This window comes from Panicum virgatum, chromosome 3N (genome assembly GCF_016808335.1).
Source record: "Panicum virgatum strain AP13 chromosome 3N, P.virgatum_v5, whole genome shotgun sequence".
NCBI classification, from domain to species: Eukaryota; Viridiplantae; Streptophyta; class Magnoliopsida; order Poales; family Poaceae; genus Panicum; species Panicum virgatum.
This window is the reverse complement of record NC_053147.1, coordinates 29,957,527-30,028,885: the sequence shown is the minus strand read 5'-3', so window position 1 is coordinate 30,028,885 and position 71,359 is coordinate 29,957,527. Positions and strand designations below refer to the sequence as shown.

Sequence of the window (71,359 nt, the reverse complement as noted above, 5' to 3'; positions counted from 1 at the left end):
TACATTTTTTTGTGCCTTCTCGTTTTAAAGGTTGAGAAGTTTCTTGGAAATATAGGTCAACCAGGAGAGACAGACGAAATGCATAGGATGGAAAATGAGATTACGGTAAATTGGGATGGTCTGCCTACCAAAGAGCTAGAACACATGATTATGATTAATCCATTTAACTTTCCAGTACATTGAATTGCCAAAGTTCGACATTGCTTCTGATGCTTTGAATACTTTCAAGGTAAATTCAAAGTTTGAGATTTTACTCCTGTTTATTTGGATGCTTACTCTTTTTTGCATATTACTTCATCAGTCAGGAAGTTATGATTAAGTTGCACGTAGCAACTTTTGCAACTGTGATCTGAATAACTGATCATAACTTTGTTCATTGAAATTAGTAATTAGGAGGTTACCTCTTTGAGTTTTACGTTTCATGCTATTTATTATATTGTTATTGTTTGAAGAGGTGTACATAAAGGAGGGACCTGCATTTCATTGACATCATGAACAGGGACTAATGAGTTTCTATCTGCAACTAACAGCTAACCTACAGTATGATCTAGTTTGTAAAGGAGTCAAAGCGGGCAAGTTCATTGACACTTGGCTTGATCGGATCATGTCCAATAACAAATAGCCTGAAAGCTCTAATTTTGAGTGGTAATGTCTTTGCAAATTATTCAGAAAGCATGGTAGAATTTTTGTGTGCGTGCGTGCGGCGCGTGCCTACAGATATGCTACAAAAACCACTGTTGGATGTATCCCGTGCGGCCACGCCTCCCTCCCAGCCTACAAGATGGCTCGCTCCTCCCTGCCTGGCTCGCCCCGTCAACCGCCGCCAATCTCCGTTGCTGGTCCGGCAGGTGCCGGCCCATGCCGCGCTGCCTCCAAGTTCCAATCCTAGTGTTCGCCTACACTGCCTACCGCCTCGTGCCATGGCACTACGTGGCGTCACAGCGGCAGCAGTTCCTCTCTGCGGCAAGCTGAGAATAAATGGATTTGGTCTTGAACTGTAGGTAGCTTCTTGAGGAGGCTTCCATTTGGTCGGTTGGGAAACAAATCAATTTGGGAAGAAGACGGGCATGGCTGAAAATGCACTTCAATATTTGTTGAGGGGGCTCCATACATAATAGCCACCACTTGTTTTTCCACCGCCATCTCGCCCATCTGTTGCGCATCCATCGGCTCCGAACATGAGGGAGCAAGGGAGCATGTGAGGTGCTAGGAGCACCGGATACGTTCTCGTAGTGAATCCTATATATCTTGATTTCTAGCCGGTGGCGGAGCTCCCGGTATTGCACGGTATGGCCACCATCGGACCTTTCTTTGCCAGGAGTATCTCGGACTCATCCATATGCTGGCTTTCTTCAGCATTTTTTTCCCACTCTTCCACTATGAAACAAGCGTAGTATATACAGATGCCAAACTTTAGCTTTAATCTATCCTCCGCCACTATTTCTAGATGTGGGATCCACATGCAAACACACAACTGTGTCTAGACGTGGGATCCACATCCAAACACACAAAGTAGTCCACAATTGACATTGACACACAGGTTTTCTATTATATCCATGGTCCACGCATGCATGGATTCTCTCTACACAACCTCTCAACACAAATGCCCGTTCAATCCCTCTCCCCCTGCAGCTCCGCCGCTCGCTAGCCAGCCCTAGTATCACACAGTGCGCACACGGACAAACCGGGGAGACTTGATGATCGTGGTGGTTACCGCCGGGCACCGTCCGTGCCACCGCCGTGGCCTTCGCTTCGATGGCCGCGGTGGTGGTGGTGGTGGTGGTGGTGCGGGTCGTCGTGGTCGTGGTCGTGGTCGTCGAGGTGCCAGCCGTGGCGGTCGGGCTGCACCCAGCGCCCGTCGCGGGCGCGCACCATGCCCTTGTTCTCGTCCTGGCGCCAGCAGGGGGGCACGCCGTGGTGGTCCTTGAGGAAGTCGCACGCCTTGTTCACCAGCGCCGGGTCGCGCCCGATCGCCAGCACGAATCGCTCCCCGCGCCCGTGGTACCTGCACGCGCCCTCAGCCAAGGCAAACACATCATCATCAAGAGAGGTTGCACGGGAAGACACGGCAGCAGAGTCACTGTGGATGACGACGAGTCGGTCTAATAAATCGCCCCGGACCCGGTTGGCAGCTGGGCATAATAAGGACCGGCATTAACTGCGGCGTGTGACGTGTCCAGTACTCGTGCTCCAATCTCGTGCCATGCACGGACGTTGATGGGGTCCGTGGACCGTGGTCGTTGCAGTGAGAGCACGTTCAATGTGCCCGGTTCGATCCGGTCAGCCTGGCACGGTACCAGTACCAGCACCGGATCCACGAGATCCGCGCGGGCGCGGAGGGAAATGTGTTGTTTATGGGCAACGCCAACATGACGAGGTCGACAGTGCACTGCACGAAACATTTGAATACGAGCAACGAGCCAGCGATGCGTTAGTTTAGTGTCAGGAATCACACGCATGGTCCTATACTTGCCGTGTTTGGTTATGGCGAAATTTTTTTTAGCTCTTTGACCACTAATTTAGAGTTTTAAATGAAGTCTAATTGTAAAATCACCTCCACAACCCCCGTGTAAATCGCGAGACGAATCTAATGAGATCATTGACCGCGTAATTAGAGAATAGTTACTGTAGCATTACTGTAGCAAATCATCAATTAATTACCGTGATTAGATTCATCTCAAAAAATTACATCCGTCCCTGAAAAGATTTTGCAAATAGACTATATTTAGTACTCCATGTGAAAATTTGTCTCTTTGTGAAATTTTGACGCGACGTTTTACCAAACACGACCCATGTATTGATTGATACTCTGCTCATAGTCGTCACAGCCTGGCATCTTCCTTTCAAAAATTAAGCGCCCAGCTCTGTCGCGTTGCGGAACCATCTTGCATCGATAGACGGCCATGATTGGCCGGGACATACGAGTGGACGGTGGAGGGGTCGTCTGCTCGGATCCTTTGCTTGCAGTTTGATGATGACTAGGCTCCCATATCTGTCCGGTTCCGGCTCGCGATTTCTCGAATCTCGATGATCGGCCCCCCATGGCACTGGAGCATCGTTTTAATTTATCTCTCGATCAGGCTTTAACGAGTTTATTTAACTACGTATTTGCAACAAATGCACAGATCAAAGGCGCACGTTTCTATCGCGAAACAGTCTGCGATCTCTCTCGCAGAAGGCAGAAAGGAAGGGAAAAAGAAAAGGCTTCAGACAGGCTGCTAGCTTGGTGACCTGTCATCATCGTCACACGAACCCGGGGCCCGCACAGCATTGACTTGCTCCCAACATCTATCGTTTTCTCTCGAACCCCCTAGGCACGCAACGCAAGCCCTTTTTTTTCCCAACATCTACCGTAGCAGGTGAAGGCTTTGAGGCGACGATGTCAGGCAGAGTAGGGACGACGACGAAGCAGAAGCGGAAGCAGGTAGTCACACGTACGTACCCGTCGATGAGGTGGAGGTGCGCCTCGAGGTCGTGGTAGCACGCCGGGTCCAGCGTGTCCTTGAGGAACGGCGAGCGCTTGTGGTCGAGCGCCAGCTCCACGCCGACGTGGGAGTAGCACCAGGGCACCCGCAGCAGCCGCTCCGCCACGCGCCGCACCGCCTCCGGCGCGCCCTCGTTCACCAGGATCCCCGGCATCCGCGTCACGTTATCGTGCACGTTCACCACCCGCAGCGCCTTCACCCCGAGCTCCGACTCGAACCGCCGCCGGAACGCCGCGTTCCCCACCCGGGGCCCCGCGAACGAGTACACGCACACCGGCGCCGCCTGCCCGGCGGCCACGTTCGCGCCGGACTCGGCGATGTCGTAGGCGCTCAGCATGGCCAGGGCGCTGCCGAGGCTGTGCCCCGTCACCGTGATGCTCACCTCCTCGCCCCGCGCGGCGTAGCGCCCGACGAGCCGCCGGACCTCCGTCAGGACCTGCTCCCGCGCCGAGTACTTGCAGAAGCGGCAGGTGGGGTCCCTGTCCGTGTACAGGTCCGCGAAGCCGGCCAGCACCTTCACGTCCGGGTCCGGGCACGGGATGCCCTCCGCCGCCACGGGCCGGAGGAAGTCCATGAGGTCCGACACCCACTCCAGCCGCGTCACCGTGCCGCGCCACGCGATGGCGACGTCGCGCCGCCCCAGCCGCGCGCTCTCCTCGTCCGTCGACACGGCCACGTACCCGATCCAGTTGGCGCTCTGGCTCCAGATCTTGGCGCCCGCGCGCGACTGCGGGAAGAAGGCCGGGAACCGGAAGTTGGACGTCGCGTACAGGTACCGGGACACGGCGTACCCCCGCGCCGCGCCCGCCATGCCCAGCCGCTCGAACAGCTCCCGCCGCGGGTACTTGCAGCTGCCGCAGTAGCGGGAGTAGGGGTCGTAGTCGAACGCGTCGTAGCAGGCCTGCGCCAGCTCGCCGTACCGGATCAGCTCCGAGCGCAGCAGCGGGTCCATCGGGTCCAGGAGACCCGCCCAGTCGTCGCGCCCGTGGATCTCGCGCCACCGCGCCGGCAGCTCCTCCTGCTGCTTCCTCGCGCCGCGCCGCCGAGCGTCGTCGTCGTCCTCCTCCTCCTCCTCTTCCTGCTGGACGTCGTCGCGGTACTGATGGCCGTGCGCGACGTCGTGCGGCTCGAGGTGGCCGACGGGGGAGGCGACGACCTCCTCGTCCCTCGTGGCCGCCAGAGGGAGCCGCAGCGTGCCCGCGCTCGTGCTTGCGGTGGAGGTGATGAGTGGCCGGCGAGGGGCCGGAGCGCGCAGGAAGGAGAGCTGTGCGTGGGCGGTGGCGCGCCGGGGGAGCGCCGGGAGCCGAGCGGGGAGGTCGCGGCAGGAGAGGGGCGCCATCGGGAGTCGGTGTGAGGGCGTCTGGTGGGAGAGGGCCGAGCCTGAACGCGCGGGGAGGGGAGGACTAGGGACCCAGTTTTGTGCTGTGCTGGTGACGACCGGCGGCGAGGCAGGAACCGGAGGTCAAACGCACATTTGCTAGAGTCTTTGTCACGGAACTAGCACTTTCCGTGACCTCAGTTAAGTTCTGAACTTGTCATTGCTAAGACGACTAAGACCCAACCCAAGACCAAAAGTATTCTTTTGCTCACCTACTAGGCGCGTGCGAGAATAGTTTACTTGGCTTGTTATCACTTTTGAGTTCTGTCCACGGTAATTTTCTAGAACGTATCTGGTGCAAACTATAACTTCGTGAAAATCCGTGCAAACTACGACAAAAAAATCGTCTAAATTCACCCAAAAAATCACACATGTAGATGATATGATGATACACAATCTTGTAAAATATCTTGTCCAAACTCGACTTCGTTTGTGAGATATAAAATAACAAATTTCAAGCCAGAAAACTATCCAGATAATTTGTTAGAAATTTGTTAATTTTATATCTCACAGACGAAGTGGAGTTTGGAAAAGATATTTTACAAAATTGTGTATCATCATATCATCTACATGTGTGATTTTTTGGTGAATTTAGATGACTTTTTTGTCATAGTTTACACAAGTTTTCACAAAAGTTATGATTTGCACCAAGTATGTTTCCCTCTACATAAGCCCTAAGGTCTTATAACTGGATCTGAAAAAATGATCTACCATGCATTTTATTTATTATTTTCACATCGGATTTGCTAAATGTGATGGCTAACTTTCAATGATCCCATTTGACACTTCTACATCTCTACTCATTATCTTTTATTGTTTTATTTTAGTTTTTTTTCTATAATGACTTATACTAACCGTGAATAGTTACCATCTTAAGCTTTTTTTGGGTAAGGTTCAGAATAAGGTCAATTTTATCTGGCTGCACTGCAACAAAATATTCGGTGCCAACCATAAAAGAAAATATTCGGTGCCAGTGTGGCAGTGTCACCTTCCGTCCCTTCGTTGGTGCCGCTCACCACCGTACTATACTCCAGCAATAAAAACCTGCTAAATTCGTTTCGTTTGAATTTTTGAAATGGAGAAGATGGATCAAAATATAGTTGAAGAGTAATAGTAGTATGTTTGGATTCACCAAAGTAGCTAATAGTTTAATTTTAGGAAAAGTTTACATAACCCCCTTGTGACACCCTAGGTGTCTGCACATTAGTGTTGCATACCTTTTGTACATCTTGTGATTGTTTTGCCTGAAAAAGGACCTTTTGGTAATTATTAAAGGTTATATGTGTAATATTGATTTTATGCAAGGGTCTTTCTAGAGTTTAATTTGAATTGGGTGTGCAATTATAGCTTTTGTGGAGGGTGTTTTTGCAAAATATGGTGTAATCATTACATGGCAGAAAACTTTTCCAATCAGCCCAAGTTTGAAGTGAAATTTCATTGAAAAAGTCAAGTTTCCTTTAAATTCAAATTCCCTTCTATGTTTTCAAATTTAGCTCTCTATCCTTTGACCAAATAAAATTTTGCACAACATCAAAGTTGTAGATCTTGAAAAGTTGAACAACTTTTATGTTGGGCACTTTTTCATTTGAGCTTTGGTTTAAAAGTTATTGCTTGTTTACAGTTTGGTCCCTGGATGTTTTGGAAATTGCAAAACAGCCCTTTTCTTCCACCTCCAGCTCCTTCCCCTGTTTTCCCCGGTTCCGCTGTGCAGAGCCTGTCGCCGGCGCCGTGGAGAGCCCGCCCGGCCGCCCTTCGCTCCGCGCTGGAGCCCACGCGTCGCCCCAGAGCTTCCCCACCGCCCTTGGCTTCGCGCTGTGCCCTCCCCTACCGTGCCACGTGCCCCCGCCGAGCGCAGAGCCGCCCGCGCGGCCGCCACCGCGATGCCGCCGTGGAGAGCCCGCTGCAGAGCTCGCCGCCCTTCGCTATCGCGCGCACGGGCACTACAAAAACTCCAGCGTCCTATTCCTCTCCTCCTTTTGCCTTCTCCGTGCTCCCACACCTCAGAACGCCGCCGCCGCCCCGCTTGAACGCCGGCGAGCTCACCCTCGCCGCGGAGCCGCCTCACCGCCGCTCCTCTGCCCGCTCTGACCCCCTAGCAAGCACCGCCTCGCCCTCGCGCAACTCCCAGACCATCTCCCCTCGCCCGAACCCCACCGGAGCCACCCCGCCGCCGTGCTCCGAGCTCCATCGGCCGCCGCTCGCCATGGACCGACCTCTTCCCGCCCTCATTTCGCGACCCAAGAGCATCCCGAGAACCGCCTCGACTTCCTCTCCGTTTTCCCCAACCTACCCCTCGCCGCCGGTGAGCCCCTCGCCGGGATTTGGCCGGTCAACCGCCCCCCCTCTCTCTGACCCGGCCCAGGGACCTCGGGTTGAAAGGAAAGAAAACCCAGGGGGTTATTTGAATAGGCCTAGACTCAGATGAATAGTGCTATAGGGGCTTGTTTGTAATAGTTTGCTGTGATCTTTGAAATTCAATATCAATTCGCGGAAAAATCGTAAAATAGAAAATCTGGATGTTTTGGAATCCTCTTGAAGAGCTCTATGCAGTAGAACCATAATATGTTAGGCTTTAGTTGCTAGTTTTTGCTGTAGATTTTGATTTGTGTTACTAGTGCATAATTATTAGTTGATTTTATCTTTTTCTTAACTACTGTTTGAAAGCTTGTCTTGCAGTGAAACTCTTATGGTAGTTTGTTCTTATAACACTAGTTTTGCTATAAAAATTTCATGGTCAGTTCTCTGGTGTAGCTATTTATTTGTTTTAATCCTTGTTTAATAGACTTTATTTTTGGTAAATAGTTTCTCTTCGTAATAAATCATGAAAATATTTCTGCATGTTCTTCTTGAGTAGCTTAGCTTGTCCAGGAAGTTTGAGCCTCAGTTCATGGCTAGAACAGGAGCTAAAAATGAATCTTGCTAATCTTATTTCTGTTTTGTTTATTTTCTCAGAATTAATTCTGTGTAGATAAAATCATGAAAAATTCACAGTTGCTAGTTAATTTATGTGTAGATCTCCTATTAAATTTTGAGCTTCTGCTTTGCTATATTTTGACCTGTATAATTCAAGCTTGCTCTAGGTGTTGTCTGAATGAATGAATTGTTGTGATTAAATGGCTACATGTCTTGGCATGATTTTTACAGGGTAGCTTAATCTGTTCATGTTCTGTTTAGGGTAATTTTTGCTAAATTTATTTCTGTTTATACTCTGAGTTGTTAATTTTTTAGCAAACCTTGACTTAGTTGTTATAGGAAATCACCCCACTTGTTTATGAAGTTAGTAAACTTCATTTGTGGTGTTGATCATGATGCCTTGTGTAGTTAGATTTGTTATTTAACTACTCTATAAATGTTTGCCCATGTGTGTTTATAATGTTGTTCTTGCATTACATATAGATACGACTACTTTGTCGGACGGGACGTACGAGCTGATCCCGGAGTCTGACGGAGGTGATCTCGAAACTCAAGCGAACACCGCCGTACTAACTGAAGCCCCGGACCAAAGTTCGGAAGAGCCTAGAGCTGAAATAGTTAGCGACTACCGAGTACCGAGAAGGCAAGCCCCGGACATAACCTATATTTCAAATTATTATCATTTACTGTTGTTACTTGCTTATGCATTTACAGTTCTTAGGATTTGAATTGAAACCCTAGATGCATGATCCTAGGAACCTATGTACTGAACACTAGACTTGAGTTCGACTTTTTGCTAGGCTTATAGGACCGGTAAAAGTCGAGTGATTGCCTGTCACTCGCGAGCTTTATAGGAATTGCTTGTTTATTTTCCGTTATCAATATAAGGACGACGGACGGGGTCGTGTTCGATATCATGACCTTTAGTGAGACCCCGTCTGTGTTAATGAACTTGCTAAGGTCGCGGTGTGTGGTAGCGGTGGTTAAGTTTTTGAAAGTACTAGCCACATGCCGTAAATATGGTACGCGGCAAGCCTAGTAGCTGATTGGACCGGGGAGTGGATATACCTCCCACTCTCTCTTAGGGATAGATTTTATTTTACGCAACACTACGACTATGAGGGACGAGGTATAGAGTGCCCTATGGGACGAGAGAATGTGCCCTGTGGGACGAGGAGGAGCCCTATAGTCGGGGAGAGTGGCACTATCCACAAGCCGGAAAGAAATGTCAACAGTTGTTTGGGAATGACCCGACGGTGTTCCAGACGTGTGTGCTAGGTTTATCCTTGCAAGGTTGAATTTCGATTCAGAATCGTCCGCCTCACATGATGATATGAGACTGCTTGATCCCTTTGCCACACAGAGTAATAAGAGCGACAATATTATTTATCAATCTTGTTGTTTGCTTAGTTTTCTACCATGATTGGATAGTAGTTGCTTACATAGAATGGTTAACCAACTAGAATATTGAAAGCTAAAACTTGAAAGTAAGGACCTACTCTTTATTGCTTTTCAGCAAAAAGAAAAACCAGAGCCTCACAAACCTTGCATAGTCTAGCTATAGTGGGCTACTTAGACCCGTTGACGGTTAAGTCTTGCTGAGTATTAGAATACTCAGCCTTGCTGTTGAAACACTTTTTCAGGTTTGAGTTTCGAAGAGCAGATCGCTAGTTTGACCTATCCCTGCTCTTTGCCTCCTGGCTGGTCCGTCGAGTGGGATACATCTTCGGCCGGCAATGACCTTGACGAGTGATACCTTATTTGGGCTAGCTTGGTATACCTTTGCGACGTGTTGTAGCCGTCGTTTTCTTCTTCCGCTGTTTTAACTCTGAAGTTTTACACTTAAGGCTTGTATAACTATTTTACTTAAGTTGGTTTTTGTAATAATGCTTTAGAACTGGTTTGTAATAACTTTTATGCCTGTGATGTAAAACTTGTGGTTGTAATATCTCTGGACTCGCCTTCGTGCGGGGTATGCTTGTTCGATCCGAGAACCGGTGGTTGTATCGGGACGTTACCCGACAGACCAAGAATTGTTCCGTTTGAAGTGCGTTTGAGCCGTGTTGTCTTTATGGTGATGGCCTGCGCACTTGAGCTGGGATAATTCAGGTGGTTCTGCCACACCCCTCAACTATTGGACCTAGACTACTTAACCCCCCAAACTACAAAACCGGTTATTCTACCCTCTGAACTTTCCAAAACCGGCCAAATAACCCCCCAAGGCGGTTTTAGAGCGAGGTTTTGTCTTTTTTTTTATATTTATTTCAGCTGAATTTTTGAAAAATCATAACAAATCAAAGAAAAATCGAAAAATTGAAAATCCAATTTTGTTGGACTCTATATGAGTAGATATACATAGTGAACATATAATATGGTATAATTTAGTAAAAATTTTTTGTTGTAGATTTAGATCTATACTTTTTTTGTAATTAATGGAAATAATCCATATCTGCAATTTCCATTGTCCAATTGTAGTGAACTTTTTATGGTGGGATAATTATAGTATGTTTGAAATTTAGTAAAAATTTCGTACTCATTGGATCATGTATAATTTAGTTATAGATTTATTTAAATTTAACTAGTATGAACATAAATAAATTTATGACAAAGGTATACATGATCCAATGAGTATGAAGTTTTTACTAGAGTTCAAGCATACAATAGTTAGGTCACCATAAAAATTTCATCACAATTGGACCACGAAAAATGCAGCTATGATTTATTCTATTTAATTACAGAAAAAACATATATCTAAATCTACAACAAAAATTTTGTATGAAAGCAAACTATGTTATATGTTTAATTTGTGGATCTACTCATGTAGAGTCCAACAAAATTTGATTTTTAATTTTTTGATTTTTTTGTAATTTGTTATGATTTTTCAAAAATTCAGCTGAAATAAATAAAAAAGAAAAATACAAAAGCACCCTTCAAAACCGCCTTGGGAGTTATTTGACCGGTTTTGAAAAGTTTAGGGGTAGAATAACCAGTTTTGTAGTTTGGGGGTTAAGTAGTCCAGGTACAATTGTTGAGGGGGTTATGTAGACTTTTTCCTTTAATTTTAGTTAGTTGGATACAAATGGATCATCTAGTGTCCAATTAAAAATCATTTTTAATTATCCAATTAGCTCATTTAATTCTACTAATTTCAACTAGCCAGACCCATAATTTTTAATTATCCAATTAGCTCGTTTAATTTAACTAATTTCAGCTAGGCAGACCCTATAGCAGCAGTACTGCTCCGAATTATCAGAAACGCCGAGCTGCACGAAAACGGCCGCAAACAGCGAATCCCAACCGCGGCCGTGCTCCGCGCCCTATCCAACCAAATCCGCGAGAACCTCCACGGCTCCACCGCCTCCCACTTCCCACCCCCACCACCTCGCCTCGCTCCCCGCTCCACTGTCCACACGCGAGCGCGCTCCCTCGCTCTCCATGTCCGCCGCTTCCACCGCCGCCCGCCTCCTCCTCCCGCGCCCGGCCGCCCCCTTCCACTCCCTCCTCCCCTCCCGCCGCCGCGCGGTCCGCGCCAGCGCCGTCGCCGCTGGAGGCGGCGGCGGAGGAGGCATCTCCGGCGGCAGTGGCGGGGGCGCGGGCGGCGCGAAGGAGCCGCCGCGGACGCTGTTCCCCGGCGGCTTCAAGCGGCCGGAGATCCAGGTGCCCGCGCTCGTCCTCCGCGTCGGCACCGAGGAGGCGCTGCAGTCCGGGGATGAGGTGGCTGCCGCCGTGGCCCGGGGCGTGGGGATCGTCGTGCTCGAGGCCGGGGAGGAGGGCGGCGGGCGCGCGTACGAGGCCGCGGTCGCGCTCAGGGCCGCGGTCGGGGACCGCGCGTACCTGCTGGTCGCGGAGCGCGTCGACGTCGCCTCCGCGGTCGGGGCGAGCGGCGTCGTGCTCGCGGACGACGGTTGGTGACTGAAATTCTCAACTTCCGGTTTGTATTGGCTTGTTTGGGTAGGTTGCGGTTACTGAGAATGCGGAGTATACTGTCATCGAACTTACATTTTGCAACAACCGGGTTTATACTTCATTGCTGATCGGTCCTGGGCACCTATCAGGCTATCATTTCTCTAGTGTGCTGTACCAGCTACCAACTTTGGTAGAGTTCCTTTCGTCCTTTCTACAAGTATTAATTCAGATATGCTCTCTGTGGTAGACTAGTAATATATGCTTCACTTTCTAGTTTATTAGGAAATCATGCTAACTAGCTATTCTCACTCCCTTCCAAAATGCAAGACGTTTTAGTTTTATCCGAAGCCACACATTTCTAACTTTGATTTAATTTTTAGAAACATGTACCGACATCTACATCACCAAATTAATCTAATTAAATCCACTATGAATTATAGTTTGATAGTGTATTTATTTGGTATTATAGATATTAATATATATTTTTTCCATAAACTTGGTCAAAGTTAGAAACAATGTTCTTACGGCGTTAAGGCGAGTTGTGGCGAGTCACCACCGCCTAGCCGCCTAGGCGGGCCAAAATAGGGGAGTGCCTTGTCGCCTAGGCGACGCCATAAGAACATTGGTTAGAAAAGTTTGACTTAGGACAGGATTGAAACATCTTATATTTTGTAACATAAAGAGTAGTAAGTTAGTAACTGCACTGCATGATTATGTATTTTAACGTGGTCCTTTGTTTATTTTGATGCAGGTATTCCTGCTATTGTTGCAAGGAGTATGATGATGAAATCAAATGCTGACTCCATATATCTCCCTATCGTTGCTAGAACAATAAACTCAGCAAACTCTGCAATAAGCGCTTCAAGTTCTGAAGGGGCTGATTTTCTGATTGTAAATACTGGCAGTGAAGATTTTGCTGATGTTATGAATGGTGGTGTTGGTCAACAGGTGAAGATTCCGATTTTCTTCATGTTAAATGTGCACAGTGGATCAACTTATTCTGACATCACGTCCAGGTTGATCCGATCTGGTGTATCTGGAGTTGTTACATCCTTGGCTGGTATTCAACACCTCACTGATGATCTTATAGAAAGGGATTTCTCAAAAGTGGATGCCATTGAGGAAGTCCCACAAGCCAGTAACTCTTCTGCTAGCACATTGGAAAATGCAATTAATGCAACAGTCCTAACTCGTGAGAAAACCAAAGTTGCTGGATTTACAGAACTGGATGAAAAAGTGGTGCAGTTGATAGAGAGGGAAAAGCCTATTCTAAGCGAAGCTGTTGCTGTTATCCGCAAGGCAGCACCAATGGTGATCATCTAATGTTACACATTTGGTAGTTGAAGATTCCCTGTAATGAATTCAACTGTACTTCATATCAACACCTCTACCATATCTTTGACTTGAATGTAATTGCTGATATGTGGTCGCAGATGGAAGAAGTTGACCTTCTAGTTGATGCTGCTTCTCGCCTGAGTGAGCCATTTTTGTTGGTTATTGTGGTAATTTTTGGTTTAATTAAGTATTGTTTTTGACAGCATCTATTACATGCCTTATATTAGCTAACCTGCATATATACTGCCACTGACTCAATTGATGTATTAAACATGATTCTTGTGTTATTTACATAATCATGGAATGGTGCTATAGTACAGCCATATCAATATATTGTTGCATCTCCCTTGAATGCAATCAGCACTCTTAATATTAATTTTTCTCTCTTACAAGGTGTACCGATATGTTATGAATGTTGCATTGTGCATATCTTTTTGATTTTTGTGGACCTATCTATCTGTTAAGTCTATAATTTGAAATATGTGTTTTCAGTATTGTACATGTTATGAGCTACCAATTAATATGTAGCATTTAGTGCTTATTTCTGGTTCATTTTGTCATGAAATATGATTCGAATTATTATTTCCCTATTCACTTTTCTATGAGTGGAGAAACTTCATTTATCGTATTATTGCGTTCTAATATATCCCTTTTACTAGAAAATATGCTTTGGTGATGGATGAGGTCACAAGGGACATACAAGGTGATATCCCTTGGTGTATGCTCTTTGTTGATGATGTGATGCTAGTTGACGAGAGTAGAGCAGGGGTTAATAGGAAGTTAGAGCTGTGGAGATGCACGTTATAGTCAAAAGGTTTCAGATTTAGTAGGGCCAAGACCGAGTACATGATGTGCGATTTCAGTGCATCTAGGCATGAGGGTGGAGACGTTAGTCTCGGTGAGCAAGTGGTGGCCCAGAAGGACATTTTTCGGTATTTAGGTTCGATGCTACAAAAGGATGGCGGCATTGATGAAGATGTTAGGCATAAAATTTCAGCTGGCTGGTTGAAATGGTGTCAAGCTTCTGGTGTCCTCTGTGACAGGAGGGTGCCACAAAAGCTAAAAGATAAGTTCTATAGGACAACAATTCGCCCGGCGATGCTCTATGGTGCTGAATGTTGGCCTACAAAAAGACGGCACGTCCAGCAATTGAGTGTAGCAGAGATGCGGATGTTGCGGTGGTTTTGCGGGCACACAAGGAGGGATAGAGTTCGGAACGAAGTTATTCGAGAAAGGGTAGGGGCGGCACCAATTGAGGAGAAACTTATCCAACATCGGTTGAGATGGTTTGGACATGTCCAACGGAGGCCTCCTGAGGCGCCGGTGCGTAGTGGGGTGCTAAAGCGTGTCGATAAGGTAAAGAGGGGTAGAGGTAGACTTAAACTGACTTGGGACGAGTCGGTTAAGAGAGACCTTAAGGATTGGAATATCTCGGAGGAGGTAGCTTTGGATAGGAGCGCTTGGAGACTAGCTATCAACGTGCCTGAACTATGACCTTTGTGTCTTTTGGGTTTCATCTCTAGCCTACCCCAACTCGCTTGGGATAAAAGGCTATGTTGTTGTTGTTGTTGTACTAGAAAATATGCTTCTGCACGTCAGTTAGTTTAAATATTATCTGCATATGTGTCCCCATGTTGAATGGTTATGTATATGCATAAACAAACATAATGCTAGTTAATTTTCAAGTTAAACTATGGCTTTGGTCCCTATGGAACTGTAAGCTAACCAGTAGTAGGAGCACGGTTTCTGTTCTACAGTTGTACAAACATTTGGTCATATTCATTTTCCTCACATAATTATTTGGTACGAACCTGATAGCTAGAGTATTTTCTTAGTCACCAGGAAATAATTTGACTGCTTGTTCTCCATTATGTTACATATTTTCCGCATTCTGCAACTCATTTTGTTTGTTCAATAATCCTTTTAGAACTCATTCTGACTGGATCCTCCTGTGGTTTGTCTCAGGGTGAATTTAACTCAGGAAAATCTACTTTTATAAATGCTCTACTTGGAAGGCAGTATCTTCAGGAAGGAGTTGTACCTACGACAAATGAAATCATGCTACTATCATATTCTGAGATTGATTCTGAAAGCTTTGAAAGATGTGAAAGGCACCCAGATGGTCAATTCATGTGCTATTTGTCTGTTCCTATTTTAAAGGAAGTAAGTATTGAATTATTGGTGACTCTCATGTTGATATTCTTTCCTAATCTAAGAGATGTATGCATTCAGTTTCATTTATTCAATAAGTATTAAATGTTAGTGACTGTCATGTTGATATTCCTTCCTTACCTCAGGGATGTATGTATTCAGTTTCCTTGTTCAATACATTAAGTTAAATGAGCTATTCTATATGTTGAACTTAACAAATTGAATAATGAATGCCTTACCTCAGTTTCATTACTTCATATCATGTTGATTTTCCTTCCTTTCCCCAGGGATGAATGCCTTCTTTTTTCCTTCACTTAATTGCATTGAATTAAATATGCTACCTAGATGGGTATAATTTCTGTTTTCACCCATTTGAAGTCTGCTTTCTGAATAGAACTCAAATTTGTATTGATTCCCTGAAAGCATTTTATGCACTGTCCGTTTGCTTCCTGACTGCTTGGCTATTAGCCTATTAGTAATTAGTCAGCATTTATTTTATGTAAATGAAGGTGCCATGAAATTATTGTTATTCTTGTTCCATCTTATTTCTTTTACTTTCTGTAGTTGCCATCATTATTGCCTCAGTAACAGGGCAACTCAGCAGTTCATTTTCTTGGTTCACTTCATTTCACTTCTCATAAGATGCTTCAATACTAAGTAACAGATGAATCTAGTCGATACTCCTGGGACCAATGTTATTCTTCAGAGGCAACAACGACTTACTGAAGAATATGTGCCGCGAGCTGATTTAATACTATTTGTACTATCTTCAGATAGACCATTAACTGAAAGTGAGGTGAGCCTTTATTTTAATCTTATTATGCCAAATGTTGACCCATTTAATATTGTGGTTTTTATCAGCACATGAAAGACAAATGATACAATATTGATTCCATCTAAAGAGTGGGTTGTTACGAGGGCCATATGCATGACATTGTTGAATATGAACTCCAATAATAAGCAAGAACATTTCAAAAATTTTGATTTCCAGTCAGGGCCAGTCTGAAGGGCGGTTTAGGAATGGATTTTGGTATAACTATTAAATAAATGAACAAAAGGCCTCTTTGGCATGGAGTCCTTGCTGAATAGCATATTTTTTGTCAAGCCTTTAGAGTCTAAAGTTTTGAAGACTTTTGATTTATCTTTGGAGGGTGTATATTTTTTCCTGTTTTCTAATAGGGCTAAACGTGGTTTCTCGTAACTTTAGGTTGGATTTCTTCAGTATATTCAGCAGTGGAAAAAGAAAGTTGTATTTGTTCTAAACAAATTGGACCTCTTTCGGAACAACAATGAGGTATGAAGAAGCTTGAAGATAATTTCTGTACCATTCGAAATCGCAGCAAGATAATTTCGTTCCTCTTGGTTGTTTGCTTGTTTCTAATTTATTGTTTTGCTTCCCGATCTGATATTTGTAGCTTGAAGAAGCTACTGCATTTGTCAAGGAAAATGCGAAGAAATTGCTTAACACAGAGGATGTAACACTGTTCCCTGTATCTTCACGCTTCGCTCTGGAAGCCAAGCTTTCATATTCCAAAAACAGTGGTGGAAAACATTTGATGGAAGCTATGCTTAGTGATCCTATATGGAGAAGCAGCAAGTTCTGTGAACTTGAGGATTACTTACTGAGCTTCTTAGATAGTTCAACAGAAAATGGAAAGGAAAGGGTCCGGTTGAAACTTGAAACACCAATAGGCATTGCTGATCGTTTGCTAATATCATGTCAAAGACTTGTGAAACTAGAATATGAAAAAGCTGTTGATGATTTAACATCCATAAAGGATCTAGTTTCTGGTGCAAATAATTATGCTGCTAAGCTTGAGGCTGATAGCAATTCTTGGCAGAAGCAGATTTCATCTCTTGTAAGTGTTTCAAAGATTACCAGTTATTTTGTATCTTAGTTAAGTTACAGTTTGATATACTTCCCCATTTGCAGAAATATAAGGCATGTTTCCTCCTGCCTTTGCTGCAAAAATATTGGCCAAATGAAACCTAATGATGATTTTCCTGCTCTGTTGTCTGTACTTATTCATAAGTAGAGTTAAATGCACTAGGGTCCTTGATTTGTACCACAATATCATCCAGGTCCTTGAACTCTAAAAATGCAAATATAGACCTTTTTTCCCTCAAACGCACAGGAGAGGTGCATGTCATTGATTAGAGATAACCAAACAAAAGACTCGTCTTTACACAGTGCCACGAGGGCGCGTGCGCACACACACACACTTTCTGAAATCATGTACCTGTTCATTTGTGCTGATTTGGCGGTTCAAGTGCCATGGTTAACAAATTTAAGTTTAGGGATCCAGATCTCAATCTTAAATGTGTAGGGATCTATATGACATGGCAGGACAATTTAAAGGGTTGCAGGTGTGTTTTTCCTTTTATAATGAGCACAGTACCCCCACTGTCCGATTTCAGGTGCATTTAAGAGGATAACTCATTTTCTCCATCTCATTCCTATCAAGTTTCGTCCTCCTTAGTTCACATGAGGTTAGGTTAAATATACTTTAACTTATCGTAAATTTATCTACTGCTGACCTAGAGTTGACATTTGGTCAGACCTTTGAGTGCAATATGCTTAATATTTCTTTATTCCTGGATATTGCTAGCATGCTTATATTTTCTTTTTTTCTCGTGCAGATTGAGAGAGCAAAAGGTCGAGCAGTAACACTCATGGAATCTATCCTTCAGTTGTCAAACATTGACCTTATTTTTACGTACACGGTTAAAGGAAAAACAGGCAGTTCCCCCAGAGCCACATCATTTGTTCAGAATGATATTATAACTCCAGCATTTGATGATGCCGTGGTATGTTTAATATTATACTGACTCATAGTCTTGTCATATTCTTATTCTTATCAACATATACCTGCAAACATATGATTCATGATTGAATGCATAAATGTGCTGCAAACTACACATGGAAATCATCTAGTACACTCATAATGATAATTTACTCCCTGCACATCTCCCCTCCCCCACCCCCCCCACCCCCCAAAAAGAAAGAAAGAAAGAAAAAAGACCATCACATAACAGTATCGCTAACCATACACTGGCAATTAGTGGAGCATGACTGTTGCTGACAAACTGCTCTCTACATCAAAGCTTCTGCTCCTTTGGGGGTGGGGCTAAGCGGGATGCTCAGCAGAGCAACCCCTTTACCAACTTCGTGATTTGTAGTGAATGTTTTAGGACTGTAGAAAGATGCATGAACCTATGGAACTTGTACTGGCACTATCCATAAATATATCAACAGGACAACACTGGCTCGTGTAGAGGAGAGGGGGGGGGGTCACTTTTAACTTCTGCGTTAATATCAAACCTTGTATAACTAGACATTTGCGCGCTGACTTGTTTGACCAATTCTGCAATTTGCTGTTTGCCTCCAGAAATACCAGATGTTCTAAGAGTATCGTTATCCAGGCAGTCTGCATACTACTCCCTCCTTCCAAAATGTAGGTCGTTTTAGTTTTTCCCTAACTTAAACTTCTCTAACTTTGATGAATTTTATCGAAAAAAATGCACCAACATCTACAGCATTAAATCAGTCTTGTTAAATCCACAACAAAATGTCTTTATTAGTGCATTTATTTGGTATTGTAGATGTTAATGTATTTTTCGCCAACACTCCTGTAGTGTAGTGATTAGCTAGCTTCCCAGTTGGTGAAGACATCAACCAGGGTTCAAATTCTGGTGGCAGCAAAAAACACACACACACACACACACCCACACACACCCCTCACTGGCATCCTGGAAAATAGTGCAGGGCGCTGGCATGTGTCACATCTGGTTGCGGTGCTCTCTAACCCAGTGGGTCATGGTTTGCCTAGGTTACGGTGCGGCCCCATAGGTGAAGCCAAGGTTCGGGGGTTTTCTGGGCCGGCATGATTGAGGTTTCTTAGTGCAATGCAGTGGGGTGGTCTTTCCCCGTCCGGTCGAGTTTTTTTAATGTATTTTTCTACCAACTTGATCAAAGTTACATAAGTTCGGCTTAAACGACCTACGTTTTGGAACGGAGGGATTACCCACTTCCATCTTTTAAATGTTCGATTAGTAGAACTGGATTTTTCATGTGTATATGATAAGCAATCGCATAGGCACCACACATCAAACCTAAACTGTGTAAGAAAATCATGCTAGGTTGTGCTAGTTCTTTTAATTCTTATCGAAAAGTGAGTTCACTTAATTTAATTTACATGTCCAACGAAGACCTCCTGAGGCGCCGGTGCGTAATGGGGTTCTTGAGCGGGTCGATAATGTAAAGAGGGGTAGAGGTAGACCTAAATTGACGTGGGTGAGTCGGTTAAGAGAAACCTTAAGGATTGGAATATCTCTAAAGAGATAGCTTTGGATAGGAGCGCTTGGAGACTAGCTATCAATGTGCCTGAACCTTGAACTTATTTCTTTCGGGTTTCATCTCTAGCCTACCCCAACTTGCTTGGGAAAAAAGGCTATGTTGTTGTTGTTGTATAGTGTTGTGAATTTTACTATTTATCAAAATGACAGTGCCCTCGTTTTTGTTAATTTTTACCATTGTGGAACTATGCTTTTATGGTTTATATTATCACAAGGTACACTTTTTCAATAATGGTGTTAGTTTGGGTGTTAACTGACATCATGGACCTACACGTCAGGCTGGTACTCCAGTCGAGCTCATTTATCATTGGAGCTAACTGGTGTCTTGCATTTGGGCCTAGGATGACAATCGATGCCCAAGCTAACAGCTTCAGCTAAAAAGTGTAGTTTTGTGATAATTTGGGCAAAACATGTGAAGTTCTCCAAAATCGGTCTTAATGGGGGTAATTTTGCATTTATACCACATAATTGTTAGTTATCTGAAATTCACTTCATATTTGAATTATTTGTGTTGTTGTGCTTATATATTCATGTTATCATCAAAAGTCCTTTTCTTTTGTTAGAATATACTAGGTGAATATTCGACATGGCTAAGTTCTAGCAATACGCGTGAAGCAAATTTTTATTTGGAATGTTTCCACGAAAGATGGGCTGCACTGGTTGCTCAGGAAGAAAGGGTCCTGCTAGATCCAAATGGACTTATTAATGAAGGGGAGAAACTCACTGTAAAGGCACTGGATGGCTTCAACGCCAGTTCTACTGCTAAGGTTTTTGAAGAAGAAATCCGAGAAGTGGTATGCATATTATGGACTAGAATCCCCTTATGCCAATTTATATGTCACGAAAATATATGTTTGACTCTCCTATTGTTTGGCTCTAATTACAAGAAGTGCAGCACACTTCTGAGACTTATGGGGAACAAACACTTGCAAATGCTAGGAAAACATGCCAAACCACTGGAAAGCCCTAGTGAAATACTGAAATCTGCAGGTTCTTGTAACATGGATGTAAAACTAATAAAATAAAATAAAATTGACAGTCTGTAGCATGATTCTCATGAGGAAAAACTTCATGCAGGTGCAGCTTGGACAGTGAATTAATTATGTTTGAAATTTTTGAAGATCAAACATCCCTTTAAAGATTATCTGCACATGGAAAATGGGAAAAAAAATCATGAGTTGTGTTACCACCACTTACCAGAATGGTTGCACCTACGAAGTAATAGTTTGCGAGCATAATGTACTTTTCTCTTAACTGATCCGAACTATGTGATTATATCTTTTTTTTTGCTAGGAACTATATGATTATATCTAATTTGATGAAAATCTACTTCCTATTCACCCCATTGTAAACTATGTCCTATTTTGACTATGTGCACGGATTATGGAGATTATAAATTTAGGGATCATCAAGAAGAGATGGCAAAGTGCCCATTTGTACTTAATTTTAACATGGAATAAGAAAGTTTTCTGAGTGAGCTGTCACAAACAGATGTGAAGAACTCTAAAAGACGTTCCAAGAATGAAAAACAACTATTGTACAATCATGCTTATTTTCTGCAACAAATCTGAAAAATAATGTCGTTAGAATATGTCCAGCATTCAAGTTTTTAAAGGCATTTCCGCATTTTAGGTTTCACTGGATACCCACCAACTCATAAGCTTTCTCTATATTTGAGTGCATGGCAAGACTTCAGGTCACTTTGTTATCCATTTGTTGTTTGTCGTTATTACGTTTATTTCTGAGCTTAGCTATTGCACGTGAAGGCTTTTGGAACATTTGGAGGCCTAGGCGTTGCTGGATTGTCAGCTTCTCTTTTGACATCTGTTTTGTCAACAACGCTTGAAGATCTCCTTGCTCTTGCACTTTGCTCAGCTGGCGGGTAATTCTTGATTGATGTTTGGAATTTATTCTTTAATAAGTTCATTGACAATGAAATGGGAAGAGTGATGTGTAACCATATGGATATTCATCCAAGGACTGATTTTCCTTTTCAGATTTTTTGTTTTATCAAGTTTCCCTGGTCGACGGAAGCAGGCAATAGAAAAGGTTAACAAGGCTGCCGATGAACTGTCTCGGAAAGTTGATGAAGCTATCCAAAAGGATATCTCACAGAGTGCTAATAACCTAGTCCGCTTTGTTGAGGTTATCAGCAAACCGTACCAGGAAGCATGTCAGCAAAGAGTAGATTGGTTGCGGGGCGTTCAGGGTGAATTGTCATCTGTTGAGCGTGAGCTCCAAACTTTGAAAGTTGAAATCCAAAATCTTCATGGATCATGAGGTTTCACTTTTGTTTCTACCTTATTTATTTGAAATTAATTCTTTGGATGGATATACTAATCAATTTTTTGTTGATTCATACTGTACTGTGATGTTAACATAGTAGCTAGTGCCTGTGCTATATGGTGATCTGTAATATATGATGTAAATCCAGAGCAAGCGATAAACCGAAGTGATAAGCCCTGAGAACTGAAAAGGCCATCGCAAATGTTCAGTAGTGGTCCTACAATTTTAGAACTTATGAAATACTCCCTTTTCTGGTCCAACTAGAAAAGGAAAAAAATGCTTTTCAATTTTTTAGTGGGAACAGGAACAGTGGAAAGGATCCTGCAATTATATATTTATAATATAAAATGTGAAAGGAGTCCATAATTATAGATTTACAGGAAAACAAAGAAAGAGGAAAAATGTGCAAGAGGAGAATATCTAACCAGTTCTGTATTGGTTTGTATTTTTCTTTTGCTCTATGGATAGCCATCAATCTTGAAGCTTTTCCAGTGCGTTGTTGGAATATTATTCTTGAAAATCTTGTGGTTTTGAATGGCCAACTGCTGTTGTCCCCTGTCGCCAGAACGATCATTCAACACAATTAGGGTCTGCTCATTCTTCATCCTTCTGGATTGATGTTTATCACCAGTTTCGAACAAGCTGACCCAAGGCAAATATACTCCATCCTGCCAATGACTAAACACGTTTTGACACTTCCATCACGTTCAACATCGAGCTCCTCAAGAGAATGTGTGACAGCCACATAAAGTTTCAGATGCACATATAAGATGTTGGAAGACAAAATTAAGGTAACACATTCACTCACCATGGTTAAAGGGCATCCTCCGTAAAAGTTGTCCTCATGAGCAACTTGTGAAATTTAAATTATTATTTCTTAAACAACTTTGGACTTTAAGTACCATGATACGCTGATTTCAGGTTGATTTCTTCCTATTAAACAATGCATCATAGTGCTTAAACAATTGTACTAAAATGCAATTTGATGAATGCTTTTCATAATTTTTTTGGGGGTGACCTTTGTACGATTGCTTACGTACTCTTGCTAATATCCATATTTTTCCTACAGGAGGGGCATTGGAGGAAGGTTCTGTTCCAGTTGTATATCGCCAAATTAATTTATCATGACCATTTTGGTATTCTGCATCTCAGAAATCTTGCTAATAATCACTTTTTCGTACAAGAGGGCCTTGGAGGAAGGTTCTCTCCCAGTTGCATATCCCCAATTATATCCATTCAGGTCCAGTTGACATTCCGAATCAAGCTTTTCGCACGCAGAAATTTCTTAGGGGTACGAAATAAAGAGTAGGACTATTTGTTTTAAGCTGCTGCTGCTGTAAGTTAATTAGTTTCTTGCACCTGAGCATCTAGCCTTTCGGTTAGTGCATCGCTGCGGAAGTGCCGAGTACAAGCAGGTAGGATAGTCAAATCCTTGCAAATTCTCGGAATACTCCCCTCTCATTGGAGGCCTGATTACACTAGTGTTGTGCCCTTTGACACTATGATTATTCTTCCTTCCATTACCAAGTCTTGCTTACATGTACAGATCAGATAGATCCCTGGACAATTGGGCATGTATGTTGGATGAGAATGACCTCATGGGGAAACAGATGTCAAACTGAACTTTTTCTCTATCCAGATTTTTCTAGCACAGCGCGATTAACAAATTAAATTAGTACATGCGGTATGGTGGACAAACGAATAACTGATTTTTTTTTCGATAACTTCGTGTAAAATGCCATTGCTTGCAAATACGTGAGTGAAATAAAATAATTATTGCCATCGGTAGCAAAAGTAGTGGCCCATAAAAGGGACTGGAATCTTTCTTCTGAGGGAAGGATCACTCTGCTTTTAATGAAAGCACTAAACGGAAGTCGAGCTTAGGACACCAGCACAATGGAGGGTGAACTAGTTTTGCAAGGGATATCTGGGACCATTGTAGTAGCGTATAAAAAATATCTCCATGAAACTTAAATAGCATAGCCAAAACCTTACAAATTCTTGCAACTCTCCCCTCATTGGGGAGCTGATTACAATAATAATAGTATAGTGCCTTTTGACAATCTGTTTATTCTTCCTTCTTTCACTACCAAGTCACAGGTAGATTTATGGATAGATACCATCGTAGGAATGGTGCGTAGATGATGAATAAAATTATTTATAAGTAGACTGAGCTTATTCTTATCTAATTTTTTTGTAGCACTAATTTAACAAGCAGTTGATTTTTCAAGGCATTGAAACTAGTACATTTTTCAAGGCATTGAAACTAGTACCATTGAAGAACAATGAAATATCATAGCAAAAATTTATTTCCGCATACTCGCCAATGCTAGATTTTCAAATACGATGGATCAATAAATAAATGCATAGAACCATTTGTGCAAGCAGTGAAGACATCTCCTTTTGCTGTGACATTTCCAGCAAGCGGAGACTTTTAATTAATTCAAAGTATGAGAAATTTTACAATGCTTGAGGAGGTGTTGGGAAACATTTTATGTGTCTATGATTTATGGGCCCAAATGAGGGTAGGCGTTGTGAGGCATCAATGAGAAGGCGTTAGATGTGTCTATGATCGGTGGACCCATATGTGCCGTATCGCCTTCCAATGCCTCTAAAATTAAGAGTATTAAAAATTCATGGTAATTTCTTTTTCGTACTTATTTTTTTCATCAAGGGTATCATAGTAAATTCACAATTATAAAAAGAATGTTTTGAATAGTATAGTTAAGTTATATGAGAAATTTTACAATGCTTGAGGAGGCGTTGGGAGGCATTTCATGTGTCTATGATTTGTGGGCCCAAATGAGGGTAGGCGTTGGGAGGCATCAATGAGGAGGCGTCGGGAGGCGTTTGATGTGTCTATGGTCAATGGGCCCATATGTGCCGTAACGCCTCCCAATGCCTCTAAAATTAAGAGTATTAAAAATTTATGGTAATTTCTTTTTCGCAGTTATTTTTTCAATCAAGGGTATCATAGTAAATTCACAATTATAGAAAGAGTAAAGCACACCAGTGGTCCCTAAACTTGTTGTGGTGTGTCATCTAGGTCCCTAAACTCTTAAAATGTATTTTCAGATCCCAAACTTGTTGCAAGGTGTCACATAGGTCCCTAATCTCATAAAATATATTTTTAGGTCCATAAACTTATCCGGCGGTGACATGCAGGTCCCTAAACTCTCAAGATGCTATTTTCAATGTAATATAAATGTTTTTTTGCTACTTTAAGTTAATGAAAAATTCTTTTGCTACTTTAAGTTAATGGAAAATTCTTTTCTTACTTTAAATTTAATAAATTTGCTATTCTGATTTTTATTGAGAATGGGAACAAATTATCGTAATAAATTTATACAAAACACATGCAAAATATAAATAGTTAGCAGTATATATTAAGAATTATCATTGATATCTCCATGTTAAACGAGAAAACAATAATATCCAACATTGATATTAAATGATCTAGATTAATTCATGATTTATGATTAATAAGCAGCCAATTTAGAATTAAAATGGTCTTACTGGTAAGATTTCTAAATGAATGAGCTGAAAAGATAGTTTAATAAATAGTCCATTTTGAATACATTAATCAATGGCAATTTTCAGGGATATGAAAATTCACCTTGAGAGTTTAGGGACAGAAATGACACATTAAGACAAGTTTGGGGACCTGAAGATACATTTTGAGAGTTTAGGGATCTGAATGACACATCCAGACAAGTTTAGGGATCTAAAAATGCATTTTGAGAGTTTAGGGACCTGGATGACACCTCGAGACAAGTTTGAGGACCGCCCATATATTTTACTCTTATAGAAATAATGTTTTGAATAGCATAGTTAAGTTATATGAGAAATTTTAAAGGGGGAGGACGAACCAAAAAAGGGTCCCTCTTAGCCTCTTTTTAGTAGTAGAGATAGATAAGAGATAGAGATAGAGACTAGCATAGAACGTTGTTACAACGATTGAAATGTGAGTATTAAAATGACAAAATAGGTAAAATCGTCCCTAACTCTTGACAAAGGTCAAATTCGCCCCTGTACTTTTATTCGGACCAATTTAGTCCTCGAACTATGGTTCTCCTCCGCTTCAGTTACATCCTTAATCCAAATTGAACATCGACGCCGTTAGCAACGCCGTCAGAAGACTCCATCTCCAGCATCAGTCGTGGCGATCGATCGGTCCAGCCGGATGCTGCAAGCTAGCGAACGCCGCCTCTGTTTGGCGCCCTGTACGCCGCAGCTTTAAGCATGCATGGCACCCTCTGATGATGGCCTGATCGGTGGTCGTAGATGGAGCGACAGCGTAACAGACGCATCACGATCTTCTGAGCTCACAGGTGTTTCGTGCGGGGGCTGTGAGCCTGTGATAGCCTAGAAAGATCAGCTTGGCCTATATAGCATACTAGCTTATAGCTTAGGCCCTGTTTAGTTCTATTTTTTAAAATTTCCTGTCACATCGAATTTTTGGATATGTGCATGAAATATTAAATATAGTTTAAAAAATAATTAATTGCACCTGGAAATGATGAGATAAATCTTTTGAGTCTAATTAGTCAATGATTGGACACTAATTATTAAATAAAAACAAAAATACTATAGTAGTCAAACCCAAAAATTTTCGCGAACTAAACACGTCTTTATTGTTTTTGACTAGCTTACAGCTTCAACAAACTACGGTCGTTTTTGCACCGGAATTCTTAAGCACTAGTCTGCTCTGCTCTGCTCATCGCCGTCATCGTTAGTGACTGGCTCTTTCACCGCTCAATGGCACGTCAGGGAGGACTGCGTGCAGCGAATCAGCCGCAGCACGCAGCCACTTCGTTAGCTGCACGTACTACTGCTGCCATGAATCTTTGGGACTCTGGTTCGGAAAGCTGCAAGAAGGGGCAACGCCGCCACGACCCTGCCCAGATGTCTTTTCTCCAAAACCTTGAGTAGTTGACATGTAATCAAGGGTGCCTTCTTAAACTATGGCCATCAGTTAGAAAAAAAATAAAAAAAGAAAAGGTGATGGCGTTCTAGATTCTATCGGAAAGAAAAGATGAGCTACCAGATAGTCAGCAGTACTGTTCTCTCATAACAAATCAGCACCAGCCATCAGGCACAGCCAAACAAACACAGCGGATGCCGTTGTGGGTTCTGACGGCATTGCTAACGACGTCGATGTTTAATTTGATGAAGAATGTAGCTGAAGCGGAGAACAATACTTGGTGGACTATAGCGTCAGAGAGCTGAGATCGAGGCGCGGTCGTGCTGGGCTGGGCAGCCAGCTAGCTGCAGGGAGGGAAGCAGCAGGGATCTAATTGCTGCTGCTCGTGGCAATAAAGAAAACCATCTCCTCCACCTCAACTGCGGTTGCGGCACCCTCCCCTCGCTCGTTTAGGGTCTGTTCCTCTATTTCGGATTTTTGAAAGAGATTTTTTTAATATTTAAAGTATTAAATGTAGACTAATCATAAAACTAATTATAGATCTCGTCTGTAAACTATGAGACGAATCTAATGAGACTAATTAGTCCACCATTAGCATATGTTTACTGTAGATTTACTGTAGCAATTTAGTGTCCAATTACGTCCTAATTAGACTCATTAAATCCATCTCGTGATTTACAGTCCATTTGTGTAATGCGATTTATTTTTCGATTATATTTAATACACCATGCAGACGATTTACAATTTTTTTGGATTTCATGTTTTTGGATTGTTAGAAAATTAAGCAATTTCAGTGGTAATTTAATCTAGAAAAATATAATCAACATGTTTGTGACATTAGATATATGTATGTGTGATCTAAATGTGATTAACATATAGATGATACTGATTATCAAAATAGAAATATACCTAGCGGCAGAGCCGAATTCACTAGTCGACATAAACATAAAGTGCCTGTTGATGTAGCCGTCCCGCTTGATGCAGTGCAGAAAGGAAACAGTGAGTGCTGATCAACAACGAGACGTCGGGAAGAAGACGATCGTCACCAACACTAGCGAGTAGTCGTGCCGCTTGCGGACACTCCCAAAAACATGATTGCCGGCCTTCACCCGAGCAGGTGAACTCACGGACAGCAGCGTTTCGGAGGCCTACTCTTCCCGTGCTTGTGCGCGCAAGAACTGGAACAAGGACAACTTGACGGCAACAGAAATTGTGGATTTGATTGTGTATTAGCATCAAGAAAAGGAGGTTGTTATAGTCTCGCTCTCAGGAGTAACCACATGGGAACGTCAGGAGACGGAAGATCAAGAGACGGAAGAAAATGCTCTTAACTCCCATCATTATCACGCCAATGAAACTTCAGTCACCATGTAGCCATGGCTCCAAGAAACTCCCGTAACCTTTCTCATTAACCTTCCTCATTAACCAGCGGCAAAACCAATTCCGTGAATGCTCTCATGCATATGCATGCAGGCAGCACGTTTATTGTTAGAAACGGACCAGCATGGTCACGCCGCATAAGTTTCTCAATACAATATTTAATACGGGCCTTAGAATTTATTTGATTTAATTAAATAAAATATGGACCAAGTCCATATTAAATCTAACACGTACGTACAATCTTGTGTTGTGTGACGAGCTGATCATCATCTGCGTCGTCGTCGGCGCACGGCTCGTACAACGGGCCATTCGTGATTCGTACATGCATGAAAGCCAATGCTCGTTAATTCATCTGCGTCGTACGAGCAAGAGGTACGCCTCTGTGTGGATGAAGATCAGATTAAACAATCGAGTCCGCATCAGTACGCACGTATTCGTTCGTAGATGGTGAAAAATTAACGAGAACAACGCTTGGGGCTGGGTGGATCGGTACAGCAGCAGCTTGAGACCGATGACATTCATCTCCGGGACAAATTCCCACGGAGAAGGAAGCGAAAGTAGAGGAATGCGCGCAGTGAGTTCGATCGAGCAGCTAGCGCTGGCCATCGATGCATCTGCACGCGATGCTCGGAAGCAGCAGCGGCGGGCCGGCGGCCAGCAGATGCTGGCTGCGTACAGGGCTAGCCCGCGGCTCGATCGGTGGTTAGCTGGGGCCTTTGAAAGAGAGTTAATCCGATCCGCGCTGTAGCCCCCCTGGCCGTGCCTCCGTCGATCTCTGCAAGCAGCTCTTCATGATCGGAGCGCGCGGCACTGTTGGAGTCAACAATAAGCAACAGTACTGTGCGAGTAGCACTATAGCAGCAAAAGGATGCTTTGTTTCTTGACAAGTTTTTTTTAGATTATGTTCTTGACAAGTTTTATGTGTATGGAGTATGATGGTGCATACTTGTTTTGAAGAAAAAATGAACAGAACTGCACGAAGATAAGAAAGCCATTGCAGTTTAATTTCTTGCCCTAGTATTAATTAGATGGGTTTTTTTGGATTCCAACCATTACAATTATTGAACTTCAGTGATATGCCATTACAATTCAGCTATTCTAAAACCTGCCATTATAATTCTTCATTCATCCGAATCTTGCCATTTTGTACGTCTTTCACGTGCCTATGCCCACAATCAGGCCGTATACGTGTATGTATATGTGTACGGACAAAAAACACCCACTGCTTCTCTCCCTCCATTCAATGACGTGTGGGCCCCACTTGTTAGGTTCTTCTTCAACATCTGTTTCTAGAACGAAGCCATGGATGCAGCACGTGCCTACGCTGATCTAGGGCTATGGACCATAAGAGGACGAGCAGGGCGGCTCTACGGCACCAGAGTGATGGCGCGAATTCGTCGGTGTGCATCTCGATGGCTGCGACAGGCGTCTCAGTAGTTGTGCTCGTCGAATAGAGAAGACAATAATGGGATTTCTTGAACGGAATCAAGCAAGAATGGAAGAGGGGAAGAGGGAAGGCATGCTGCAGCTTCGAGGAAGGTCCTCACTCCTCACCCTCGCAGACTCACAAGTGAGCTCCTCAGTGGTTGGAAGGCGGCGACCTGGCCAATCCAGAGCTCTCGGCGGTAGGATGGGCCCTGCTGGCGGAGCGCGCGTCCGCAATCGGCAGGCGAGGGTGGGGTTCACGCCGCCGCACGTGTATGTGGGCTGAGGGCGCCTACGGTAGGAGGCTTCGCGCGGGATCGAGCAGCCGTCGCGGCGCCGCCGTCACGGCCGCTCGCAGGCGAGCCACCGCCGCCACGCGGCTGTGCGGAGTGCGCAGTAGCTGCTGCCACCTCTAGCTACACGCGCGAGCGTGCAGGCGTGCAGTTGCTGCTGCCCTTCCAGCACTCCCCTCGATAGTCGGTGTGTCGTGGTGCTGCAAACCACAGTCGGGTGGCGGAAGGCACCCGCCCTAGCCCAGAGGGTGTGTACTCGGGGGTTAGCTAGTCCTAGTTAGATCTCACTCAAGAACATGATGAGCACAGCAAGATTTAGAGTGGTTCGGGCTGCTGGAGCGTAATACCCTACGTCCACTGTGTGTTGTATTGCATTCCCACGAGAGTGAGAGAGTTTTTCGAGAGCTTGTGTGTCCGGGGGAGACCCCCCGTCAAACTTGTGTTCTAGCGGGCGTGCTCTCCCTTTTATATGTCCAAGGGGAGCACGTACACTGAGCGGGGCCCCGACATGTGGACCCGGCGATGTATTATAAACTACACTCTGGCCTTCAATGCCTCAGATCCGGAGATCTTGTCGTCGGCTTCCGTGCGTAGCTTCTGACCAGGGATGGTCTTGAGTTGCCCTGTTAGAGTATAGTCTAGCCTTTGCAGCCGCGCGTCGAGGTCATGATGAAGCGCCAAACTACTGACTCAGTCCACTGTAGCAGCGTGCACTGTTGCTTCAGTCAGTAGCTGGTCATCATGACTCGTCGCTCATGCGCGCGGCGCTGAGTCTTTAATGCTTGTCTTGGTAACTGACGAGCCGCCTCGGTATCTGGCGATCCACAGTGTGGACTGACAAAAACTGCCCCGTGCCCAGAGGCAGCAGAGCCTGCCTCAACCACTCGCACTTAATGCGGGTGGGTGAGGGAGCTTCCAGCGGAAGGCTTGCGCCCGCGTCCGCGTCTGCGTGACACGTGGTGGCTCCGGACCCCTCCCGAGCAGCTACCTGAGCCGAGAGCTCACGGGGGTCTGGATAGGCACGTGGAGGTCCCGGACCCACCTGCGGGGGTCCGGGTCCACGGTCACAAGTGCTGAGCATTTTCACCTCTAGGACACGTGGTGACACCGGACCCGTCCCCGAGCGGGAAGCGGGTCCGGGACCGTTGGTTCGGTGAGATAGAAGCGGACTCCAAGGGTCCGGCTGCTCAGCTCCTTAGGGCGTAGTTACAGATAACTACGCGAGTCTTGGCACAGTAGGAGTGGGTACCCCAACTGCAGGGTACCGACAGAGGCCCCCGGGCCCGCCTCGGGAGAGGCAACGAACCGGCAGGTGGGGCCATTACTGTGAGCAACTTGGCTGCTTCTGACGCCCAGTGGTGCGCGCCGCATGGGTCTTGTCCTGCGTCGTCCATCCTTTGGGTCACCTGTTGCATCATCACGTTTGGACCTGCACATGACTTAAGGTAGATGCTTAGTAGCGTGCCCACGGGTCCCAAATCCTGTTGGCTGTAATCCTTTGAGATAGACAGTTAGGTTCAGTGAACGGAGCTCAAGGGGCCGGCCTTTAGGTTAAGAGAAAGTCCGGACCTCCAGGTTCCCAGTCCTAGGTACTACGTCACTCATTCACAGGAGGTGGTGCGTGCAGGCTTAGGGTACGGAACCAGGCTAAGCAGCTACACGGCTCCGGACCTCCCCGGAGAATGAGTGCGCTTCCCTGAACCTGCAGGTTCCCAGGGGTCCGAACCCCTCTCTTCCATGAGGGGTCTCGAGCTAAGTCACTAACTAGCCAACTCAATTCGGACCACAATCACCACACAAGAGTAAGAAGCCACGTGGGGGTTAGCGCAAACAGAATGCGTAGATTGTAATTGGAATGTAGCATCCTTAGAGGCGAACTGAGAATAACCTTTTCCTTTATAACTAGATATACATGAGATGTGCGATGTAAGCTAGAACACGGGTTTATGAGGCCGGAGCTGTCCGAACCTCCGGGCCCCCAGTTTTAGGTACTACGGTACTCGCCCTAGGGAGGTAGAGCATGCAGGTTTAGGGTACGGAACCAGGCTAAGCGGCTACATGGCTCCGGACCTCCCCGGAGGGTGAGTACGCTTCCCTGAACCTGGTTCGCAGAGATCCGGACCCCTCCACGGGGGAGGCTCACCGGACTGAACCACACGGAAGTACTACCTAGTTACAAAGGAAAAGGTTTTATTCCCTGCTGGGCCTCTAAGGGTAGGACTTACAGAGATGTAGAGTCGGGGGTGCGACCGGAGTCGGCTTTCCAACGGAGAGAGCCACCAGAGTCGGCTTAGTGCGACCGGAGTGGGCTTTTCGCCGGAGAGAGCCACCAGAGTCGGCTTAGTGCGACCGGAGTGGGCTTTTCGCCGGAGCGGGCTTGGTGCGAACGGAGTCGGCTTTCCGCCGGAGCGGGCTTGGTGCGACCGGAGTTGGCTTTCCGCCGGAGCGGGCTTCCTCTCATGAGTGAGGTATGCTGCGAGCTGGGATTTGTCGCTCGCCGCTCGCAGCTTGTGAGGGGGCCCTTGACGGACGCCCTGACTCTTGCCGACGTGCAGCGCGCGCCGCTGCCGACGGTGGCTGTTCCACGGGCACGGTTGCCCCTGGCGCAGGAAGGCGAGAGGCGTGTGGCGCGGATGACGCCACACCCTCCGTCATCTCCACGTCGTCGACCCGAACCATCGGGGTGAGGAAGAGACGAACTGCGACCAGCTGCTCCCCTACCTGGCGCGCCAAATGTCGTGGTGCTGCAAACCACAGCCGGGTGGCGGAAGGCACCCGCCCTAGCCCAGAGGGTGTGTACTCGGGGGTTAGCTAGTCCTAGTTAGATCTCACTCAAGAACACAATGAACACAGCAAGATTTAGAGTGGTTCGGGCCGTCGGAGCGTAATACCCTACGTCCACTGTGTGTTGTATTGCCTTCCTACGAGAGTGAGAGAGTTTTTCGAGAGCTTGTGTGTCCGGGGGAGACCCCCCGTCAAACTTGTGTTCTAGCGGGCGTGCTCTCCCTTTTATATGTCCAAGGGGAGTACGTACACTGAGCGGGGCCCCGACATGTGGACCCGGCGATGTATTATAAACTACACTCTGGCCTTCAATGCCTCAGATCCAGAGATCTTGTCGTCGGCTTCTGTGCGTAGCTTCTGACCAGGGATGGTCTTGAGTTGCCCTGTCAGAGTAGAGTCTAGCCTTTGCAGCCGCGCGTCGAGGTCATGATGAAGCGCCGAACTACTGACTCAGTCACTGTAGCAGCGTGCACTGTTGCTTCAGTCAGTAGCTGGTCATCATGACTCGTCGCTCATGTGCGCGGCGCTGAGTCTTTAATGCTTGTCTTGGTAACTGACGAGCCGCCTCGGTATCTGGCGATCCACAGTGTGGACTGACAAAAACTGCCCCAAGCCCAGAGCCAGCAGAGCCTGCCTCAACCACTCGCACTTAATGCGGGTGGGTGAGGGAGCTTCCAGCGGAAGGCTTGCGCCCGCGTCCGCGTCTGCGTGACACGTGGTGGCTCCGGACCCCTCCCGAGCAGCTAGCCTACCGAGAGCTCACGGGGTCCGGATAGGCACGTGGAGGTCCCGGACCCACCTGCGGGGGTCCGGGTCCACGGTCACAAGTGCTGAGCATTTTCACCTCTGGGACACGTGGTGACACCGGACCCGTCCCCGAGCGGGAAGCGGGTCCGGGACCGTTGGTCCGGTGAGATGGAAGCGGACCCCAAGGGTCCGGCTGCTCAGCTCCTTAGGGCGTAGTTACAGATAACTACGCGAGTCTTGGCACAGTAGGAGTGGGTACCCCAGCTGCAGGGTACCGACACGGTGGATGGAGAGGTGTGTTTGAAGGAGGAAGACGGCTGGAGGTTGAAGAAGAACCTGACAACTAGGGCCCACACGTTATTGAGTGGAGGGAGAGAAGCAGCAAAGGTGTTTTCGTCCATACGAAATATACGTACACGTATACGGTTTGATAGTGGGCCTACACGCCAAAAGATGTATAAAATGACAAGGTTTAGATAGACGAAGAATTATAATGGCAAGTTTCAAAATAGCTGATGAATTGTAATGGTATATTTCCAAAGTTCAATAATTGTGATGGCAGGAATCCAAAAAACTCTTTAAGTTTTGACGGATGGATGATTTGCTGCCAATATTTTTTTTAGGTGCCAGGTTTTGTACGTCGGGCCAGACCCAAGTTTTAAGGCACGTTCATTAGAATTTAACAATTATTAATTACTCATAAGTACAAATACTTTTAAATTATCAAAAGGGTATATTGTAGCATAAAAATTATAGTTAAATTATTTAAATAAAAAATATGCTAAGAAAAAATTATGTTAAATTTTGATGCAAAAAATAACAAAGTTAGGTATCACTTAACTTGAATCTTGCAAGAGAGGAGAGAGTTGACTATAAACATGTACTTTGAGATGAACACCAAATGTAACAAACTATTTCCTTATTTCCATTTTTTGAAACTTATTTTGGGGATGTTATAAGTATGTATTTTGGTCTCAAGCTAAATTTTAGTTTTTTCCTATAAAGTTTGGGCATTATAAATTTTAGAAACTAAAAAGTGACTAAGACTATAGTGTAAAGTAAACAAACATATGAATTTATCTTTTCCATATTTGTATGTGGAATTTGAATGCACAAATGCACTCGCATATTTATTTGTTTATCACTTAAAAATCATTTTTGTAACATTTATAATTCAAATGCAGATTAATTTCAATTAATACACATACATAAATATATTTAAATCCTCAAACAATTATCGTATTGCAAAAAAAATATAATTAAATTATTTTCATGAACCAACATGCTAAATAAAGGTTATATTAAATTTGATACAAGAAAGATAAGCTTAGCTATTGATCACCATAAATCTTGATAGAGAGGAGAGAGTTCACAAGAACGACATTTATCTCTCATGTTCGAATCTTGCTCGAGAGGAGTAAGTTCAACAAATTTAAGTGCCATATATGTTGTTGAACCTAAAAGACACAAACACATTAATACTTATATATGTTGTATATGTTTAAGTGAAAACAAGGATGATATGCATGTACCAAATATTTAATGAGGCATTTGACCGTGCGATTAGAGAATAGTTATTATAGCATTACTGTAGCCAAGCAATCAATGATCAACTACCGTCATTAGATTAGTCGCGAAAAGTTACAGCCATCTCTGAAAAGATTTTATAAATAGACTCCATTTAGTACTCCATGCAGGAGAGATTTTTTTTCGGAGAAAATGTATTCTAGCATGAAACAAACAAGACCAGGGACGACCTCGTGCTCGAGAACATCTGCGACTGGGTCAACTCTCTCATCTTCCCCAAGGGAGAGACGATCGTGCGGGAGGTCCACGTGGTGCAGCGGATGCTGTTCATCGTGCGGGGCCACCTGCGGTGCAGCCAGGCGCTCCGGAACGGCGCGACGAGCAGCTGCACGCTGGGGCCGGGCAACTTCAGCGGCGACGAGCTGCTGTCGTGGTGCCTGCGGCGGCCGTTCCGGGAGCGGCTGCCGACGGCGTCGGCGACGCTGGTGACGCTGGAGAGCACGGAGGCGTTAGGGATGGACGCCGTGAACGTCAAGTACGTGACGCGCCACTTCCGGTACACCTTCGCCAACGACGCGGTGCGGCACAGCGCGCGCTACTACTCGCCCGGGTGGCGCACCTGGGCCGCCGTCGCCGTGCAGCGCTGGCGTGGCGCCGGTACACGCACCGCAAGACGCTCGCGTCGCTCTCCTTCATCCGCCCGCGCCGCCCTCTGTCGCGGTGCGCCTCGCTCGGGGAGTAGAAGCTCCGCTTCTACCCCGCCATCCTAGTTCCTCACCTCGCCCAAGCCCACCCAGGAAGATGGCTTCTAGCTAGTCTATGGATAGGTCAGGCCAGGCCAGGCGGCGTTCGAGGTTATTGGCTGCTGCGTTATCATGCTGCAATAATACACGAGACTGTTGTACTAGAAATGGTACATGCATGCATGTCATCTACTCCTACTACTGGAGACTGTCACTACGGGATGCAAGTTGTTTGCCGTGTGTTAGAGGCACACGGCAAAGACCCAAATACCCATGGCAAAGAGTTTGCCGTGTGTTGCACACGGCAAACAACACACGGCAGACATCGGCCGGCAAAAATAGCTTTGTCGTGAGCCATTTCGCGGGCACACGGCAAAGAGTTCGCCGTGTGCTAGGTTAAGTCACGGCAAAAAAAAAATGAACGAGAAATAAAAAAAACACCCCCTGCCGCTGCTCTGGGCCGGCACCACCACCACGCCGCCGCCGCCACCAGCCCCTCCCCTTAACAGCCGCCGCCACCATGCCGCCGCTGCCACCACAACGCCGCCGCCGCCAGCCCGGAGCTCCGTGCGCCGCGGTCACCGGAGCAGGGGGCCGGGCTCCGCGCGCCGCGGCCACCGGAGCAAGGGGTCCGGGCTCCGCACGCCGCCGCCACCGGAGGAGGGGGCCGGGCCCCGCGCGCCGCGGCCACCAAAGGAAAGGGGCCGCGCCCCGAGCGCCGCCGCCACCGGAGGAGGGGGCCGGTCCCCGAGCGCCGCGGCCACCAGAGGACGGGGCAGCGCCCCTATAGCGAAAATGGCCTCTCATGCCATATTTCAATATAATGTTTTGGTGATTGATATAGACAACACAACACTTGGACTAATATGATTGTTAAGAAAACCATTCTCAGGCTTTTAGGTTCAAGTGATGACAAAGAGAAGATAGGCGTAGCTAGGCCCGAAGGGCCACCCCTACGGGGGTTCCGCTAGGGCAAAATGAACTCACCGGTGCAATCACAAAGAAGGTCTGCGGGCTAGGGTTTTACACCGGATTAACCGACGTTGAAGAAAATGCATACATCGGTGCATTGCCAGATGAAGACAGAGAAAATTCTATACACCGGTTAAACCGACGATTAGATATTGGTGAACGTCGGTGCAGTTGTCCAGAGAGTTAATTTTTCAGCAACTACACTCACCGGTTAAACCGACATTTATATTACATTCACCGGTTGATTACGTCGGTCGATTGAGGTAGCCGTTGAAGTATAACGGCTAGTTGGAAAATGCACTCGCCGGTTAAACCGGTGATGACAAAAATGTGAGCATCGATTTAACCGGTGATAGCACTTTTTGTCAACCTTTTTTTCAACGGCTAGTTTGGGGTATGTGGGCTATATATATGCCACCCCACGGCTCATTTGAGAGTGCTGGAGACAAAGGAAGTATACAAGAGCCAAAGATCATCTCCAACCACCATAGAGCTTCATTGTACATCATATAGGCTTAAGCACACTTGTTAGAGTGCTTAGTGCTTGATTAGGGATTAGTTCTTGCGAGAGCTCCCTTGAGAGAAGTCTTCCTGCGGCAAGCAAATACTTGTACTCGTCGTGTGACCCTCCTACTTGGTGTGGAGAGGCAACGACACTTTGTGCGGAGAAGGAGACCCCTCTTAGTGAGAAGCTCCGATAGTGAAGACGGTGCCGTGGTGGCGCTTCGAGATAGACGGTGGCGGTGACCTCGTCTTGGTGACTTGGTGGCACTTAGCCTTTGCTTGCCGGGTGCCTTGGTGGCCGACGCAAGACGGTGATCAAGCGAAGAGACTCGGCATCACAATTGTTCGTGTTGGACAAGTGGCCGTGGACGTAGGGAGGGACTTTGGTGTCCTAATCGAACCATGTTAAATCGTGTGTCTTGGTGTCTTCACGGGAGTTTGCATACCCTCTCCCTTACCGCTTTACTTACCGCATTACGTTTCTGCATTTATTCTTTCTTACTTACCTTTACTCTTCTAGTTAGTTTGATTAGAATTGGCTATAGGTTGCAAGTCTTTTAGGGTAAGTAGAAGGTAGCATAGATAAACCTTAGTCATAACTAGCATGTGTAGGACGTGTTAGGTTTATCTTATGCAATTAGATTGAGCCCTAGGTTAAAAAGCGATTAAGCGACCCTATTCACCCCCTCCCCCTTTAGGGTCGGACACCCCGGTGATCCTTACAGCCCCGAGCGCCGCCACCGGAAGGGTGTCGGGACCCGAGCGCCGCCGCCACTGGAGGAGGGGACCGAGCCCGCGCGCCGCCGGGATCCGCCACCGGGAGGGAGGTGCCCGCGCCGCCGGGATGCACCGCTGGGAGGGAGGTGGTCGCTCCGTCGGGATGCGCCGCCAGGAGGGAGGGGCCGCGCCGCCGGGATGCGCCGCGCTGGGAGGGAGGTGGTCGCGCCGTCGGGCCGCGCCGCCGGGATGCGCCGCGCCGGGAATTGCCAGAAAAAATTAAAATTACCAAACAAATTCGAAAAATAACCAAAATTTAACATGAACCAATCTATGATGTCTATTGTGTATACAAAAAGTTTTGAAGACAATCCACAGTTCGACTATCTCTTTGACTCCAAATCTTATCGAATCCTTCTGAACGCTACGATTCTTCTTGTGAGATACTTCGGTTTGTAAACATCCTACGTGATAAAATGTGCAAAATCTTCTCTTTTTTTTATCACAACCTCCATGTGTGATACCATCCCATCACGACAAATCTCATGATTTTCAGACTTCATTTCCTTTTTCTAGATTTTAAAAACCATTCGGACACAAGTTTGTACTCGTGTTTCATGAACAAAAAGTTCGAAATTTCTTTTCATTTCATGGGCAAGGCCTCAAACTGAGCTAAATAACATGAATATATTTTTCTACTCATTTTATTCTATTATTTGATTCACTTTTAGTTCAAATTTGACTTGATTCAAAAAATTGCTTGAAATGTAATTAATTAATTAATTAGATATAGCAAACAAATTCAAAAATATACCAAATTTTAACATGGAGTACTAAATGTTGTATGTGGAGATTAGAAAAAATTTTGAGGTTAGGAGAGGAAATTTTTTTTATTTCTTTGCCGAGTGCCCAAAAAAACACTCGGCAAACTCGCTTGTTTGCCGAGTGCAAAAAAAAAACACTCGGCAAACTCGCTTGTTTGCCGAGTGCTAAATAAAACACTCGGCAAATAAGCTCTTTGCCGAGTGCTTATTTTTTGTCGAGTGTATATTTTTTAACACTCGGCAAATGACTTGTTTGCCGAGTGCCCGATGAAAAGCACTCAGCAAACCTTTAGGCACTCGGCAAATACAGGTTTTCCCGTAGTGTGGCAACACGAGTTTGATCCATGGTACTGGGTTGGGTCGTCAACTCGTCACTGGTACTCGCCTACTCGGGGGGAGCAAGTTGAATTTGTGTAAAAGTATGAGTGTGAGGTTTGCTACTGCTGCAAGACCCAAACGCCAAAGCCTCTCTGATTCACACAGAACGCGCGGCTCAGGATTGCCGAGCCGTGTGCCCTCGCCAGCCCCCCTAGTGTGCGACCGGTCCCCTCTACCGCCGCGGGTGCCGGTGGAATTAAGGGCGGTCGCCATTGCAGCAATAAACGCTATCTCTTGCAAAGAAAAAGGAAAGGGATGCACGCGCGGTCTTCGTATCGAGCTGATAGTGCAATGAAACGTTATGTTCGCACGTTTCATCGGTTATGATTCGCCCTGCTGCTTTAGACCTCTACTATACTGATGTACACTAAGAAAGCCTTACATCGTTGGTGTGTAAGCCGATCAGCGTGTCTGCAGCCTGAAATGGTGAATCCCGCGCTCGGTGGCATTATGGCACGCCTTTGTTGCTGTGGCCTGTCACATGTGGGGCATAGGGGATCGCGTGCTCCCAGTCCAGGAGGCGTTCGAGCTTGCCTGCTGCGCCATCATGCTGCAATAATACATGAACGCGTTCGACCTTGCTTGCTGCGTCGTCGTCTTGCAATAATGCAGGAATGACCGTGGCGAAGCCAGCCCCATCACGTGGGGGGCTCATTCTTCTTCCTCCCTCTTCTTCTTCCTCCTTTCCCTTTTCTCCTCCTCCTCCTTCATATTTGCTTCCAATGGAGTTCTCAGGGTTAGGGGGGCATGAGCCCTCCTGCCCCCACGCTGGCTCCGCCCCCGATGAATGAGACTGTTGGATTACGAAAATAGACAGCGCCGGACGCGATGGGAGCTGCAAAGGGTCGTTGAGAAAGCACTGCGGCGCCAGGGTAGGACTTGCCGGTTCGGGCAACCTGGATGCATGGCGACCGGCACGAAGTGACGCAACTAGTACGGCGGTGTGGCGCAGTACTAGTTCACGGGCAGACCGGCGTCCCGCACCATGACTAACTTGACTTGTGTCAATGTGCCATACTGAATTTTCACGTCCCTGAAATTTTTCATTCATTAATTGTATTCAAAATGAATTGTTTATTGCCTACTTCCTCCATCCTAAAATGTAGGTCATTCTAAGGTTTGAAATTTGTTCTCAAATGTATATCATTTTAGGTTTAGAGTGGACCCAATCATATTAATTGTGCATTCTTTTCGGGTCTTTCTATTGAGCATGCAACTATATCGGGGAGGTACATGTGGGGGAGGTGCATGGGAAAAAACATGCTACTTTAATTAGCACATTTCCAATGCCTAATAATTAGGGGTAGGAGAGTCTTTTCTACAAAACCATAATCTTTTCTAAAAACTCTAAAATGACTTACATTTTAGGACAGAGGGAGTATTCACTTAGAAAACTTTATTTTATTTCTGAATTAGTTGCATCATGAGTTAATCAAGATCATTTGACATCAATCAACGATTTTCTCGTTTAAGAGATATTAATGATAATTTTGAATATTTCATACTAACTTTTTGTATGCGCTGCGCGAGTCCGGCGTGGGGGCCAGAGAGAATGGCACCTGGCACGGCCGGCGGCGGTTCGAGCCATGGACTATCAAGTGGCCCGGTCGGTGCAGAAGCGCGCGGCTTGTAGGAGGTCGTCTCGCGGGTCGAGCCCCAAACGCACGCAGGACATGACATGGAGGCAGGCGAGGAGCGCGGCCGCTCGCCCCATGGGTCAAGATCGCCGGGTCAAGGAGGCAGGGCCCCATGGGTCAAGATCGCTGGGTCGAGGAGGCAGGGCTGCTACGTCGGTTTGGAGCTAAAAAATGCTTAATAGCTACAGATAGATGATTAAGCAGAAAAAAAAGTCTTGAGATGTCAAGCCTTCTGGGCACGGTGTGAGCATAAGCATTTTGATTTGCAGGGCGGATGTTTATGATTGCAGCTCTATAGTGAAATTAATCAAAATCTAATTTTAAATTTATATGATGATGTATATGATGACATGATTTATAGCAAAATTAGTGTTGAGATGTTACACGGCCGACTAGGTTCGCCGCCCGGTCGCCTTGGCCTTGCCGAACGGCCCGCGACGCGCGCGACACGCGAGCCTTCTGGCCTTCGAGGAGCCCTCCCCCAACGAACGCTGGCGCGGCCGCCGAGATGCTGGGCAGAGGCGGCAGCCGCGCATGTGCCGGCCGGGGCGGGCGGGCACATGACATGACATATGCACGTGTGCGGGCACGGCGAGCTCACGAGAGCGCACGCGCCGGGAGGGGGGAGGGAGCGGGGGGCGGCGTCCGTAGCCCGGAGGCCGCGGTCGGGCCGACGGGACTATGGATTAGAATCGGATCGGATATGATATTTTTTATCACAATTTAATTCAGATACCGATACGGATTCGGATGTTGTCGGATATGATATAAAACAGATGTCTCAAATTCGGATACGGATTCGGATATTTACTTGATTTGGAATATAGTTATATTCGTTTGTTTTATTCATTATAAACATATTTCGAATGTATTGTTAAGTCATTATACAATAAGGATTAAAGTATGTAATCGTTGTAGTTAAGAAAAAAAATATCTCGTCAAAACATATTTATCCATAAATATTTAAATAGTTAATAATATAAAGATATAAAATACAAATAAATAAATATTTTAATGGAAATATCAATAGTTATAAAGAATAAATGGAATAAAGTATATTTATAATTTTATCAATAAGTGGATAAACCAAAATAAATTAAAATCAATATGATTATCCATATCAAAATATAGTTAATTAAATTGAAATTAATTAAACTTAATCTTTATATATCATTTGTAATATTAAACCTAGTAGCACATGTCATTTATTCATGATCACTCTTAAATAGTTTCACTAAATATATTATTATTAATACTAAAACTAATATATCACTAATCATTAGTTATATATATAATTTTTAATAGTTTTCTATGTGCTCATTCTTATTCCAATACGGATGTTGCGGATATTGTCGAATACAGATATGGAATCGAATAGAGAAAAATGAGGAAAAATGAATTCGGATATATCCACTTTAATACCACATTACAATCGAATACGGATACGGATATCCATATTAGGTGCGGATACAGATACGGATGCAAAAAAAATTCGGATAACTATTTCCACGTTCCCACCTTAGAGGGGACGCAGCGGCTCTACCCGGATGCCGATCCATGTGCGATCATTTTGACCTCTCCTGTCCAAGAAAGGCCATTGTGGAGCGGACAGGAGGGGACTCCCTCAGATTGGATTGGACTTGCCGATGTTGCATACTTGCATGTGGCTTCTGTTGATTTTACTGTGCTCCTTTCTCCGCGCGCTTGATAATGAGCTGCCGACCATGCTTTTAATTTTAGGTGAACATGTTTCTTTCAAAAAAAAAGGTGAACATGGGTTCTTATCAAAATTGTACCTGCAAGTCACGGTTTAAATGCTCAGACTCATGCAGCCCCCTGCTTAGGACGACAATTGTGTGGAAGTTTAGAATCCGGCATTGCTCTTTAAAATGCGAGCAGAATTACTTGAACAGGAGCAATTTTATAATTACCACATTAGGCTTTAGTGATGGGACGTACAGAAGCTAATGCCCTATAATTTACATAGTAAGTTTGCTCCAACCCATCTGACTTGTAAATTACACAGGAACCCATCACTGCGTGTTGCTTACATTGATGAGGTAGAAGCTCCAACTGGAAATGGAACAACTGAGAAGACATGTTATGCTGTTCTTGTCAAAGGCGGCGAAAAGTATGATGAGGTACTTGTCGAATAGAATTTGGAGATTTTTTGAAATTAAAGGCAGGAGCACTGTCATATCATATAAGAAGAAGGTGCCTCATATTAAGGGAAACGAAACCAAACCATAGTTAAATAGGAAAAACCGAGCGAAAATCAACACGACACCACACCACCACACCCTGGGAGAGGAACCTACAAGAGACCACCAAAGCAAGCGCCGTCATTCAACGTTATTCCACACCAAAACTAGAGCAGCCCGCTGCAAGCTTGGATAGAAACCACAGCTCCTCCATCATGGCATTGTCCTCCTCATGCCGCACGCACATAGTCGTCGATCTCCCAGCCGCCACCGCGAAGCAAAACCAAATCTTGACCCTCGAAGACATCTCAACCGCGTGGGGGCCTCGCCGCATCCACCGCCTCACAACACAGAAGCAAAACCACCTTAAAGCAACACTCCGCCGCTGGACACTGCTTCGCCAAGACTTGCTAAGCCGCCATGGTTTAAAGATTAACCTTGCCACCACCGGGATCACCACCGCACCACAAACGCTGACCCAAATCTAACAGCAACCATGAGCCCTCAGCAACTCCAAACACAGCCATGAACGAGCCACCACCACCCAACAGGCCACCACCACACATGGCCGGCTTCCCTCACCATTGGCAACACAACACTGCCGCAAGCCAAACCCGATCTCAAGAAGCGACGCCTCCATGAAGGGCGCGATGCCAATGGCGCCGCCGATGCTCGTCCACGAGTGGACAGGGTTTTCACCCAGAGACCTCACATGCCATAGGTAGAGCGGCTCCACAATGGCACCCCCAACGGGGAGAACGACGCCCGAGGGCGCCGTCACCAAGGCTTTCGCCCGGAGCAAACTCCTACCCGTTGCACAAACACAGCCCACCCCACGCCGATGAGCGGCGGCAGTGAGCCAGCGGGCGACACTTGTGACAAACGGACCTTCTCCAAAGCCACCATGAAGGCTACGCCGGAGTGGTGGCCCGGCATGCCCCGCAGCACCTCCTTGATGCCCCGCGGCGCAGTCCAGACCACCCTGGCCCCACCACCATGGCGGAGCCGCAAGCTCCAGCCAAACACAGGAAGAGGAAAGAGGGGAGCAACACGCCGGCCTCCCCCACCACCCCTCCGCCTTCACGGCCGTTCGCCGCACCGCCACCGTGCGCACGGCCGCTGCACGTCGAGCCGCCAGCCATCCACCGCAGCTACAGCACGATCGGCACGCACCACAGCACATGGGGACGCCAGCCACCGCACCGCCAGCACGCGCAGATCGAGGCTCGGGGGCACAAGATCAGCCCACCTGGGTGGCAGATCTAGCGCCCCGAGCCTCCCGCGCTGACGAAGCCCAGCGGCGCCGCCTTGCATCAGATCCCATCGTCGCCGCTGCTGGGGGAAGGCTGCCGCCGAACTCCTGCCCCATCCACCTCCCCGGCTCCTCGTCTGCAGCCCCGCCGTGCCTCGCCGCGCCACACCGCGACAACCCCGCCATGGCCGGCCGAGCTCCCTCCCCGCGCGAGCACCGGACGCCCGCGACCCTCCTGGCGAAAGGCCTCGCCGCCGCCTTCCTTGGTGGCGCGCACGAGCTTCCGCGCGGCCCGTCTCCGGCGGCGGCGAGGTGGTGGAGGGAGGGGAGGGGCGGCGGCGCAAGGGTTGCGCCCGCCTGAGTCGTCCACGCGGGGGACGACGCGGGGGGAGATAAGTCCGGTCCCTACTCAGCTAATTCTCAGATCCCGAATTTGGAGATTTCACGTACTGCTGCATAACACAGGAAGTCATATAGTGGTATAGAAGAGTTGACTGTGTCATAACAGTAATGCTTCCTAAAGGTTACACTCCTAGAAAAGCATATTTTCCTAAATCCACACTTCTGTCTAAAGTTTATAGTGTGTCATATTTGTATTAAGTAGTTTATTATCAAATTGTGCACCGGCTTATGTGACTAAATGCTCAGGTTTTATTTTTGTGTACACATGATTAAATCTTATTCCATTTTCATGCTTAGCACTGTAAATTTTGTTTTAGGAAATCTACCGCATAAAGCTTCCCGGCAAACCAACAGATATTGGAGAGGGGAAACCTGAAAACCAAAATCACGCCATAATAATCTTCACTAGGGGAGAAGCACTTCAGGCCATTGATATGAATCAGGTTTAGTTTTCAACTCCATTTTACAAATTGTAACAATAAAGTGCGTGTTACATATTTTATTTTACTCATAGGATAATTATATTGAAGAGGCCTTTAAAATGAGAAATGTGCTGGCGGAGTTTGAGAGTAGAAAGTAGGGGAAGAGGAAACCCACTATATTAGGCCTACGCGAGCACATATTTACTGGAAGGTATGCCCATATACCTAAATATTTGTTTGTTGCGCCTTGTTCATGCCATTTGTACTCAAAGTATGTATTGCTAATATCGTTGCCGTGTTTCTGTATTAGTGTTTCGTCATTGGCTTGGTTTATGTCCAATCAAGAGACAAGTTTTGTTACTCTCGGGCAAAGAGTTCTGGCAAACCCTCTCAAGTATGAAAATCTATCTTTAATTTCATATAGATATATGTTAATTATATGGGGCTGTGTAAACTGAAGTATACAGTAAGCACAAATCTGACCAGTTTGACCCATATGGCACTATAAATAAATAATACAGTACGCACAAATCATAGCACTATAAATAAATAAATAATGATGTGGGGATCCAATTTAATAAATTTATTTGCTCAAAATTTTAGCTCTAACGCTCCTTAATTCGCATAATTTTAAACATTTGTCACTGTGGCCAAGAGCCATTGGCCTAAAGGTAAAAGGCTACTGCAGGTCCACTCTGGAGGGAGTAAGTTGAATAGTGTATAAGCTGCTGTACTGATGTCAGCACAGCCCTTAAAACTGTTGTCTTGCTCTTTCAACCTTTTTCTTTTTAGTTTGGGGTCGTTCTTTCAATCCCTTGATTCGGTGGGCGCGAAACAAAGGAGTGTACAGGATAACATGGAACTGCTTTGGTGTTCCAATCTACTAAAACAGCAGAGAGCGTTGGATCTAGTTTCTAGAGATTACAGGAGGGGATTATGTGTTTGCAGCAGTGGAGAGGAACTTGCTGGAAGATGATTATACAAACATAATTAAAAGAATTTCAAGATGAAACTGGAAATCATAAGGCTTAATATTTCTTTCCGTGCTTTTGTATAATGACTGGTATGGTATTTTTTATGTTTGCCCATGTGTGTGCAAAGTGCATGTTTTCTTCCCGTCATGTTATTGCTCTCTTATTGTGAATTTGTGACAAGGCTTTATTTCGTTGTTGTTCATTGTTGCTTGAAAGCAGGGTTCGGTTCCATTATGGCCACCCAGATATTTTTGATAGACTCTTCCATATCACTAGAGGAGGGATAAGTAAAGCTTCAAAGACTCTGAATCTGAGTGAAGATATCTTTTCAGGTACCTGCATCCTCTAAAAACAACATGCACTTGTCCCTTAATTTCTCAGCACTTAAAGAATTTGATATTCTTAGGTTTTAATTCAACAATGAGGGGAGGAAATGTTACACATCACGAATACATGCAAGTCAGTAAGGGGCGTGATCTGGGGATGAATCAGATTTCTAGCTTCGAAGCTAAGGTGGCCAATGGAAATGGTGAACAAACATTGAGCCATGACATCTATCGCCTGGGACGCAGATTTGACTTCTACAGAATGCTATCTTTCTATTTTATTACAGTTGGGTTTTATTTCAGTAGCATGGTAAGAAACTACAATAATAACTAAAGATCTCCATAACTTTATGGTCAATGATTACACTAATAAATTCTTCCTGGTATGCAAAAGGTAGCAAGAGTTTTACTGGACTTGAAGAAAACCTAAACTGCAGAATTTATTTGCAAAATTTAATGAAGGAAATATTATTCTGAGTTACCCTGGCCACTTGAAAATGCATCCACAGTCACAAGTGGAGATAAATCTTCCTCATCACCAGTTTTCTCTATTTGTCAAGCAATCCATGCTAACAATTGAAAGAGAAACAAATGTTCAAATTGGTTCCTTACTTTCTTTGAGTATTTCTTTTATTATCAACAAAGGTAGAGTGCTTTGGTGTCCTTATACAGTTATACTCAAAATCAAAGTGTTGTGACTGAGATAGTTTAAACTTGGTATCTAAATGTTGTGTTCCACCCTGCTTGTTTTATGATACTGATCCATTGTTCCTTGTTTCAGGTTACTGTGCTTACTGTCTATGTGTTTTTATATGGAAGACTCTATCTTGTTATGAGTGGTCTGGAAAAATTTATTCTGATGGATCCACAAAATCAGCAGAATGTCAAGGCTCTTGAAGATGCACTGGCTTCGCAGTCTATTTGCCTGCTAGGTTTCCTGCTTGTCTTCCCTATGGTCATGGAAGTTGCCTTGGAGAAAGGGTTCCACATAGCATTAGGAGAGTTTGTAATCATGCAGCTTCAACTGGCCTCTATGTTCTTCACATTTCAGCTTGGAACCAAAACCCACCACTAAGGGAGAACAATACTTCATGGTGGTGCAAAATACAGACCTACAGGCCGTGGATTTGTTGTGTACCATGCTAAGTTTTCTGGAAATTACCTCATGTACTCCCGTAGCCACTTTGTTAAAGGGCTGGAACTGTTGATACTTCTGGTTGTAGATCGAGTCTGGAAGTTCCTACCACAGGTCGAACCTATACCCATTTGTTACCTGCTCCATATGGTTCCTAGTTGCTTCATGGCTCATCACGCCATTTATCTTCAATCCATCATGCTTTGAATGGCAGAAGACGGTTGACGACTGGACTGATTGGAGGAAGTGGATGGGCAACCGAGGGGGTATCTGCATGTCTATGGAAGAAAGCTGGTAAGATTGGTGGATAAGTGAGCAGGATCACCTCAGGAAGACTAGCATCCGAGCCCTTCTGTTGGAAATCATCATTTCGCTTCGTTTCTTGATCTACCAGTATGGCATTTGTCTACCATCTGAACATAGTAGTAGCACTTGACAAGAGAAGCATTACGGTGACTTGTCTAACACAATCTGATTTCTTTCTTTTTATAATATGTACATTCACTGGTATTCTCATGTCATTTTTCTGTGTAGGTATATGCAATGTCATGGTTGGTTATGCTCGTTGTTCTAGCAATCAAGACCGTGACATTTCATTTGTCTAGCTACCTCCTACCCTTAGCATACTAACTGCATGTTCTACCTTTCATAGATGGTTTCAGTAGGACGGCAGCAATTTGGAACTGATCTGCAGCTCACGTTCCGCATTTTCGAGTGTCTGCTTTTGCTTTGCTTTGTCTGCATGGCGACGTGAATGCATGGCGACCAGCACAAAGTGACGAAAAATGGTACGGCGGTGTGGCGCAGTCTATGTCAAGTCTATGGCATGCAAAAGACATCCAAGGTACCGCGCTGCTACTGCTGCTAGGGCTCGGCTCCGGCGTGGTATCGTGCGGGGTGTATAAATAGGGTCGATCGGTGCACGGATGCTCAACGAACAATATGATGCCTCAGCGTGGTGTTTTGAGTGATACTGAGTATTTGCATTCTTGCTCTAGTGTTTTTCTGTCTATTGACTGCACTGTTTTTCTTGAAACGAAGACAGCGTTAGTTGATCAGATTGTCACGGATAATCGTGTTGAGGGCAGTGTTTAAAATAGCGGGCTAAAGCATTTAGCGGTTGGTGTTTGTAGAGGCTAAGAAAGAATATAGCGGGCCATAGCATAGCTAACTCATTTAGCGGTTCTGTAAATACCATGTGTTGAGAAATCGGCGCCCCTACCACTTTCATCTAGGCACTAATACGAGAGACCAACTCTATATGGGAAATTAACTCTTTATTCACGATAACTTAGTACAATAAAATACTCTTGTACTCATTATATCGCTCCCCTACCATGATACTACTACACTACATGACAATATTGTCATGACCTCTTATGCCATGGTATGGCAAGAGGGGGAGGGGAGCACCATATTTATAGAACTCTATGGCTCATATGGTTTTGTCATGTGTCCATCTTTGACACAATGCTTTATAAAATATCTAATTTTATAATTTTCCCCATGCTTATCTAATCATACAAATATCTAATTTCTAGAGTATTCCATATGTTGCCATGAAACATGGTAACCATGGTTCATGCATGCTCTCTAATCTTATAGAAATTTCTCATAATTATGCATTTCTATTTTAATACCGTACATAAATCTATGAGTAATTTTGTATATAAATATGAAATCAAGAAAATTTCATTGACTGAAGTACATCTTGGGCTACATTTCTCTCGTTACAGCATTGATGAAATACTAAGTTTTGTAAATGGTGAAGTTTATTACTAAACTAATAATAAATAAAGACTAATTATATGATTTAGCTGGCTAAATAATCTATGATATAGTAGCTATAGTGGGATATAGCCGGCTATTAGCTGATTTAGCCATTTAGAGCTGAGAGATAGATATCCTAATTTTCTCCTCTCCCAAAGACTATAGCAGGCTATAACGGTGGCTATAGCCGGCTATTTAGAACCTTGGTTGAGGGGTGACTCATCCCCACATTGAGGGGTGCATGTCGTGTTGCAGCCACCCTGCATGAGGTTGAGGGCGATGTGCTCGAAAGAGCGTGAAGGCAGCGTCGCGGCGGTCAGGACGGAACAATCCTTGCTGGTTTTCTTTGTTTCTATTTATATAGGCTAAAAATTTTGTGTTTGGGTAATCTTCTCTTGGCCACTCTGTTTGACGGTCCGCTCCTGCCCCTACTAATACTACTAGTACTTCTGATCCACGTGTGTCTGTGTGACTTTTGCCTGACTCTATGACCCTCTTTTCAACTCTGAGCAGGTCAATATGAGCTTTTTTATAAAAAATTGCCAATAGGTCAACTCAAATAGAGATCGTTTTGAGGGCTAAACCATAAAAATCAAGTAGTTATTATGTAAAACTTTGAGTTAGAATGCAAGAAAGAAATTACGATGGTGCAATAATATACGGAGTACTAGCTAGTAGGGAAGATTCTATCGGGTGGCATGATTAATATAATTTCTAGATGAACAAGAAATTGGGCTCGGGCGGCGTCTCCTCGGGGAGGACGTATAGCTCGGGCGGGCAGTAGTGCGGGTCGAGCAGGGCGCGGTCGGGATCTCGCCGATGCGGAGGTCGGTGGTGGCGCGGAAGTCGATCTACTTGGGCTCTGTTCAAACAATTTTTGCACAGTATCTGTCAAATCGAATTTTTGGACACATATATCGAGCATTAAATACAGTTGAAAAAATAACTAATTACACAGTCTTACTGATTAGCACGAGCTGAATCTTTTAATCCTAATTAATCCATAATTAGATATTATTTATCAAGTAACGATGAAATATGATATAGTATCAAAATCCAATCTTTTTCACTAACTAAACACACCGTTAGTGTAGAAACCCACCGTCTTGACTCTCCGTTGAGCCGTCAGGCAAATAAATCCGCCCCGGTAAATCGTCCGATGCGAGGCCCGCGCGACTTTGCTGCACGTCTCCGCTGCGCTTTGGCGCCCATGCGGGTGCGGGTCGCTCGCACAGGCACAGTGACTGGTCGGCCGCGGAGCCCGGCAAGGCCTCCAGGCTCCGGAAGGGGGAGAGGTGGGTCCGTGGAGGAGGACCATTCAACTGCGGGGAGCGCCTGACCGGCCAGTGGAACTTTGACCGTGATGGTCAGGTGAGCGGTTCGAGCCGGCGCTCCTGGCTTACTTCAAAAAAAAAAAACTTTGACCGTGAGTGAGTGTGAGTTCGTGACCCACATGACAGTGACGGGACTCGCCGTCCCGAGGACACGAGATCGTGGCACCGACCCGTTTCGAGTTCGACCACCGCCAACGATCCACAAATAAATGTGTCGTCTGACTTAGCCAGCGCGCTAGTGCCCTCCCGTGCCCGGGTCTCGCCTCAACTTTGTAAGAGCTATCTGCCCGGAGAATTGAAGGGAGGTCAATCCTCTCCCCGTATTTTACCCACGCCGATCGTGTCAACGCCCCCCGCCCCCGCCCCCGCCCCCGCTGACTTCCCGCGAAGCGCACCTATAAATACGCTCGCGGAGTCAGGTGGAGACGTGGAGTGATCCACTGCGAGTCTGCGACTGTGCGTGCACACGGCCGAAGCCCACCGGAGAAGGCAGCCGACCGGCGGGCCAAGGACGCAAGGAGAGGCGGGGAGCGAGGCGGCTGCCGGCCAGTGACCAACCTATTATATTGTGATCTAAATTTATTGTATAAGAAAAAAGATCAATTTCCGACAAAGTGTGATCTAAATTTATTGTATAAGAAAAAAGATCAACTTCCGACAAAGCAGAGCGGAGGTCCGTCGCCAAGAGGCTTGGGCCGGACCGTAGAAATAACATGTTTATTGCTGCCAAGAGCAGAATAGAAATCACTACATTGAAGAAATTGTTGAATAGTGAGTTTGACATGAAGGATCTTGGTGCTGCTAAGAAAATTCTAGGTATGGAGATTACTAGAGACAGAAAATCTGGTTTGTTATTTCTTAGTTAGCATAATTACATTAAAAAGATTCTTCATCGTTTCAATATGCATGATTCAAAGTCAGTTAATACTCCTATTGCACCTTACTTTAAATTGTCAATCGCTCGGTGTCCTAGTTCTGATGATGACATTGAATACATGCCAAAAGTCTCATATTCTAGTGCTGTTGGTTTTTTGATGTATGTCATGATTTGCTCTCGCCCAGATTTATCATATGTTATTTGTTTGGTTAGCAGATACATGTCTAATCTTGGTAAAGAACACTAGAAGACAGTTCAGTGGATTTTTAGGTACCTCAGAGGGACAGTAGATTCTTGTTTGAAGTTTGGGAGAACTGGTCAGGAACTTATTGGTTATGTGGATTCAGACTATGCTCTTGATTTGGATAGGCGCAGGTCACTCACAGGATATGTGTTCACTGTTGGCAGTTGTGCTGTGAATTGGAAGGTTACTTTGTAGTCTGTTGCTGCTATGTCTGCCACAGAAGCAGAATATATGGCTATTACTGAAGCGTGCAAATAGTCAGTTTGGCTGAAAGGTTTGTTTGCTGAGTTGTGTGGAGTTGATTCTTGCATTGATCTATTCTGTAACAGTCAAAGTGCTATTTGTCTCACCAAAGATCAGATGTTCCATGAGAGTACTAAGCATATTGATGTCAAGTATCATTATGTTCGTGATGTGATTTCACAAGGTAAATTGAAAGTATGCAAGAGCAGTACTCATGATAATCCAGCTGATATGATGACTAAACCAGTTTTTATAGCTAAGTTTGAGTTTTGCTAAAGCTTAGTTGGTTTGACAGCTAAGTCCAAGAGGCTATTTGGCACCAGAAGTTCTGTTCTTTTGTTGTGTTTAAGTGATGATTTGATATATGTTATAAGAAATAATTTGTCTTAAGGTAGAATATGTTATATTGTGATCCAAATTCATTGTACAAGAAAAAAGCCAACTTCCGACGGAGCGGAGCGGAGACCCGTCGCGGGGATCGTGAGGTTTCACTTTTGTTGTTTTTACCTTATTAATTTGCAATTAATTCTTTGGATGGATATACTGATCAATTTTTTGTTGATTCATACTGTACTGTGATGTTAACATAGGGTCTGTTTGGTTCATGTACTAGTTTGGTCAGGCTTAGATCGTAAGCCAGGCTAGCACAAGCCAGGCTAGTGCAATACAACTACATCATGTTTGGTTGCATGTATCTGCTAAGTTTGTATAGAATCGTTCTTGTTTGGTTGCACGCATTGCTCTGGGTAAAATCACCTTCTCTTTTCAAGGGTACGCATTGCTCTGGGTAAAATCACCTTCTCTTTTCAAGGGTAAGCTTACAGCACTCCTTCCACAAGTACCACACTGCCACTGTGCCACAGCAGTCAGGCTCGCCGGTCCAATGGCCGCCAACTCCAGCAACAGTCCATCTAATGGGCGAAGGAGGAGGCACCGGTGGTGAACGAGCACACTGCAAGCATGCTATGGGCTCTCTGGCGGTGTAGTCTGGGAAGCAGAAAAGGAATATGAATAAACAAGAAAAAAAGGGGGGAAAAGGGCTTCCGATTGCCATTCTCTTGAAGATCAAAATCAAATCAAACAAATCACCAAGTAATGTTGACCGTTTATTTCCCCGGCAAGATCTTGAGGTGCATCGCCCATGAATCAGATCGAATTAGGAAAGAGAAAGGTGATTTGAAGTTCTGATTCATGGAATTTCTTTGTGTCACCATTACCTCATCTAAGTTCAGCTAAGGCTGGGGCAACCGGCCGCCATGGGGCCTGAGCCTGCAGCGCGCTGAAGGCCGTCGTGGGCTATGCATCGCCACTGGTCACGCAGGCGAGCTTTGCGGGGCCGGCGAGCTCCGACTTGCCAGGAGCGCATCCATCATGTGACTGGCCATGCGTGCAGGAGCACCGAGGTCTGGCGTGGATCCGTGTGGGTGCTCCGATGGACGCGTGCGCTCGCCGGAGGCCGGAGGCAGAGATGAAAGGGATGCAGTGGGCGGAGCCGCGGAGGTGAGGGAAAGGCTGCGGCAGTGACTGACAAGGGAGGTGAGTGGATTTCACGGGTGGCGCAGACGGAGCCTGGCTTAGCTAGTGCCTAGTGCAGCCGAATTTCGCGTACTAGCTAAGCCAGGCCAGCGGGCCTTTTTTGCATTGCTAGCCTGGCTAAATGGCTGTGCAGGCATCCAAACAGGTCCAATCTGTATTACTGAAGCCTGGCTAGGGTCTAATGCAGCTAACCAAACGCACCCATAGTAGCTAGTACCTGTGTGGTATATGGTGATCTGTAACATATGTTGTAAATCTAGAACAAGCAACAAACTGAAGTGATAACCAGTCGCCCTGAGAACTGAAAAGGCCATCGCAAATGTTCAGTAGTGGTCCTACAATTTTAGAACTTATGAAACACTCCCTTTTCTGGTCCGAGTATAAAAGAAAAAAAAATGTTTTTCTTCAATATTTTAGTGGGAACAGGAACAGTGGAAACTGGAAAGGATCCTGCAGTTATATATTGAAAGTATAAAATGTGAAAGGAGTCCATAATTATATATTTACAGGAAAATGAAGAAAGAAAAAATGTGCAAGAGGAGAATATCTACAGTTCTGTGTGGCTGGTTTGTATTTTTCTTTTGCTCTATGGATATCCATCAATCTTGGAGCTTTTCCAGTGCGTTGTTGGAATATTGTTCTTCAACATCTTGTGGTTTTGAATAATCTAGTCAGTCTAACAGATGCGACCAGTTGTTTCCATGCAAGTTTTTGCTGTGATCAGTACCTGCCGTAGTCTTCAAAAGCACCAAAACGGCCAACTGCGATTGTCCCCTGTCGCCACTCGCCAGAAAGACCATTCAACACAATTTGGGTCTGCTCATTCTTCAAATTGTTTTTTCCATGCTGCTAATGACTACTAAACACGTTTTGACACTTCCATCACGTTCAACTTCGAGCTCCTCAAGAGTAATGTGTGACTGCCACATAAAGTTTCAGATGCACATATAAGATGTTGGAAGACAAAATTAAGGTAACACATTCACTCACCATGGTTAAAGGGCATCCTCGTAAAAGTAGTCCTCTTTCGTATCTCTGAACCTGGGGAAGTCCCAAGCAACTTGTGCAATTTAAACTATTCTTCCTTGTGCAATTTAAACTATTATTTCTTAAACAACCTTGGACTTTAAGTACCATGATACGTTGATTTCAGGTTGATTTCTTCCTATTAAACAATGCATCATAGTGCTTAACAATTATACTAAAATGCAATTTGATGAATGCTTTTCATAATTTTTTGGGGTGACCTTTGTACGATTGCTTACGTACTCTTGCTAATATCCATATATTTTTCCTACAATAGGGGCATTGGAGGAAGGTTCTGTTCTAATTGTATATCCCCAAATGAATTCATTCATGTCCATCTTGGTATTCTGCATCACCGAAATCTTGCTAATAATCTTTTTTTTTCATACAAGAGGGCGTTGGAGGAAGGTTCTCTCCCAGTAGCATATCCCCAAATGTATCCATTCAGGTCCAATTGGCATTCCGAATCAAGCTTTTCGCGCGCAGAAATTTCTTAGGGGGTACGAAATAAAGAGTAGTAGGACTATTTGTTCTAAGCTGCTTCTGCTGTAAGTTAACTAGTTTCTTGCACCTGAGCATCTAGCCTTTAGGTTAGTGCATTGCACCAGGTTAGTTTCTGCTGAAGTGCCGAGTACAAGCTGGTAGGATAGTCAAATCCTTGCAAATTCTCGGAATACTCCCCTCTTATTGGAGGCCTGATTACACTAGTGTTGTGCCCTTTGACACTATGATTATTCTTCCTTCCATTACCAAGTCTTGCGTATATGTACAGATAGATACCTCGACAATTGGGCATGTATGTTGGATGAGAATGATCTCATGGGGAAACAGATGTCAAACTGAACTTATTCTCTATCCAGATTTTTCTAGCACAGCTTGATTAACAAATGAAATTATTACCAGCGGTATGGTGGATGAACGAATAAATGATTTTTTCCCCTATTACCATAAGAAATTTCATGCAAAAATCGATGTTCATGTAAAATGCCGTGCTTGCAAATACGCGAGTGAAATAAAATAATTAATGCAACCATTAGCAAAAGTAGGGACACATAAAAGGACAATGATTTTGCAATGGCATTCGGACTGGAATCTTTCTTTCAGCAAGCGAAGGATCACTCTGCTTTTAATGAAAGCATTAAGCAGAAGTCGAGCTTATAAGGACACCAGCACAATATAATGGAGGGTGAACTAGTTTTGCAAGGGATCTCTGGGACCATTATTGTAGTAGCATATAAAAAATGTCTCCATGAACTTAAATAGCATAGTCAAATCCTTGCAAATTCTAGCAACTCTCCTCTCATTGGGGAGTCGATTACAATAACAATAGTATAGTGCCTTTTGACAATCTGTTTATTCTTCCTTTCACTACCAAGTCTCAGGTAGATTTATGGATAGATACCATCGTAGGAATGGTGCATAGATGATGAATAAAATTATTTATAAGTAGACTGAGCTTATTCATATCTATTTTTTCTAGCACCTAATTTAACAAGCAGTTGATTTTTTCAAGGCAATGAAACTAGTACGTATGGTGGTGGATAAACTTGAGTTTTTATATGTGGAATGTAGGGGTGGGCAATAGGTCAGACCGAACCTATCGGTTTGGTTCATCGGTCTTTTTCAAAGTTGTCTTCAGAAACTTGGGACCGATCAGTTTTTTTTCTAAAACACAGGACCGAGACATTTCGGTCTCAGTTAGTTCGGTTCGGTCTTGGTCATGACCGAACTAACCGACCACTGCAGGAACCAATAAAAAAAGGCATGTGATAGCAGAATTAATTAGAAATTTTGACAACATTTTGCCTCTTTCAAAGCGCAAATTGCAAGTAGTACATAGCAGATGAAAAGACCAACACAGAATTACAGTTGTTTATATCTAGGGTTAACACTTCTGTTGGGTTGAGCTGTTTTTGGGCTATGTAATGGGTCTTATACATAGTTCAATTAGTCGGTTAACCGAACCCAAAGACCGAACTAACCGTAGAAAGTTCGGTTACCTAGAGGCCAGGACCGAACTGCTGACCAAACATTTCGGTCTCGGTCTTTTCAGTCTCGGTCCTGGTCTTTTCGGTTCGGTCGTCGGTCCTCGGTTAATTATGCCCGGTCCTAGTGGAATGTGCCATTGAAAAATTCCCTGGACCATGAAATATCATAGCAAAAATTTATTTATGCATACTCGCCAACGCTAGATTTTCAAATACGATGGATCAATATGCATAGGACCATTTGTGCGAGCAGTGAAGACATCTCTTTTTGCAGTGACATTTCCAGCAAGCGGAGACTTTTATTTAGTTCAAGGTATATTGAAAGTAATTAAAACAAATCACAGAGGACCTGGGACACCAACATTGTTTCAGTAAAATTCTTTTTCTATGCTTTGAAATCCATATTAATTCAATTGGATGAGTTTTGGTTGACCATTTGATCATGAGAGATCAAAATTTGTCGAGGAACTGATGATAAGTAAATTAATGTGTCTTTTTTGTTTAAGCTATCTCTGTAGTCCTTTATAATCCAAATAGTGAAGCATAAACTCACTCATTTAATTTCCTAATATTTTTTAAATTTGCATATTTCTTACTTCTACCCGCTCAAGGTATTTATCATTCCAGTACTTCTACTCGTGTATAGGGAACTAGATGTGCTTAGATGGCTACCTAATTTATTGTAGAAATTCCAGGATCCACGATTGGACATGGAAATTAGAAATACTTTTTCTTGGTTGAAGGAACAGATGATTCGATCGATTTCTATGTCAATCATGATATACCTAATAACTCGCATATGTATTTCAAATGCTTATCCCATTTTTGTGCAGCAGTGTTATTGTAACACCCAGGAAAAATTGTGGACGGTTCGTTAGGGATCGGCGGACGGTCCGCCAGAGTAACGCCCAGATATTTAGCTGGATGTGGGCCCGGTCGTCATCTCCTCCTTCCTCATTCCCACCTCGACCAGAGACGAGCGGAGCTCGTCTGCTCGCGCCGCCGTCGCCTCCTTCCGTCGATCTCCCTCATCCGGCCACCATACTTCGATTCCTCGCGCGAGCACCTTCCCCAGCACCTCCTCCACCTTCCCCAACCCCCAGCCCAGCTTCTCCCGGCCGGAATCGCCCCCGCCACCGCCGGTCACCATTGGAGCCGCTTGAAGCTTTGCTCCACCGTCGATCCGCTTCTCCGGTCATCCTCCACTCGAACCGACCGCGGGAATGGAATCGTGGTGAGTCACTTGGGCCCCCTGGCCTTTTTCCCCCTCCCATTGTGCGCCGCCGGCGCCGGTGAACCGCCGTCACCGCCGCCGCCGTGCTTACTGCCGCCTGTCGGGTGGTCTGCAAAAGTGAATCACGGACGGTCCACCTAGGAGGGCCGGACAGTCCGCAGGTCAAGTTAGAAGTTGTCCAGAGAGGATGTTGTCTCTGGTGTTTTCGTAGGATTGAACTGCGGATGGTCCACTATTGGAGAGCGGACAGTCCAACGTAGAGTTCGAACTTTGTCCAGAGACGATGTTGTCTCTGGTGGGTTCCGCAGGGTTGAACTGCGGACGGTCCGCTTTTGGAGAGCGGACAGTCCTCCGTAGAGTCTAGGATTTTGTCCAGAGATGTTGTCGTCTCTGGTGGTTGGGCAGAGTGAACTGCGGACGGTCCGCCAAGGGGGGCCGGACGGTCCGCCGTTAGGATTAGAAATTCGTCCAGAGACGTCGTTGTCTCTGGTGGATTGGCATAGGTGTGTTGCGGACAGTCCGCTACTGAGGCGCAGACAGTCCGCCAGCCAGTCTAGAAATTCATCCAGAGACGTTGTAGGTTCTGGCGAGTTGGCAGAGGTGTACTGCGGACAGTCCGCTACTGGATCGCGGACCGTCCGCCGTATAGTTGTAAGTTTATCCAGAGTCGGGGGTAGGTCTGGTAGGTCGGCAAGTTTGAGTTGAGGATAGTCCGCTGCTACATAGCGGACAGTCCGCCAACTAGTTCATTTTTTAGTATGGTTCTTTTGTAAGTAGGGAATTTTAGCTACACTAATTTGTGTCATATGCATGTGCATTAATTGGCATTTCATATATATTCATGCATATGCATTATTGCGCCTCATTTAGGTGCGCTAGAGGTACACGTGTGGACGTGAAGCACGCGGTGTTGGAGTCGACCCACAAGATGGTGTTCGATGGATATCGCCAGAAGATGGAAGGACCCGCTGAAGCAACCAAAGACCCGGCCCAAGGTCGGAAGGGCCCAAGGCCTTAATATCATTAACACTGACTTAGTGTTACCCTAGGCAAGCCCCGGTGCATGTCCTATTATTTCAAATTATGACGCCTATATATGTCTCTATTACTTGTGCATTAGATTTAGGAATTGTTTGGAACCCTAGTTGCATGATCCCTAGGTTTCCTTGAGTTTATACTAGTATGTATAGGACGATAGAAATATTATGCTTAATAATTCTCGGTAGAAGCCGAGTGATTTCTTGTCACTCGCAAGATATAGGATATTTAAAAGTCGAGTAATTTCCTGTTACTCGCGAGAATTAGGATATATTTATATTCCAGTACATGAGATATTGAAGTTGATATGGAAATTGAAGACCAGACGGGAATGGTGATGATATATAGGTATAGCAGCATGACAGGGTTCCTGGTTGTCTTATTCCCGTCTGTGTCGATTAAGGGCCGGCCGTTGTCGGTAGTGCTGATCGGGGATTGAATTGTACTAACCGCATGCCAGGAGTAGGAGGTAGTCGAAACCGGTAAGCCTAGTACTGCCTTGCTTCGAAAGTACATGACACCATCTCACCTCCTGGGGTAGTCGAGTAGTCGCAGAGAAATGGGGATGCATGTATTACTTTTGGTGGTCTCATGTTGAGCTCGGCTGATCATATGATGGTGGGGCGGTCCTGTAGTTCGAGGCGGGGAGGGGAATGGTTGGTGCGTGTGGTCCGACGGGGCTTATACGTGCCGTGTTGGTTAGGTCCACCTTGCAAGGTTAAATTGAATCGATTCGCCGTGTCTCGCGGTTATGAGGGTCTTGATCTCTTTGCTGCATCGTAGCAAAATGTTAGAATGTGAGTTATATATATATATATGTATATGTATATATATGTATATGTATATATATGTATATGTATATATATAATGTTGAACATATTGAATTATTCTTGATTGCACCACCATATTTGCTATAGTTTGTTTATGCAAATATTGAATTAGGGTTAATTTGTATAGAATCTGGAGCTAAAATATGGAAATTAAGGACTCACTTTAGTCGCTGTTTTCTACAAAATAACCACCAGTCAAAGGTCTTGCATGTCTAGGTATGCGGACTAAGTTATACCCACTGGTCGGGTAAGTCTTGCTGAGTATTAGTTGTTCGGGGTTTGTTGTTTACCCTATTTCAGGTTTAGGAGCTAACTAGGTGTCATATCGGTGGGCTCGATGTGGCGTCTTGTCTTCACGTCTCGGTAGTTCTCGATTTATTTAGTTTGTTTTATTTATTCTCTAGTAAAAATGCTCTGTAAGTTAGATCATTTTCCGCTGCTATCTTTTCTTTCGTAAGTTTTAAATTTGAAGCTGTTTTGTAAAAGCCTTAATTTTATTTACTATTTTTGTAATATTTTATCATGCTTCATGCCGGTACCTTCTGCACTCGCCTTCGTGCGAGACTTCTGGTGTGTTTCGGTCGGCCTGTGGGTTAGAAACAGCCTGTAAAGTTATATTTAATTAAGCTAATGCGCCAAATAATAATGGTTATGCTTAATTAAGCATTTTAACTTGACGGGTCTGTCACAGTTATGAAGACCTGGAGGAAGCAACTGAACGAATTGTATGTGCCAGTTTATCCATAGGCAAACAATACAGTCGACGACTTTGCAAGGGATCCAGGACTTCTCCAGAAGTATATAAAAATTTTCCCATGAACCTACAAAAACAGATGCCACACTGAACTTATTCCCAATCTAGGATTGGAAAAAGGTTTCGTTAAAGTTCATACATGCATTCCAGTTAGCAATGTTCTGGAGATCAGAATTTTTTCTAGCACGACCTAATAATTAACAAGCATTTGATTTTTCAAGGGTACTAAAACTAGTACCTAGTGGGTGCCTAGTTGCCTACTTCTGTTCCACTGTCTGTCCTTGTTTACCAATATGCTGCAAAAGTTTGTCTCCAGGCCCCTTTTGCCTGCACTGCCTTCATCAGCAGAGCATACACTTTATCCATTTTTTAGGGTACAAACCATGAGCTGACGAGCAGCTGGGAGTGCACCATTGGATCATTGCCTTTGTGGTGCTGGATTCAGCTCACTTATCAGATACATGAGAGGCATAGGAGAGAAAGGTTAGCACGATTGTGTTTTTGCTGATCCTCGAGTGAAAAGTGATTAGTCCTCGCACAAAAAAAAAGTTAAAAGTGATTAGGTTGACATCATTCCCGCGTAGATGTGTGTTAAAGTTAAACTTGTTGGGGCTTTGTTTAAATAGCTAGGATAATATTATTCTTGCTGTAGACAATTACTGACACGTGGGTCCATGATTATACTCGGTATGTGGGGCCACCTGGCAGCCATTGCTAGCTAGTTTCTTCCATCGGTTTTGTGGGGACTGCGCTTGTAATGGTGTTCAAGGGGTGCATAGGCTTCATTTTTGTTTCGGGGGGACAAAGCGACCTTTTTCCTTAGCTAAGTGACATACCATTCACAACTTGTGACAGAGTAACATGCCGTTAGGGGAGATGATAGGTGGCCTGCTCGTGCATGACCATGCTGTGGCCGTTCATTTTTTGCTAGTGCTGTTGGCTTGTCTCTCAGCTCTGTTTGAGCTCTGAATTGCATGAATGAATGTTTACTTGTTTAGTAAAGTTACTTTTTTAATGATATAAGGAATTTCTCTCACTAAAAAAGAAGGTCGGAACTTATAGGGTCAATCAATCAAATTTGGGAGGACATATGATGCTTGACCTCTACTACGCGGGCACTGACTGCTGAGTCCTGAAAACTTTTACTGTACTAGTTTGTTTGTTCATTGTTATTGTCCTAAAACAAACGTCTCAAAATTCTATGTGATTAATCCGGCTCTAGAGTGTTGATACAGAAATATATGGAAGATGAACTTCTACTAGTTTGTTTGTATGTTATTTTTATGGAAGATGAACATATGGTTTCAATTACTTCTATGTCAGTAAAGGTTGGTTAGTTGCTGGCAAAAATAGGGTGCCCAATCAGACGGTACAGATTCATATCTTTGCCAAATATCTTGGTTCGCGACACAATTATCATTATTGTCCCCGTAGGCTCGAGAACGATTTGGTGTAGCCTATGTTGGAGGGCATCTGGGATCGTTGGATGGCCATTTGAGGTTCATCTGAATTTATGCATATCAGTCGAAGCCACTGTCAGGCAAAAGACAATTTCTTTCGGTGAGATGATGATTTAAGCCTCTCTGCTCTAAATTCATTTTGTGACTTCGTTGTGTCACTAAGCCTCCCTTGTATTGGATTTCATTTTTTTCCCTAGTCCAGACCTGTTTTTTAGTTGAGTTACAATGTGACAGTCACCATCATGAAAACCAAAAGTGACAGCCTAGTCAGAAGTAATGCAGTCACTTTCTTTGATTCACTAGTGACCAAATCCCAACATTGTATCTGCAACTTTATCCTTGCCTTACCAAATTTTCTGAAACCAAACACTATATCTAGTGAAAAAGATGCCGGAGGAAGGTGCGTGTTGAAACGGAGATGAACATCACAACTCCAGACAATAAACCTATCATCCTCCAGTTCCAAATGTAGCGAGACCACGACATGATCATTGATCGATTGCAGATTTTGATTCGCACAGCCCCCAAAAAAACGTACTAGAGTTGTCACCCTCAGTATGAACGTTTGGGATTCATCTGATGGTACGCGTTTGGAGCACAAAAGAGCAGAAGTGCTGAAGTGGTCACAAAAAGGGGGCCGAGCTCCTGAAAGCAAAAGGCATCTTGATGTCATCTCTCCTGAGGCAACATTGTCCAGCCATTTCTTCAGCCCTGCAAGAAAACCCAGGTTATAGCATGCTTTCACTTAAGAAGGAAAAAGGCAAGTAATAATATATTGAGAGAGTCATATGTCAGACATGCTTTGTTCTTAAGTAGGCAAAAGACAGGTACTAATGTGGAGACCGACATATAGGTTGGTACCGCATAACCAACCCTAGATACCCCACCCAATCTAAAACATGCAAAAGTTGGAACCTATAGGGTTATAGGCCTATGTTAGGCAAATTAAACATGCAACCACCTCAACCGTCCAAATTACTAGTAATAAACATATTGATTTATTTGCTTAGTGTTTGACCTAAGGACCACTGAAAATTAAATTCCTCTATTTATATCTATAATGGAAATATCTTGTCGCCTACGGGTAGCTTGGCGCACATTAATTAGATTCATTAACTTTTCTAAGTTGAAAGTCTTCGATTTTCTCGGTTTGATATTTCTGTACTATTGGAGTTTTAATAGTCTTAGCAAATTTTAAATGGAATGTTTCTTATTCATGTTAACAGTTACGAATGTTTCTTATTCAAGTTAACAGTTACAAAATTTGAGTCAAAAGTTTAAGAATTTTTGGATAATATTCGAATTGAATTGGAAATACTCAAGTTGATAGACAGAGGACAGTGCACATAAATCAAAGCAATACGAAACAATAAATTGAGTTGAATACACCTCTTCATTCGAATTGTGACATTCATCTTCTCGGACAAACTTTTGCTTGGAGGGAGATTGATTTGGATTTTCTAAAAAGGACATTTGTTGAACCTGTAGTAATTTAAAAGACTTGATTGGTGGAGTTTTCTTTCATTACTCATATATATATATATATATATATATATATATATATATATATATAGGCTTCACAAAAAACTCCTCCAGATGCATTAATAAGAATTACTAATTTCTTAATCATTTCTCCATTGTAGACAGGTTGTAAAGCATGGTTTCTTTTGAGTCTGTGCATAACATCAACTCTATGGAGCTGCAACTTTCAAGCGTTTCTACTTTTTTTTTTGTTATCTTCCTTACGGATAATCCATGAAAGAAACTGAAAATCCAAACTACCCCAATGCACATTGAGTAAAATCACAAAAAATATTTCACCGTGTAGTACGTCCACAAACTTAAGTAGTAACAGAAGTGAGAGGCACACCCATTTCACCCTTGATTTAGTCTTATCCGCAACCAGAAGCACCAAATCAGCGGATAGCGACCGGTTTGCAAAATTTTGCTTTCAGAAAGAGGCCACCAAGCGCCAACCGGTGCATGGATTTCCTCACATCACCATCAACAAAGCTGGGAGAAACTCTCGCGTACATGTAAATTGCTCAACGTCCTTTTCTTAGAGAATTTGCTAAAGGAATGTGAAATCTAACTAACAAGTAAATTCTGAACCATCAATTTTCTAGTGCGACCGGTGCTGGGTAAAGGCTAAGAGCATCGACAATGGACGACAATAAAGTCAATAACCCTGGAGATGTATACAGTTACCCGATTTCAGAATCGGTAATCGTGTTGCTGAAGTGATTGTGCATTTGCATTGAGATTTTAGATATAACGCTTAATCAGATTGATAGTCTAAGGCCCCGTTTGGATCCATGGATCAAAGCTAGTTCATGAATCCAAACAGCCAATGGACCGAAATTTAAACTTTATTAGTCCGGACTAAAGTTTAAATGACTAAACAGCCCACTGCCTACTAAAGCATTACGAGTGCATGAGCTAGCTTTGCAACTCTGTCCACGTTTCCTCGTCCAACAAAAAACTTTGGATGTGTGAACAGCGTGCCCTCCAAAAAGCATCCGATTGGAGGCTCCCATCTTTGCAACGCAACTGGCCAAATGAGGTGATGCAACGCCATTATTGCCCCGATTTTGTGAGGTGGGTTGGGGGTGACATGGATGACGGTGAGGGCAGATCAAACACAACATATTGTGGATTATAAGATGGGCATTAAGTCATCCGACTGCCCACCACCGAGGAACCCCGGACAGCTACATCTTCTGCCTTTTTTCTCTCTCTCAACATTCTCTGCTGTTCACTGTTCTCAAAAGTTACTATGTTTTGTACCGCTAATTGTCTAGAATACATGAATGTCACATGAAACAATTTTTTCAGGGTGTCCAAAAGTTATTGAGGAGACTAGTAGTGTTTCTTTTTTTTTAAAAAAACTAGAGAAGTGGTTTAATCTTATATTATTATTACTAATTGGAGGCTCTTTTCAAGCCTTCATGTGAAGCCACCTATGATCCTAGGTGGACACTCTGAAAAATAGAGAAATCCTAGAAATTCTCACAAAGATCAGAAACATCTGGCCATCAATTCGACAACTCTAACTATAATAGTGATTAGATCTGTTATTTTTTCTAATACATTACCCAGCTCTGCCATTATAAAAATCGACTAAATAACCCCCTAAACATATCTCTAAATTACCCACTTCTGCCATTATAAAAAACTAAAGTAACCCTCTAATCTTTGTGTAAATTACCCACCTATGCCATTATAAAAATAATGCAAATAACCCTCTAAATTTACATATAAATTATCAAATTATGTCATTATTAAAAGTTAAAGTGACCCCTAAATCTAAATTATATAATTATAACAAAATATTAAAGTACAACAATATAAAATTCTAAAAATTCTAATTACTATCCCTACCATAATTAGTATATTATTTATGTTATTGTTTATATAAAAATACTATCCATGATATGTGTCACCACGTATTCATGTATGATGAAGATACTAATTTACAAACAAATGGTTCAATTAAATATATATCAAATACATATGGAAATGTGATGCAAAATAAATCTGCTGCAACTAGATAATGATAAATATATATTTAAGAGTATGTGTTAGAATATTAATAGATGAAAAAGGACGTGAGATAGATAATTATAATTATTAGCAGTTATAAGCTTTATTTTTATATTAATTCTAATTAGCCAGTGCAGGAGTAGGGGATGAAAGGCTAGTGTGGCTAATTGATGTATTGCTTAAGAGTGGATTATATACATTACTAGAGGCCAAGGAGACTATCCTACAATCAATCCTAATTTACCATACATGAAGATTAACCAATATACGTACTGCATGTGTTTGGTTGAGGGTTGATATGGTTGGAATGGATTGAACTCAATTTTTAGTAGTGTTTGGTTTGGGTCTTCGCAGGTTGGATTCAAGTTCTGATCATATAATGTAATATTCACATGAGGTCGGGGGATGATAGTAGAAACAATCTCAAGTTACCCAATTAGTAACCTCTACATAATGTTGCATTAATATGGCCGATGACGGTAGCTCAGAGGAGGTAGAAATTCTAGCTACTGGATTTACCTCCATAGTGGATTTTTTTTTGCCAAATCCATAATGGATTTCTACTAACGTGTCTAAGCAAAGAGAAGGTTGCTAATACCTGAAAAAAAAACAGAGAATGTTGCTACCACAAGTGATGACTGATGACGCAAATGGGGCGGTCGGTGACTGTCCAATTTCTACACAGATTCAATGGACACCCCACGCACTGGTTGGAAACTTTGTAGACATCCTAGCAATTTCTAGCTCCCCCACTCATGGATACTTGTTGCTCCAAATTGAAAACGAAAAGGCTTAGCATTAACAAGGTAGTTTTTACTTTTTTACACTCACTCATAGCATGCTTTACCACTGTATTGGCGAGTCCAAATACATGGGCGGCCTAGCTTTACAGGCCACAGCAAAGTGCATTTGGCCCCTGCCCTTTTGTTCCTTCTCCTTCCTCTACCCGGATGAAATCGGAGTCAGAGCGCCATTAGGGGAATAAACAATCATTTTCGGGACTAATTAACCTACTGGAATTCGATTTACCATCCTGCCCCTGCCCTCCCTATATAAACGAGTGGCGCCGGCCCTGCTCTTCCCCACAACACACAGCTGCCTGATAGCCAGCGCCGCGTACCGCGACGCCGGTGCAGCTCGATCCCTTCTTGTGGCCGGAGCGCCCCCCTCCCGTCGCCGTCGCCGCCACATCCTCCGCGCTCCGATCACATCCTCTTGCCCCCCCCTCTCGATCAGCCTCCTCTCCAAACCTTTATATACACCAGCGGCCTCCTCCGCCCTCGTGGTGTCTCTGTCTTCGGTGTGTGGACTCCGTGCTTGCATCCACCATGCCGTCGCTGCTCGACTCGCCGCCGCAGGCCCCGGCCGCCGGCGCCTGGGGCTCGCTGTACGCCGTCCAGGAGCCCGCGAAGCCCCGCCACGTGATGGCCGCCCCGGCGGCGGCTGCCACGAAGCCGGCGTACGGCGGCCTCAGGAGGAGGAACCTCGAGACGTGCACCGAGGCGCTCGGGTGCGAGAACGGCGCCGTCGACGCCGCGCCGGCCGGTAACGTGGTCGACAAAGGCCACGCGGAGGCGGCGGCGGAGTGCGCGGAGAGGAAGCGGCGCGCACGGGAGGAGGAGGAAGAGACGGAGGAGAGGGCGCGCCGGCCCCTGCCCCCGCCGCTGACGACGCTGGCGCACGGCGCCAGCCGCGTGCGGATGGTCCACGAGCGGCGCGACGGCCGGCTGGCCGTGTACGCCGTGCGCACGCCTGGGGTGGAGGCCGAGCGCAGCGGCGGCCGCCTCCGCATGCGCCTCCTCCTCCCATGCAGCGCCAACAATGCCGCCGCCGCCGCCGCCGCGGCGTGCCCCCCAGAAGAACCACGACAAGCGGAGGCCGACGACGGGGAGGAGGAGGAGGTAAAAGGAGCCGGCGAGGAGGAGTATGGCGTGGCCAAGTACGTGCGCGGCGGCCGGTGCGTGGAGCCGGAGGTCGCCGCCGCGGCGGCGAGGCGCGGCGGCAAGCAGTGGGAGCCGGAGCAGGCCGCCGCGTTCTGGGTCGCCACCTCCTGAATCCATCTCTACACCTAGGAGATGGATGGTGAATTGGTGATCATCAGATCATGTGATCCAGTACTTCCTCTTTTGTCTTTTCGATTCCCTATTTAGTACGCCTTTGATATTTTGGTTGTTGCCACCCTTGATCATCAACCATCATTATTTACGCACCCACAATGTGTCGTCAATCATCACCAATTGGACATGTTCAAAATACTTCATTATTTACGCCATGGAAAAACGGTAGATTCTATTGATCACTCGAGGGCAATACTAAAATCTTCGAAGTTACTTACTCAAAAGAAAAAAAAAATCTTCGAGGTTCAAGGTGCTCTACACAGTCTGGACGAGCCACCAGATGGATATGGAGGCCGGTTTATTCTTTATCTAAAAAAATCGACGAGGCATGCCAGGCTAGCTAGTCATGAGGTACCCTATCCTATCCTGTAACCGTGCTCTAACTCTAGACGGCTAATTCTTTCAAACATTTTTCATTGGGCTCTCTTGTTGTTCCAAGAATCTGCTCTTGATGCAATTTTGTTAAAACGAATTTTTCGATGCTATATTCTGACCAAACATTTTTCATTGGGCTCTCTTGTTCCAAGAGTCTGCTCTTCGATGCAATTTTGTTAAAACGAATTTTTCGATGCTATATTCTGACCAAAAGCAAAACCTGGCGCGAGCTCCAGCTTGCTTCAAAATTTGCACACAAACAGACAAGGTTAATCTGTGGGGCGATAGGAGATGCAGTGTGGTGACAGTGAGGTTGCAGGACCGAATGAGAATCTTCCATGGTGGCCACGAATGTGATCTCGCAGCGGTCATACGGGGCCTGGAGGGCTGCTGCTGTGTGTGGACAAAACAGGAGGTGCCCGGAGAGACAGAGCCTGGCCTAATGAACGTGACCCATGCAAACCACGGTCCAGTGCCAGCCTGAGGTGGCCCAACTCGCTGATGGGTGTATCTTGTGCATGTCGATAAGTCTAGAACCAAAGGGAGCCAAGAGAAGTGAGTGACTTTAGGCTAGGGGCACCATTTTCGACAAACCGATCGACCGGAACCGGACAAGTCATAGGGCATGTTTGCATGGTTTAAAATTGAGTGCTACATTTTAGCACATATTATCACTCATATCTTTATAAATTTTTTAAATCTCGTTAAAAGTTTAGCACACCATGTTAGCACAAGACATTAGCGCTTGGATCCAAGACACCAATAGTTATGCGCCTGCCGTAGACCACTACTTTTGTACTTTTGTTATTAATCATTTTGTATTTATATATATATATACTTATATATTTTGATGTGCATAGATATACTATATTTGATACATTATACAAAATATGTGTATATAAAAATAAAATTGAGTCATAATTTGGAACGGAAGGACTCACCTTTTTTTAAAAAAAATTGATCTGGTGTGTCACCGTACCAAATCATATAATACGTGGTGCTGTCATAGCATACGCAGGCACACGGGCAATTTGAATGACCTTGTGGCAGGGCCACCAGCAGGCAACAAGAGAGTCTCAGAGAGAGACGGTCACAATCTCGGCGAGCGCAAGGGAAACGCACGTGCAGGCTCTCCTCGTCACATCGTCGGAATTCTTTCCTCATCCTTTTTGCGATGGGTCGGTTCGTCACCTGTCCCCGGCGCCAACCAACCTGGCCCTGTTAAACAGTTCTAGCGCAAAAAAAATTCGTTGGAATCTTACTAATTTGAAGTACTAAATGAAATCTATTTACAAATTTTTTTGCACAGATGGGTTGTAAATCGCGAGACGAATCTAATGATGCTAATTAATCCATGATTAATCAATAATTAGCGGATGGTTACTGTAGCATCACTGTTGCAAATCATGGATTAAGTAGGCTCATTAGATTCGTCTCGTGATTTACAGCCCATCTATGTAAAATATTTTGTAAATAGACTTCATTTAATATTCCATGTATGTATCGAAATATTCGATGTGATGATATTTTTATGTTTACAGGGTTTGTAGGGTGGGAACTATGCAGCACCCTAGTCCACTCCCCGCCCCGGCTTCTGCTCGGGTGGTGCGGGATCCCGCGGCGATCTCGTGTGTCGGGGTCGGCCGGCCGGGTGTACTCCCCGCTCTAGATTGCGTCAACCCTTCCCTTGGTCACTTGGTGGACTTCCCGCGCGCGGCTGCTCGGCTCGGTGGGAGGGTGAGCCGTGAGCGCCGGGCTTCTGCTTGTGCTGCTGGCTGAGTGCTGGGGGCGTCGAACGGAAGCCAAGTGCTGGGTTCGGCGCTCGTGTTTCCGTGGTCGGGGGCGCTTGCGGCACGCTTGGGACGCGCACGGCAACGCAGCGGCACCACGATGCTAGAAAAGGGGTCGGTGCCCCTGCCTTTAAAAAAAAGGAAACAGAGAGATCTTCTCTCCACATCCATTGTCACGATGTGTTTGAAAGTCCGCCCTAAAAGTGCACCGTGTCATAGGTCAGACGGTCAGAGTTTGCCCTGAACTTGCGTTATGAAGGAATCTTGAATGCATGGAGTACTAAACGAAGTTTATTTGTAAAATCTTTTCACGGATGGTAATTTTTCGCGACGAATCTAATGACGGTAATTAATCGATGATTGGCTACAGTGATGCTACAGTAACCATTCTCTAATCGTGTGGTCAAAGACCTCATTAGATTCGTCTCGCGAAGTAGCGCAGGGGTTGTAGAGTTAGTTTTGTAAACTACCTTTATTTAGTATCTCTAATTATTGGTCAAAATTTGTGCTACTTGTGCTACAGACTAAACTAAACAGGGTCAATATATTAGATGGTTTGATGGTGATTCATTTGGCTCCACCAACTGGGAATCGGCACTGCACGGGCGGCGATCACGACTAAGCCGGCAGCAGGTGTCAAAAGAGCATCAATCAACTCTGAAAATTGAGGAACGAGAGTACTCTATTCTGCCTGTGATGAGTGAATTGTTAACCGTGAGGTATGATCGTGCGCTTGGTCTTTGGATTGCAGGTACACGGGCGTCGAATATCGACGGGGAGCTGCCGTGGAGGTGCTGTGGCCGATGGACCGTGCGGTGGACGGCGGTGAAGGGCAGCCGGGACCGGATCTCGGACCGGGCGGCAGCTGTGGCGTCCACTCCTGGATCGAGGGCGCAAGCGGCGACGGAAGGCGGGTTTCTTGGTTTGCGCCACAAAACCAAGGAGGCGGACGGCGGTTGAAGACGCCAAGTCGTGGAGGCACGGGCGTCGGTCTCGGGACTGACGGAGGCGATGGGCGTCGACGGCGTCTAGGGCCTCGCTGCGGGCGAGGAGGTGACGGGCGTCGGGCGGCGTCTAGGGCTGTCAGAAGGCCGAGGCGGGAACGGCGTCTAGGGCCACGGCGTGGAGCCGGGAATCTTCCCGCGCGTGAGGTTTTGGCGGTTTTCTCAAAACCGGCCATCTACCCGGGTTTCGCGGACCCTCCAAAACCGCGGACTGTATCTTTATCAAGACGGCAGCATCGTGGAGAAGACTTCGTTTCGAAGAAAGAACCTCGGCCGTCGGATGAAATCGTGTACATGGGGTGCTGCAGGCCAACCGGTCTGACCGGTCCCTGGCACCGGTCTGACCGGTCTAACCAACCGGTCTGACCAGTCCAGCGTACCGGTCTGACCGGTCCCGCGGGTATAAATACCCCTTCACTTGTGTTAGGTTAATTGCGGCTTTTAGAACTTGTCCGTGAATTCTCTGTTTCCCCAGGCCGCCGCCCCTGCGTCTTCCTCCCTCTGTTCCTCTCGTTTGAGTTGATTATGTCCATGGATTGTTGAAACCTTATAAGGGATTTGATTGGGAAAGGAGGCCCTATCCTCCTCGTGCCCTCTAGGCTTTTGATTCGATTCAATCCCCTGGTTTTGTGCCTTGTACAATGGATTTTCGATTTCATTTTTGGCTCGCTTGATTGAGAGGAGGCTACGAGTTCTTTGCTGTGATTTCCGTGCTTCTAGCCCTGTCCTAAACCCTCTGGAATCACCAGCTCGTTCGAATTCGATTTCTTGAGTTCTAGAGAAAACCCCATCCCCTTTGATCTCCTCCATAATTCTCAA

General features: G+C 45.1%; 3 protein-coding genes and 2 pseudogenes across 8 annotated transcripts; 4 read left to right on the top strand and 1 right to left on the bottom strand.

Moving 5' to 3' along the window:
* Positions 1-1,336: 1,336 nt before the first annotated feature.
* Positions 1,337-4,944, bottom strand: LOC120665620 (phospholipase A1-Igamma1, chloroplastic-like). Of its 2 annotated transcripts, none has more exons than XM_039945226.1 (2): positions 3,443-4,932; positions 1,337-2,005 (listed from the first exon to the last, which is right to left on the bottom strand). In XM_039945226.1, the coding sequence occupies exons 1-2, from the start codon at positions 4,822-4,824 to the stop codon at positions 1,711-1,713; spliced, it is 1,677 nt and encodes a 558-aa protein (XP_039801160.1). In that variant the 5' UTR covers positions 4,825-4,932; the 3' UTR covers positions 1,337-1,710. The 2 variants fall into 2 exon arrangements, with proteins under 2 accessions (XP_039801160.1, XP_039801161.1); XM_039945227.1 differs by lacking the exon at positions 1,337-2,005 and adding an exon at positions 2,012-2,389 and having other exon boundaries at positions 3,443-4,944.
* Positions 4,945-11,130: 6,186 nt separating this feature from the next.
* Positions 11,131-22,005, top strand: LOC120665619 (probable transmembrane GTPase FZO-like, chloroplastic). Of its 5 annotated transcripts, XM_039945225.1 has the most exons (11): positions 12,434-12,630; positions 12,699-12,993; positions 13,116-13,184; positions 14,983-15,180; positions 15,833-15,964; positions 16,376-16,462; positions 16,584-17,027; positions 17,809-17,976; positions 20,088-20,318; positions 21,291-21,406; positions 21,522-22,005. In XM_039945225.1, the coding sequence occupies exons 1-11, from the start codon at positions 12,611-12,613 to the stop codon at positions 21,802-21,804; spliced, it is 2,043 nt and encodes a 680-aa protein (XP_039801159.1). In that variant the 5' UTR covers positions 12,434-12,610; the 3' UTR covers positions 21,805-22,005. The 5 variants fall into 5 exon arrangements, 4 of the variants coding, with proteins under 4 accessions (XP_039801156.1, XP_039801157.1, XP_039801158.1 ...); XM_039945222.1 differs by lacking the exon at positions 20,088-20,318 and adding an exon at positions 11,135-11,680 and having other exon boundaries at positions 12,434-12,993; XM_039945223.1 differs by lacking the exons at positions 21,291-21,406; positions 21,522-22,005 and adding exons at positions 11,135-11,680; positions 20,602-21,012 and having other exon boundaries at positions 12,434-12,993.
* A 7,604-nt stretch (positions 22,006-29,609) lies between these two features.
* Positions 29,610-35,702, top strand: LOC120667731 (annotated as a pseudogene).
* Positions 35,703-37,953: 2,251 nt separating this feature from the next.
* Positions 37,954-48,014, top strand: LOC120667730 (annotated as a pseudogene).
* Positions 48,015-66,582: 18,568 nt separating this feature from the next.
* On the top strand, positions 66,583-67,308 carry LOC120667729 (protein FANTASTIC FOUR 1-like). The gene has a single exon (XM_039947746.1). The coding sequence runs from the start codon at positions 66,583-66,585 to the stop codon at positions 67,306-67,308; it is 726 nt and encodes a 241-aa protein (XP_039803680.1).
* The last annotated feature ends 4,051 nt before the right edge of the window (positions 67,309-71,359 follow it).

What these genes read in the sequence shown, in the direction of transcription:
- LOC120665620 (XM_039945226.1), bottom strand. Translation starts at nt 4,824, where the DNA reads ATGGCGCCCCTCTCCTGCCGCGACCTCCCCGCTCGGCTCCCGGCGCTC. An exon ending in CACCTCCACCTCATCGACGG is followed by an intron (nt 2,006 to 3,442) that starts GTACGTACGTGT and finishes GGGCGCGTGCAG; the next exon opens with GTACCACGGGCGCGGGGAGC.
- LOC120665619 (XM_039945222.1), top strand. Translation starts at nt 11,212, where the DNA reads ATGTCCGCCGCTTCCACCGCCGCCCGCCTCCTCCTCCCGCGCCCGGCC. An exon ending in CATTTTTGTTGGTTATTGTG is followed by an intron (nt 13,185 to 14,982) that starts GTAATTTTTGGT and finishes GGTTTGTCTCAG; the next exon opens with GGTGAATTTAACTCAGGAAA. An exon ending in TCTTTCGGAACAACAATGAG is followed by an intron (nt 16,463 to 16,583) that starts GTATGAAGAAGC and finishes TGATATTTGTAG; the next exon opens with CTTGAAGAAGCTACTGCATT.
- LOC120667729 (XM_039947746.1), top strand. Translation starts at nt 66,583, where the DNA reads ATGCCGTCGCTGCTCGACTCGCCGCCGCAGGCCCCGGCCGCCGGCGCC.